The sequence below is a fragment of the Taudactylus pleione genome, unplaced genomic scaffold (genome assembly GCF_031769625.1).
Source record: "Taudactylus pleione unplaced genomic scaffold, aTauple2 ptg001720l, whole genome shotgun sequence".
Taxonomy (NCBI): Eukaryota; Metazoa; Chordata; class Amphibia; order Anura; family Myobatrachidae; genus Taudactylus; species Taudactylus pleione.
Window position 1 is genome coordinate 566,816 of NW_028286117.1, and position 72,089 is coordinate 638,904.

The following is a 72,089-nucleotide window of genomic DNA, read 5'->3' on the forward strand; positions in this document are numbered from 1 at the left end:
GGTGACAGCAGCGCTTCTGCTGGTTTGGGGAGAGAGGCTGCTGCAGCCCAGCGCACAGGGTGACAGCAACGTATCTGCTGTGCTGGTTTGGGGAGAGAGGCTGCTGCATCCCAGCGCACAGGGTGATAGCAGCATGTCTGCTGGTTTGGGGAGAGAGGCTGCTGCAGCCCAGCACACTGGGTGACAGCAGCGTGTCTGCTGGTTTGGGGAGAGAGGCTGCTGCAGCCCAGCGCACAGGGTGACAGCAGCGTATCTGCTGGTTTGGGGAGAGAGGCTGCTGCAGCCCAGTGCACAGGGTGACAGCAGCGTATCTGCTGGTTTGGGGAGAGAGGCTGCTGCACCCCAGCGCACAGGGTGACAGCAGCGCATCTGCTGGTTTGGGGAGAGAGGCTGCTGCAGCCCAGTGCACAGGGTGACAGCAGCGCGTCTGCTGGTTTGTGGAGAGAGGCTGCTGCAGCCCAGCGCACAGGGTGACAGCAGCTGGTTTGGGGAGAGAGGCTGCTGCAGCCCAGCGCACAGGGTGACAGCAGCGCGTCTGCTGGTTTGGGGAGAGAGGCTGCTGCAGCCCAGCGCACAGGGTGACAGCAGCGCGTCTGCTGGTTTGGGGAGAGAGGCTGCTGCAGCCCAGCACACAGGGTGACAGCAGCATGTCTGTTGGTTTGGGGAGAGAGGCTGCTGCAGCGCAGCACACAGGGTGACAGAAGCACTTCTGCTGGTTTGGGGAGAGAGGCTGCTGCAGCCCAGCGCACAGGGGGACAGCAGCGTATCTGCTGGTTTGGGGAGAGAGGCTGCTGCAGCTCAGCGCACTGGGTGATAGCAGCGCTTCTGCTGGTTTGGGGAGCGAGGCTGCTGCAGCCCAGCGCACAGGGTGACAGCAGCGTATCTGCTGGTTTGGAGAGAGAGGCTGCTGCAGCCCAGCGCACAGGGTGACAGCAGCGCTTCTGCTGGTTTGGGGAGAGAGGCTGCTGCAGCCCAGCGCACAGGGTGACAGCAGCGTATCTGCTGGTTTGGGGAGAGAGGCTGCTGCACCCCAGCGCACAGGGTGACAGCAGCGCATCTGCTGGTTTGGGGAGAGAGGCTGCTGCAGCCCAGTGCACAGGGTGACAGCAGCGCGTCTGCTGGTTTGTGGAGAGAGGCTGCTGCAGCCCAGCGCACAGGGTGACAGCAGCGCATCTGCTGGTTTGGGGAGAGAGGCTGCTGCAGCCCAGCGCACAGGGTGACAGCAGCGCGTCTGCTGGTTTGGGGAGAGAGGCTGCTGCAGCCCAGCACACAGGGTGACAGCAGCGCGTCTGCTGGTTTGGGGAGAGAGGCTGCTGCAGCCCAGCACACAGGGTGACAGCAGCATGTCTGTTGGTTTGGGGAGAGAGGCTGCTGCAGCGCAGCACACAGGGTGACAGAAGCACTTCTGCTGGTTTGGGGAGAGAGGCTGCTGCAGCCCAGCGCACAGGGGGACAGCAGCGTATCTGCTGGTTTGGGGAGAGAGGCTGCTGCAGCTCAGCGCACTGGGTGACAGCAGCGCTTCTGCTGGTTTGGGGAGCGAGGCTGCTGCAGCCCAGCGCACAGGGTGACAGCAGCGCTTCTGCTGGTTTGGGGAGAGAGGCTGCTGCAGCCCAGCGCACAGGGTGACAGCAACGTATCTGCTGGTTTGGGGAGAGAGGCTGCTGCATCCCAGCGCACAGGGTGATAGCAGCATGTCTGCTGGTTTGGGGAGAGAGGCTGCTGCAGCCCAGCACACTGGGTGACAGCAGCGTGTCTGCTGGTTTGGGGAGAGAGGCTGCTGCAGCCCAGCGCACAGGGTGACAGCAGCGTATCTGCTGGTTTGGGGAGAGAGGCTGCTGCAGCCCAGCGCACAGGGTGACAGCAGCGTATCTGCTGGTTTGGGGAGAGAGGCTGCTGCACCCCAGCGCACAGGGTGACAGCAGCGCATCTGCTGGTTTGGGGAGAGAGGCTGCTGCAGCCCAGTGCACAGGGTGACAGCAGCGCGTCTGCTGGTTTGTGGAGAGAGGCTGCTGCAGCCCAGCGCACAGGGTGACAGCAGCGCGTCTGCTGGTTTGGGGAGAGAGGCTGCTGCAGCCCAGCGCACAGGGTGACAGCAGTGCGTCTGCTGGTTTGGGGAGAGAGGCTGCTGCAGCCCAGCACACAGGGTGACAGCAGCGCGTCTGCTGGTTTGGGGAGAGAGGCTGCTGCAGCCCAGCACACAGGGTGACAGCAGCATGTCTGTTGGTTTGGGGAGAGAGGCTGCTGCAGCGCAGCACACAGGGTGACAGAAGCACTTCTGCTGGTTTGGGGAGAGAGGCTGCTGCAGCCCAGCGCACAGGGGGACAGCAGCGTATCTGCTGGTTTGGGGAGAGAGGCTGCTGCAGCTCAGCGCACTGGGTGACAGCAGCGCTTCTGCTGGTTTGGGGAGCGAGGCTGCTGCAGCCCAGCGCACAGGGTGACAGCAGCATATCTGCTGGTTTGGGGAGAGAGGCTGCTGCAGCCCAGCGCACAGTGTGACAGCAGCATGTCTGCTGGTTTGGGGAGAGAGGCTGCTGCAGCCCAGCGCACAGGATGACAGCAGCATGTCTGCTGGTTTGGGGAGAGAGGCTGCTGCAGCCCAGTGCACAGGGTGACAGCAGCGCTTCTGCTGGTTTGGGGAGAGAGGCTGCTGCAGCCCAGCGCACAGGGTGACAGCAGCGTATCTGCTGGTTTGGGGAGAGAGGCTGCTGCAGCCCAGCGCACAGGGTGACAGCAGCGTGTCTGCTGGTTTGGGGAGAGAGGCTGCTGCAGCCCAGCGCACAGGGTGACAGCAGCGCATCTGCTGGTTTGGGGAGAGAGGCTGCTGCAGCCCAGCGCACAGGGTGACAGCAGCACGTCTGCTGGTTTGTGGAGAGAGGCTGCTGCAGCCCAGCGCACAGGGTGACAGCAGCACGACTGCTGGTTTGTGGAGAGAGGCTGCTGCAGCCCAGCTCACAGGGTGACAGCAGCATGTCTGCTGGTTTGGAGAGAGAGAGGCTGCTGCAGCCCAGCGCACAGGGTGACAGCAGCGTGTCTGCTGGTTTGGGGAGAGAGGCTGCTGCAGCCCAGCGCACAGTGTGACAGTAGCGCGTCTGCTGGTTTGGGGAGAGGGGCTGCTGCAGCCCAGCGCACAGGGTGACAGCAGCGCATCTGCTGGTTTGGGGAGAGAGGCTGCTGCATCCCAGCGCACAGTGTGACAGCAGCGCATCAGCTGGTTTGGGGAGAGAGGCTGCTGCAGCCCAGCACACAGGGTGACAGCAGCGCGTCTGCAGGTTTGGGTAGAGTGGCTGCTGCAGCCAGCACACAGGGTGACAGCAGCGCGTCTGCTGGTTTGGGGAGAGAGGCTGCTGCAGCCCAGCGCACAGTGTGACAGCAGCGCGTCTGCTGGTTTGGGGAGAGAGGCTGCTGCAGCCCAGCGCACAGTGTGACAGCAGCGCGTCTGCTGGTTTGGGGAGAGAGGCTACTGCAGCCCAGCGCACAGGGTGACAGCAGCACGTCTGCTGGTTTGGGGAGAGAGGCTGCTGCAGCCCAGCGCACAGGGTGACAGCAGCGCGTCTGCTGGTTTGGGGAGAGAGGCTGCTGCAGCCCAGCGCACAGGGTGACAGCAGCTCGTCTGCTGGATTGGGGAGAGAGGTTGCTGCAGCCCAGCGCACAGGGTGACAGCAGCGCGTCTGCTGGTTTGGGGAGAGAGGCTGCTGCAGCCCAGCGCACAGGGTGACAGCAGCGCATCTGCTGGTTTGGGGAGAGAGGCTGCTGCAGCCCAGCACACAGGGTGACAGCAGCTCGTCTGCTGGTTTGGGGAGAGAGGCTACTGCAGCCCGGCGCACAGGGTGACAGCAGCGCATCTGCTGGTTTGGGGAGAGAGGCTGCTGGAGCCCAGCGCACAGGGTGACAGGAGCGCATCTGCTGGTTTGGGGAGAGAGACTGCTGCAGCCCAGCGCACAGGGTGACAGCAGCGCGTCTGCTGGTTTTGGGAGAGAGGCTGCTGCAGCCCAGCGCACAGGGTGACAGCAGCATGTCTGCTGGTTTGGGGAGAGAGGCTGCTGCAGCCCAGCACACAGGGTGACAGCAGCGCTTCTGCTGGTTTGGGGAGAGAGGCTGCTGCAGCCCAGCGCACACGGTGACAGCAGCGTATCTGCTGGTTTGGAGTGAGAGGCTGCTGCAGCCCAGCGCACAGGGTGACAGCAGCGCTTCTGCTGGTTTGGGGAGAGAGGCTGCTGCAGTCCAGCGCACAGGGTGACAGCAGCGCATCTGCTGGTTTGGGGAGAGAGGCTGCTGCAGCCCAGCGCACAGGGTGACAGCAGCGCGTCTGCTGGTTTGGGGAGAGAGGCTGCTGCAGCCCAGCGCACAGGGTGACAGCAGCGCATCTGCTGGTTTGGGGAGAGAGGCTGCTGCAGCCCAGCGCACAGGGTGACAGCAGCCAGTCTGCTTGTTTGGGGAGAGAGGCTACTGCAGTCCAGCGTACAGGGTGACAGCAGCGCATCTGCTGGTTTGGGGAGAGAGGCTGCTGCAGCCCAGCACACAGTGTGACAGCAGCGCATCTGCTGGTTTGGGGAGAGAGGCTGCTGCAGCCCAGCACACAGGGTGACAGCAGCTCGTCTGATGGTTTGGGGAGAGAGGCTACTGCAGCCCGGCGCACAGGGTGACAGCAGCGCATCTGCTGGTTTGGGGAGAGAGGCTGCTGGAGCCCAGCGCACAGGGTGACAGCAGCGCGTCTGCTGGTTTGTGGAGAGAGGCTGCTGCAGCCCAGCGCACAGGGTGACAGCAGCACGACTGCTGGTTTGGGGAGAGAGGCTGCTGCAGCCCAGCTCACAGGGTGACAGCAGCATGTCTGCTGGTTTGGGGAGAGAGGCTGCTGCAGCCCAGCGCACAGGGTGACAGCAGCGCGTCTGCTGGTTTGGGGAGAGAGGCTGCTGCAGCCCAGCGCACAGTGTGACAGCAGCGCGTCTGCTGGTTTGAGGAGAGAGGCTGCTGCAGCCCAGCGCACAGGGTGACAGCAGCACGTCTGCTGGTTTGGGGAGAGAGGCTGCTGCAGCCCAGCGCACAGGGTGACAGCAGCGAGTCTGCCGGTTTGGGGAGAGAGCCTGCTGCAGCCCAGCACACAGTGTGACAGTAGCGCGTCTGCTGGTTTGGGGAGAGAGGCTGCTGCATCCCAGCGCACAGTGTGACAGCAGCGCATCAGCTGGTTTGGGGAGAGAGGCTGCTGCAGCCCAGCACACAGGGTGACAGCAGCGCGTCTGCAGGTTTGGGGAGAGTGGCTGCTGCAGCCAGCACACAGGGTGACAGCAGCGCATCTGCTGGATTGGGGAGAGAGGCTGCTGCATCCCAGCGCACAGGGTGACAGTAGCGTGTCTGCTGGTTTGGGGAGAGAGGCTGCTGCAGCCCAGCCCACAGGGTGACAGCAGTGCATCTGCTGGTTTGGGGAGAGAGGCTGCTGCAGCCCAGCACACAGTGTGACAGCAGCGCGTCTGCTGGTTTGGGGAGAGAGGCTGCTGCATCCCAGCGCACAGAGTGACAGCAGCGCATCTGCTGGTTTGGGGAGAGAGGCTGCTGCAGCCCAGCCCACAGGGTGACAGCAGTGCGTCTGCTGGTTTGGGGAGAGAGGCTGCTGCAGCCCAGTGCACAGGGTGACAGCAGTGCATCTGCTGGTTTGGGGAGAGAGGCTGCTGCAGCCAAGCGCACAGGGTGACAGCAGCGCATCTGCTGGTTTGGGGAGATAGGCTGCTGCAGCCAGCGCACGGTGTGACAGCAGCGTGTCTGCTTGTTTGGGGAGAGAGGCTGCTGCAGCCCAGCGCACAGGGTGACAGCAGCGCATCTGCTGGTTTTGGGAAAGAGGCTTCTGCAGCCCAGCGCACAGGGTGACAGCAGCGAGTCTGCTGGTTTGGGGAGAGAGGCTGCTGCAGCCCAGCACACAGGGTGACAGCAGCGCGTCTGCTGGTTTGGGGAGAGAGGCTGCTGCAACCCTGCACACAGGGTGACAGCAGCGCGTCTGCTGGTTTGGGGAGAGAGGCTGCTGCAGCCCAGCGCACAGTGTGACAGCAGCGCATCTGCTGCTTTGGGGAGACAGGCTGCTGCAGCCCAGCACACAGGGTGACAGTAGCGCATCTGCTGATTTGGGGAGAGAGGCTGCTGCAGCCCAGCGCACAGTGTGACAGTAGCATGTCTGCTGGTTTGGGGAAAGAGGCTGCTGCAGCCCAGCGTACAGGGTGACAGCAGTGTGACTGCTGGTTTGGGGAGAGAGGCTGCTGCAGCCCAGCGCACAATGTGACAGCAGCGCATCTGCTGGTTTGGGGAGAGAGGCTGCTGCAGCCCAGCACACAGGGTGACAGCAGCACGTCTGCTGGTTTGGGGAGAGAGGCTGCTGCATCCCAGCGCACAGTGTGACAGCAGCGCGTCTGCTGGTTTGGGGAGAGAGGCTGCTGCAGCCCAGCACACAGGGTGACAGCAGCGCGTCTGCTGGTTTGGGGAGAGAGGCTGCTGCAGCCAGCACACAGGGTGACAGCAGCGCATCTGCTGGTTTGGGGAGAGAGGCTGCTGCATTCCAGCACACAGGGTGACAGTAGCGTGTCTGCTGGTTTGGGGAGAGAGGCTGCTGCAGCCCAGCGCACAGGGTGACAGCAGCGCGTCTTCTGGTTTGGGGAGAGAGGTTGCTGCAGCCCAGTGCACAGGGTGACAGCAGCGCGTCTGCTGGTTTGGGGAGAGAGGCTGCTGCAGCCCAGTGCACAGGGTGACAGCAGCGCGTCTGCTGGTTTGGGGAGAGAGGCTGCTGCAGCCCAGCGCACAGGGTGACAGCAGCGCGTCTGCTGGTTTGGGGAGAGAGGCTGCTGCAGCCCAGCACACAGGGTGACAGCAGCGCGTCTGCTGGTTGGGGAGAGAGGCTGCTGCAGCCCAGCACACAGGGTGACAGCAGCGCGTCTGCTGGTTTGGGGAGAGAGGCTGCTGCAGCCCAGTGCACAGGGTGACAGCAGCGCGTCTGCTGGTTTGGGGAGAGAGGCTGCTGCAGTCCAGCGCACAGGGTGACAGTAGCCCGTCTGCTGGTTTGCGGAGAGAGGCTGCTGCAGCCCAGCGCACAGGGTGACAGCAGCGCATCTGCTGGTTTGGGGAGAGAGGCTGCTGCAGCCCAGCGCACAGGGTGACAGCAGCTTGTCTGCTGGTTTGGGGAGAGAGGCTGCTGCAGCCCAGCGCAAAGGGTGACAGCAGCGTGTCTGCTGGTTTGGGGAGAGAGGCTGCTGCAGCCCAGCGCACAGGGTGACAGCAGCGTATCTGTTAGTTTGGGGAGAGAGGCTGCTGCACCCCAGCGCACAGGGTGACAGCAGCGCATCTGCTGGTTTGGGGAGAGAGGCTGCTGCAGCCCAGCGCACAGGGTGACAGCAGCACGTCTGCTGGTTTGTGGAGAGAGGCTGCTGCAGCCCAGCGCACAGGGTGACAGCAGCGCGTCTGCTGGTTTGGGGAGAGAGGCTGCTGCAGCCCAGCTCACAGGGTGACAGCAGCGCGTCTGCTGGTTTGGGGAGAGAGGCTGCTGCAGCCCAGCGCACAGGGTGACAGCAGCGTGTCTGCTGGTTTGGGGAGAGAGGCTGCTGCAGCCCAGGGCACAGGGTGACAGCAGCATGTCTGCTGGTTTGGGGAGAGAGGCTGCTGCAGACCAGCACACAGGGTGACAGCAGCGCTTCTGCTGGTTTGGGGAGAGAGGCTGCTGCAGCCCAGCGCACAGGGTGACAGCAGCGTATCTGCTGGTTTGGGGAGAGAGGCTGCTGCAGCCCAGCGCACAGGGTGACAGCAGCGCTTCTGCTGGTTTGGGGAGAGAGGCTGCTGCAGCCCAGCGCACAGGGTGACAGCAGCATGTCTGCTGGTTTGGGGAGAGAGGCTGCTGCAGCCCTGCACACAGGGTGACAGCAGCATGTCTGCTTGTTTGTGGAGAGAGGCTGCTGCAGCCCAGCGCACAGGGTGACAGCAGCGCTTCTGCTGGTTTGGAGTTAGAGGCTGCTGCAGCCCAGCGCACAGGGTGACAGCAGCACATCTGCTGGTTTGGTGAGAGAGGCTGCTGCAGCCCAGCACACAGGGTGACAGCAGCGCATCTGCTGGTTTGGGGAGAGAGGCTGCTGCAGCCCAGCGCACAGGGTGACAGCAGCGCGTCTGCTTGTTTGGGGAGAGAGGCTACTGCAGTCCAGCGCACAGGGTGACAGTAGTGCGTCTGCTGGTTTGGGGAGAGAGGCTGCTGCAGCCCAGCACACAGTGTGACAGCAGCGCGTCTGCTGGTTTGGGGAGAGAGGCTGCTGCAGCCCAGCACACAGGGTGACAGCAGCTCGTCTGCTGGTGTGGGGAGAGAGGCTACTGCAGCCCAGCGCACAGGGTGACAGCAGCGCATCTGCTGGTTTGGGGAGAGAGGCTGCTGCAGCCCACCGCACAGGGTGACAGCAGCGCATCTGCTGGTTTGTGGAGAGAGGCTGCTGCAGCCCAGCGCACAGGGTGACAGCAGCGCTTCTGCTGGTTTGGGGAGAGAGGCTGCTGCAGCCCAGCTCACAGGGTGACAGCAGCATGTCTGCTGGTTTGGGGAGAGAGGCTGCTGCAGCCCAGCGCACAGGGTGACAGCAGCGCGTCTGCTGGTTTGGGGAGAGAGGCTGCTGCAGCCCAGCGCACAGGGTGACAGCAGCATGTCTGCTGGTTTGGGGAGAGAGGCTGCTGCAGCCCAGCTCACAGGGTGACAGCAGCGTGTCTGCTGGATTGGGGAGAGAGGCTGCTGCAGCCCAGCGCACAGGGTGACAGCAGTGCGTCTGCTGGTTTGGGGAGAGAGGCTGCTGCAGCCCAGCGCACAGGGTGACAGCAGCGCGTCTGCTGGTTTGGGGAGAGAGGCTGCTGCAGCCCAGCGCACAGGGTGACAGCAGCGCATCTGCTGGTTTGGGGTGAGAGGCTGCTGCAGCCCAGCGCACAGGGTGATGGCAGCATGTCTGCTGGTTTGGGGAGAGAGGCTGCTGCAGCCCAGCGCACAGTGTGACAGCAGCGCTTCTGCTGGTTTGGGGAGAGAGGCTGCTGCAGCCCAGCGCACAGGGTGACAGCAGCGCGTCTGCTGGTTTGGGGAGAGATGCTTCTGCAGCCCAGCGCACAGGGTGACAGCAGCACGTCTGCTGGTTTGGGGAGAGAGGCTGCTGCAGCCTAGCGCACAGGGTGACAGCAGCGCGTCTGCTGGTTTGGGGAGAGAGGCTGCTGCAGCCCAGCGCACAGGGTGACAGCAGCGCATCTACTGGTTTGAGGAGAGAGGCTGCTGCAGCCCAGTGCACAGGGTGACAGCAGCAAATCTGCTGGTTTGGGGAAAGAGGCTGCTGCAGCCCAGCGCACAGGGTGACAGCAGCGCATCTGCTGGTTTGGGGAGAGAGGCTGCTGCAGCCCAGCACACAGGGTGACAGCAGCGCATCTGCTGGTTTGGGGAGAGAGGCTGCTGCAGCCCAGCGCACAGTGTGACAGCAGCACGTCTGCTGGTTTGGGGAGAGAGGCTGCTGCAGCCCAGCGCACAGGGTGACAGCAGCGCGTCTGCTGGTTTGGGGAGAGAGGCTGCTGCAGCCCAGCACACAGGGTGACAGCAGCACGTGTGCTGGTTTGGGGAGAGAGGCTGCTGCAGCCAGCACACAGGGTGACAGCAGCGCATCTGCTGGTTTGGGGAGAGAGGCTGCTGCATCCCAGCACACAGGGTGACAGCAGCGCGTCTGCTGGTTTGGGGAGAGAGGCTGCTGCATCCCAGCGCACAGGGTGACAGTAGCGTGTCTGCTGGTTTGGGGAGAGAGGCTGCTGCTGCCCAGCCCACAGGGTGACAGCAGCATGTCTGCTGGTTTGGGGAGAGAGGCTGCTGCAGCCCAGCACACAGGGTGACAGCAGCGCGTCGGCTGGTTTGGGGAGAGAGGCTGCTGCAGCCCAGCCCACAGGGTGACAGCAGTGTGTCTGCTGGTTTTGGGAGAGAGGCTGCTGCAGCCCAGCCCACAGGGTGACAGCAGTGCATCTGCTGGTTTGGGGAGAGAGGCTGCTGCAGCCCAGCACACAGGGTGACAGCAGCGCATCTGCTGGTTTGGGGAGAGAGGCTGCTGCAGCCCAGCGCACAGTGTGACAGAAGCAAGTCTGCTGGTTTGGGGAAAGAGGCTGCTGCAGCCCAGCGCACAGTGTGACAGCAGCGCGTCTGCTGGTTTGGGGAGAGAGGCTGCTGCAGCCCAGTGCACAGTGTGACAGCAGCGCGTCTGCTGGTTTGGGGAGAGAGGCTGCTGCAGCCCAGCGCACAGTGTGACGGCAGCGAGTCTGCTGGTTTGGGGAGAGAGGCTGCTGCAGCCCAGCGCACAGGGTGATAGCAGCGCGTCTGCTGGTTTGGGGAGAGAGGTTGCTGCAGCCCAGCGCACAGGGTGACAGCAGCGCGTCTGCTGGTTTGGGGAGAGAGGCTGCTGCAGCCCAGCGCACAGGGTGACAGCAGCTCGTCTGCTGGTTTGGGGAGAGAGGTTGCCGCAGCCCAGCGCACAGGGTGACAGCAGCGCGTCTGCTGGTTTGGGGAGAGAGGCTGCTGCAGCCCAGCGCACAGGGTGACAGCAGCGCATCTGCTGGTTTGGGGAGAGAGGCTGCTGCAGCCCAGCGCACAGGGTGACAGCAGCGCGTCTGCTGGTTTGGGGAGAGAGGCTGCTGCAGCCCAGCACACAGGGTGACAGCAGCATGTCTGCTGGTTTGGGGAGAGAGGCTGCTGCAGCCCAGCGCACAGGGTGACAGCAGCGTATCTGCTGGTTTGGGGAGAGAGGCTGCTGCAGCCCAGCGCACAGGGTGACAGCAGCGCATCTGCTGGTTTGGGGAGAGAGGCTGCTGCAGCCCAGCGCACAGGGTGACAGCAGCGCATCTGCTGGTTTGGGGAGAGAGGCTGCTGCAGCCCAGCGCACAGGGTGACAGCAGCGCATCTGCTGGTTTGGGGAGAGAGGCTGCTGCAGCCCAGCGCACAGGGTGACAGCAGCTTGTCTGCTGGTTTGGGGAGAGAGGCTGCTGCAACCCAGCGCACAGGGTGACAGCAGCGTGTCTGCTGGTTTGGGGAGAGAGGCTGCTGCAGCCCAGCGCACAGGGTGACAGCAGCGTATCTGCTGGTTTGGGGAGAGAGGCTGCTGCACCCCAGCGTACAGGGTGACAGCAGCGCATCTGCTGGTTTGGGGAGAGAGGCTGCTGCAGCCCAGCGCACAGGGTGACAGCAGCGCGTCTGCTGGTTTGTGGAGAGAGGCTGCTGCAGCCCAGCGCACAGGGTGACAGCAGCGCGTCTGCTGGTTTGGGGAGAGAGGCTGCTGCAGCCCAGCTCACAGGGTGACAGCAGCACGTCTGCTGGTTTGGGGAGAGAGGCTGCTGCAGCCCAGCGCACAGGGTGACAGCAGCGTATCTGCTGGTTTGGAGAGAGAGGCTGCTGCAGCCCAGCGCACAGGGTGACAGCAGCGCTTCTGCTGGTTTGGGGAGAGAGGCTGCTGCAGCCCAGCGCACAGGGTGACAGCAACGTATCTGCTGGTTTGGGGAGAGAGGCTGCTGCATCCCAGCGCACAGGGTGATAGCAGCATGTCTGCTGGTTTGGGGAGAGAGGCTGCTGCAGCCCAGCACACTGGGTGACAGCAGCGTGTCTGCTGGTTTGGGGAGAGAGGCTGCTGCAGCCCAGCGCACAGGGTGACAGCAGCGTATCTGCTGGTTTGGGGAGAGAGGCTGCTGCAGCCCAGTGCACAGGGTGACAGCAGCGTATCTGCTGGTTTGGGGAGAGAGGCTGCTGCACCCCAGCGCACAGGGTGACAGCAGCGCATCTGCTGGTTTGGGGAGAGAGGCTGCTGCAGCCCAGTGCACAGGGTGACAGCAGCGCGTCTGCTGGTTTGTGGAGAGAGGCTGCTGCAGCCCAGCGCACAGGGTGACAGCAGCTGGTTTGGGGAGAGAGGCTGCTGCAGCCCAGCGCACAGGGTGACAGCAGCGCGTCTGCTGGTTTGGGGAGAGAGGCTGCTGCAGCCCAGCGCACAGGGTGACAGCAGCGCGTCTGCTGGTTTGGGGAGAGAGGCTGCTGCAGCCCAGCACACAGGGTGACAGCAGCATGTCTGTTGGTTTGGGGAGAGAGGCTGCTGCAGCGCAGCACACAGGGTGACAGAAGCACTTCTGCTGGTTTGGGGAGAGAGGCTGCTGCAGCCCAGCGCACAGGGGGACAGCAGCGTATCTGCTGGTTTGGGGAGAGAGGCTGCTGCAGCTCAGCGCACTGGGTGACAGCAGCGCTTCTGCTGGTTTGGGGAGCGAGGCTGCTGCAGCCCAGCGCACAGGGTGACAGCAGCGTATCTGCTGGTTTGGAGAGAGAGGCTGCTGCAGCCCAGCGCACAGGGTGACAGCAGCGCTTCTGCTGGTTTGGGGAGAGAGGCTGCTGCAGCCCAGCACACAGGGTGACAGCAACGTATCTGCTGGTTTGGGGAGAGAGGCTGCTGCATCCCAGCGCACAGGGTGATAGCAGCATGTCTGCTGGTTTGGGGAGAGAGGCTGCTGCAGCCCAGCACACTGGGTGACAGCAGTGTGTCTGCTGGTTTGGGGAGAGAGGCTGCTGCAGCCCAGCGCACAGGGTGACAGCAGCATATCTGCTGGTTTGGGGAGAGAGGCTGCTGCAGCCCAGCGCACAGGGTGACAGCAGCGTATCTTCTGGTTTGGGGAGAGAGGCTGCTGCACCCCAGCGCACAGGGTGACAGCAGCGCATCTGCTGGTTTGGGGAGAGAGGCTGCTGCAGCCCAGTGCACAGGGTGACAGCAGCGCGTCTGCTGGTTTGTGGAGAGAGGCTGCTGCAGCCCAGCGCACAGGGTGACAGCAGCGCGTCTGCTGGTTTGGGGAGAGAGGCTGCTGCAGCCCAGCGCACAGGGTGACAGCAGCGCATCTGCTGGTTTGGGGAGAGAGGCTGCTGCAGCCCAGCGCACAGGGTGACAGCAGCGCATCTGCTGGTTTGGGGAGAGAGGCTGCTGCAGCCCAGCACACAGGGTGACAGCAGCATGTCTGTTGGTTTGGGGAGAGAGGCTGCTGCAGCGCAGCACACAGGGTAACAGAAGCACTTCTGCTGGTTTGGGGAGAGAGGCTGCTGCAGCCCAGCGCACAGGGGGACAGCAGCGTATCTGCTGGTTTGGGGAGAGAGGCTGCTGCAGCTCAGCGCACTGGGTGACAGCAGCGCTTCTGCTGGTTTGGGGAGCGAGGCTGCTGCAGCCCAGCACACAGGGTGACAGCAGCATGTCTGTTGGTTTGGGGAGAGAGGCTGCTGCAGCGCAGCACACAGGGTGACAGAAGCACTTCTGCTGGTTTGATGAGAGAGGCTGCTGCAGCCCAGCGCACAGGGGGACAGCAGCGTATCTGCTGGTTTGGGGAGAGAGGCTGCTGCAGCTCAGCGCACTGGGTGACAGCAGCGCTTCTGCTGGTTTGGGGAGAGAGGCTGCTGCAGCCCAGTGCACAGGGTGACAGCAGCGCTTCTGCTGGTTTGGGGAGAGAGGCTGCTGCAGCCCAGCGCACAGGGTGACAGCAGCGTATCTGCTGGTTTGGGGAGAGAGGCTGCTGCAGCCCAGCGCACAGGGTGACACCAGCGTGTCTGCTGGTTTGGGGAGAGAGGCTGCTGCAGCCCAGCGCACAGGGTGACAGCAGCGCATCTGCTGGTTTGGGGAGAGAGGCTGCTGCAGCCCAGCGCACAGGGTGACAGCAGCACGTCTGCTGGTTTGTGGAGAGAGGCTGCTGCAGCCCAGCGCACAGGGTGACAGCAGCACGACTGCTGCTTTGTGGAGAGAGGCTGCTGCAGCCCAGCTCACAGGGTGACAGCAGCATGTCTGCTGGTTTGGGGAGAGAGGCTGCTGCAGCCCAGCGCACAGGGTGACAGCAGCGTGTCTGCTGGTTTGGGGAGAGAGGCTGCTGCAGCCCAGCGCACAGTGTGACAGTAGCGCGTCTGCTGGTTTGGGGAGAGGGGCTGCTGCAGCCCAGCGCACAGGGTGACAGCAGCGCATCTGCTGGTTTGGGGAGAGAGGCTGCTGCATCCCAGCGCACAGTGTGACAGCAGCGCATCAGCTGGTTTGGGGAGAGAGGCTGCTGCAGCCCAGCACACAGGGTGACAGCAGCGCGTCTGCAGGTTTGGGGAGAGTGGCTGCTGCAGCCAGCACACAGGGTGACAGCAGCGCGTCTGCTGGTTTGGGGAGAGAGGCTGCTGCAGCCCAGCGCACAGTGTGACAGCAGCGCGTCTGCTGGTTTGGGGAGAGAGGCTGCTGCAGCCCAGCGCACAGTGTGACAGCAGCGCGTCTGCTGGTTTGGGGAGAGAGGCTACTGCAGCCCAGCGCACAGGGTGACAGCAGCGCGTCTGCTGGTTTGGGGAGAGAGGCTGCTGCAGCCCAGCGCACAGGGTGACAGCAGCGCGTCTGCTGGTTTGGGGAGAGAGTCTGCTGCAGCCCAGCGCACAGGGTGACAGCAGCTCGTCTGCTGGATTGGGGAGAGAGGTTGCTGCAGCCCAGCGCACAGGGTGACAGCAGCGCGTCTGCTGGTTTGGGGAGAGAGGCTGCTGCAGCCCAGCGCACAGGGTGACAGCAGCGCGTCTGCTGGTTTGGGGAGAGAGGCTGCTGCAGCCCAGCACACAGGGTGACAGCAGCTCGTCTGCTGGTTTGGGGAGAGGGGCTACTGCAGCCCGGTGCACAGGGTGACAGCAGCTCGTCTGCTGGTTTGGGGAGAGAGGCTGCTGGAGCCCAGCGCACAGGGTGACAGCAGCGCATCTGCTGGTTTGGGGAGAGAGACTGCTGCAGCCCAGCGCACAGGGTGACAGCAGCGCGTCTGCTGGTTTTGGGAGAGAGGCTGCTGCAGCCCAGCGCACAGGGTGACAGCAGCGCATCTGCTGGTTTGGGGAGAGAGGCTGCTGGAGCCCAGCGCACAGGGTGACAGCAGCGCATCTGCTGGTTTGGGGAGAGAGGCTGCTGCAGCCCAGCACACAGGGTGACAGCAGCGCTTCTGCTGGTTTGGGGAGAGAGGCTGCTGCAGCCCAGCGCACAGGGTGACAGCAGCATGTCTGCTGGTTTGGGGAGAGAGGCTGCTGCAGCCCAGCACACAGGGTGACAGCAGCGCGTCTGCTGGTTTGGGGAGAGAGGCTGCTGCAGCCCAGCGCACAGGGTGACAGCAGCATGTCTGCTGGTTTGGGGAGAGAGGCTGCTGCAGCCCAGCACACAGGGTGACACCAGCGCTTCTGCTGGTTTGGGGAGAGAGGCTGCTGCAGCCCAGCGCACAGGGTGACAGCAGCGTATCTGCTGGTTTGGAGAGAGAGGCTGCTGCAGCCCAGCGCACAGGGTGACAGCAGCGCTTCTGCTGGTTTGGGGAGAGAGGCTGCTGCAGCCCAGCGCACAGGGTGACAGCAACGTATCTGCTGGTTTGGGGAGAGAGGCTGCTGCATCCCAGCGCACAGGGTGATAGCAGCATGTCTGCTGGTTTGGGGAGAGAGGCTGCTGCAGCCCAGCACACTGGGTGACAGCAGCGTGTCTGCTGGTTTGGGGAGAGAGGCTGCTGCAGCCCAGCGCACAGGGTGACAGCAGCGTATCTGCTGGTTTGGGGAGAGAGGCTGCTGCAGCCCAGCGCACAGGGTGACAGCAGCGTATCTGCTGGTTTGGGGAGAGAGGCTGCTGCACCCCAGCGCACAGGGTGACAGCAGCGCATCTGCTGGTTTGGGGAGAGAGGCTGCTGCAGCCCAGTGCACAGGGTGACAGCAGCGCGTCTGCTGGTTTGTGGAGAGAGGCTGCTGCAGCCCAGCGCACAGGGTGACAGCAGCGCGTCTGCTGGTTTGGGTAGAGAGGCTGCTGCAGCCCAGCGCACAGGGTGACAGCAGCATGTCTGTTGGTTTGGGGAGAGAGGCTGCTGCAGCGCAGCACACAGGGTGACAGAAGCACTTCTGCTGGTTTGGGGAGAGAGGCTGCTGCAGCCCAGCGCACAGGGGGACAGCAGCGTATCTGCTGGTTTGGGGAGAGAGGCTGCTGCAGCTCAGCGCACTGGGTGACAGCAGCGCTTCTGCTGGTTTGGGGAGCGAGGCTGCTGCAGCCCAGCGCACAGTGTGACAGCAGCATGTCTGCTGGTTTGGGGAGAGAGGCTGCTGCAGCCCAGCGCACAGGATGACAGCAGCATGTCTGCTGGTTTGGGGAGAGAGGCTGCTGCAGCCCAGTGCACAGGGTGACAGCAGCGCTTCTGCTGGTTTGGGGAGAGAGGCTGCTGCAGCCCAGCGCACAGGATGACAGCAGCATGTCTGCTGGTTTGGGGAGAGAGGCTGCTGCAGCCCAGCGCACAGGGTGACAGCAGCACGACTGCTGGTTTGTGGAGAGAGGCTGCTGCAGCCCAGCTCACAGGGTGACAGCAGCATGTCTGCTGGTTTGGGGAGAGAGGCTGCTGCAGCCCAGCGCACAGGGTGACAGCAGCGTGTCTGCTGGTTTGGGGAGAGAGGCTGCTGCAGCCCAGCGCACAGTGTGACAGTAGCACGTCTGCTGGTTTGGGGAGAGAGGCTGCTGCATCCCAGCGCACAGTGTGACAGCAGCGCATCAGCTGGTTTGGGGAGAGAGGCTGCTGCAGCCCAGCACACAGGGTGACAGCAGCGCGTCTGCAGGTTTGGGGAGAGTGGCTGCTGCAGCCAGCACACAGGGTGACAGCAGCGCATCTGCTGGTTTGGGGAGAGAGGCTACTGCAGCCCAGCGCACAGGGTGACAGCAGCGCGTCTGCTGGTTTGGGGAGAGAGGCTGCTGCAGCCCAGCGCACAGGGTGACAGCAGCGCGTCTGCTGGTTTGGGGAGAGAGGCTGCTGCAGCCCAGCGCACAGGGTGACAGCAGCTCGTCTGCTGGATTGGGGAGAGAGGTTGCTGCAGCCCAGCGCACAGGGTGACAGCAGCGCGTCTGCTGGTTTGGGGAGAGAGGCTGCTGCAGCCCAGCGCACAGGGTGACAGCAGCGCATCTGCTGGTTTGGGGAGAGAGGCTGCTGCAGCCCAGCACACAGGGTGACAGCAGCTCGTCTGCTGGTTTGGGGAGAGAGGCTACTGCAGCCCGGCGCACAGGGTGACAGCAGCGCATCTGCTGGTTTGGGGAGAGAGGCTGCTGGAGCCCAGCGCACAGGGTGACAGCAGCGCATCTGCTGGTTTGGGGAGAGAGACTGCTGCAGCCCAGCGCACAGGGTGACAGCAGCGCGTCTGCTGGTTTTGGGAGAGGCTGCTGCAGCCCAGCGCACAGGGTGACAGCAGCATGTCTGCTGGTTTGGGGAGAGAGGCTGCTGCAGCCCAGCACACAGGGTGACAGCAGCGCTTCTGCTGGTTTGGGGAGAGAGGCTGCTGCAGCCCAGCGCACACGGTGACAGCAGCGTATCTGCTGGTTTGGAGTGAGAGGCTGCTGCAGCCCAGCGCACAGGGTGACAGCAGCGCTTCTGCTGGTTTGGGGAGAGAGGCTGCTGCAGCCCAGCGCACAGGGTGACAGCAGCGCTTCTGCTGGTTTGGGGAGAGAGGCTGCTGCAGTCCAGCGCACAGGGTGACTGCAGCGTATCTGCTGGTTTGGGGAGAGAGGCTGCTGCAGCCCAGCGCACAGGGTGACAGCAGCGCGTCTGCTGGTTTGGGGAGAGAGGCTGCTGCAGCCCAGCGCACAGGGTGACAGCAGCGCATCTGCTGGTTTGGGGAGAGAGGCTGCTGCAGCCCAGCGCACAGGGTGACAGCAGCCAGTCTGCTTGTTTGGGGAGAGAGGCTACTGCAGTCCAGCGTACAGGGTGACAGCAGCGCGTCTGCTGGTTTGGGGAGAGAGGCTGCTGCAGCCCAGCACACAGTGTGACAGCAGCGCATCTGCTGGTTTGGGGAGAGAGGCTGCTGCAGCCCAGCACACAGGGTGACAGCAGCTCGTCTGATGGTTTGGGGAGAGAGGCTACTGCAGCCCGGCGCACAGGGTGACAGCAGCGCATCTGCTGGTTTGGGGAGAGAGGGTGCTGGAGCCCAGCGCACAGGGTGACAGCAGCGCGTCTGCTGGTTTGTGGAGAGAGGCTGCTGCAGCCCAGCGCACAGGGTGACAGCAGCACGACTGCTGGTTTGGGGAGAGAGGCTGCTGCAGACCAGCTCACAGGGTGACAGCAGCATGTCTGCTGGTTTGGGGAGAGAGGCTGCTGCAGCCCAGCGCACAGGGTGACAGCAGCGCGTCTGCTGGTTTGGGGAGAGAGGCTGCTGCAGCCCAGCGCACAGTGTGACAGCAGCGCGTCTGCTGGTTTGAGGAGAGAGGCTGCTGCAGCCCAGCGCACAGTGTGACAGCAGCACGTCTGCTGGTTTGGGGAGAGAGGCTGCTGCAGCCCAGCGCACAGGGTGACAGCAGCACGTCTGCTGGTTTGGGGAGAGAGGCTGCTGCAGCCCAGCGCACAGGGTGACAGCAGCGAGTCTGCCGGTTTGGGGAGAGAGCCTGCTGCAGCCCAGCACACAGTGTGACAGTAGCGCGTCTGCTGGTTTGGGGAGAGAGGCTGCTGCATCCCAGCGCACAGTGTGACAGCAGCGCATCAGCTGGTTTGGGGAGAGAGGCTGCTGCAGCCCAGCCCACAGGGTGACAGCAGTGCATCTGCTGGTTTGGGGAGAGAGGCTGCTGCAGCCCAGCACACAGTGTGACAGCAGCGTGTCTGCTGGTTTGGGGAGAGAGGCTGCTGCATCCCAGCGCACAGAGTGACAGCAGCGCATCTGCTGGTTTGGGGAGAGAGGCTGCTGCAGCCCAGCCCACAGGGTGACAGCAGTGCGTCTGCTGGTTTGGGGAGAGAGGCTGCTGCAGCCCAGTGCACAGGGTGACAGCAGTGCGTCTGCTGGTTTGGGGAGAGAGGCTGCTGCAGCCAAGCGCACAGGGTGACAGCAGTGCATCTGCTGGTTTGGGGAGATAGGCTGCTGCAGCCAGCGCACGGTGTGACAGCAGCGCGTCTGCTTGTTTGGGGAGAGAGGCTGCTGCAGCCCAGCGCACAGGGTGACAGCAGCGCATCTGCTGGTTTTGGGAAAGAGGCTTCTGCAGCCCAGCGCACAGGGTGACAGCAGCGAGTCTGCTGGTTTGGGGAGAGAGGCTGCTGCAGCCCAGCACACAGGGTGACAGCAGCGCGTCTGCTGGTTTGGGGAGAGAGGCTGCTGCAACCCTGCACACAGGGTGACAGCAGCGCGTCTGCTGGTTTGGGGAGAGAGGCTGCTGCAGCCCAGCGCACAGTGTGACAGCAGCGCATCTGCTGCTTTGGGGAGAGAGGCTGCTGCAGCCCAGCGCACAGGGTGACAGTAGCGCATCTGCTGGTTTGGGGAGAGAGGCTGCTGCAGCCCAGCGCACAGTGTGACAGTAGCATGTCTGCTGGTTTGGGGAAAGAGGCTGCTGCAGCCCAGCGTACAGGGTGACAGCAGTGTGACTGCTGGTTTGGGGAGAGAGGCTGCTGCAGCCCAGCGCACAGTGTGACAGCAGCGCGTCTGCTGGTTTGGGGAGAGAGGCTGCTGCAGCCCAGCACACAGGGTGACAGCAGCACATCTGCTGGTTTGGGGAGAGAGGCTGCTGCATCCCAGCGCACAGTGTGACAGCAGCGCATCTGCTGGTTTGGGGAGAGAGGCTGCTGCAGCCCAGCACACAGGGTGACAGCAGCGCGTCTGCTGGTTTGGGGAGAGAGGCTGCTGCAGCCAGCACACAGGGTGACAGCAGCGCATCTGCTGGTTTGGGGAGAGAGGCTGCTGCATCCCAGCACACAGGGTGACAGTAGCGTGTCTGCTGGTTTGGGGAGAGAGGCTGCTGCAGCCCAGCGCACAGGGTGACAGCAGCGCGTCTGCTGGTTTGGGGAGAGAGGTTGCTGCAGCCCAGCGCACAGGGTGACAGCAGCGCGTCTGCTGGTTTGGGGAGAGAGGCTGCTGCAGCCCAGCGCACAGGGTGACAGCAGCGCGTCTGCTGGTTTGGGGAGAGAGGCTGCTGCAGCCCAGCGCACAGGGTGACAGCAGCGCGTCTGCTGGTTTGGGGAGAGAGGCTGCTGCAGCCCAGCACACAGGGTGACAGCAGCGCGCCTGCTGGTTGGGGAGAGAGGCTGCTGCAGCCCAGCACACAGGGTGACAGCAGCGCGTCTGCTGGTTTGGGGAGAGACGCTGCTGCAGCCCAGCGCACAGGGTGACAGCAGCGCGTCTGCTGGTTTGGGGAGAGAGGCTGCTGCAGCCCAGCGCACAGGGTGACAGTAGCCCGTCTGCTGGTTTGCGGAGAGAGGCTGCTGCAGCCCAGCGCACAGGGTGACAGCAGCGCGTCTGCTGGTTTGGGGAGAGAGGCTGCTGCAGCCCAGCGCACAGGGTGACAGCAGCTTGTCTGCTGTTTTGGGGAGAGAGGCTGCTGCAGCCCAGTGCACAGGGTGACAGCAGCGTGTCTGCTGGTTTGGGGAGAGAGGCTGCTGCAGCCCAGCGCACAGGGTGACAGCAGCGTATCTGTTGGTTTGGGGAGAGAGGCTGCTGCACCCCAGCGCACAGGGTGACAGCAGCGCATCTGCTGGTTTGGGGAGAGAGGCTGCTGCAGCCCAGCGCACAGGGTGACAGCAGCACGTCTGCTGGTTTGTGGAGAGAGGCTGCTGCAGCCCAGCGCACAGGGTGACAGCAGCGCGTCTGCTGGTTTGGGGAGAGAGGCTGCTGCAGCCCAGCTCACAGGGTGACAGCAGCGCGTCTGCTGGTTTGGGGAGAGAGGCTGCTGCAGCCCAGCGCACAGGGTGACAGCAGCGCGTCTGCTGGTTTGGGGAGAGAGGCTGCTGCAGCCCAGGGCACAGGGTGACAGCAGCATGTCTGCTGGTTTGGGGAGAGAGGCTGCTGCAGACCAGCACACAGGGTGACAGCAGCGCTTCTGCTGGTTTGGGGAGAGAGGCTGCTGCAGCCCAGCGCACAGGGTGACAGCAGCGTATCTGCTGGTTTGGGGAGAGAGGCTGCTGCAGCCCAGCGCACAGGGTGACAGCAGCGCTTCTGCTGGTTTGGGGAGAGAGGCTGCTGCAGCCCAGCGCACAGGGTGACAGCAGCGTATCTGCTGGTTTGGGGAGAGAGGCTGCTGCAGCCCAGCGCACAGGGTGACAGCAGCATGTCTGCTGGTTTGGGGAGAGAGGCTGCTGCAGCCCTGCACACAGGGTGACAGCAGCATGTCTGCTGGTTTGTGGAGAGAGGCTGCTGCAGCCCAGCGCACAGGGTGACAGCAGCGCTTCTGCTGGTTTGGGGAGAGAGGCTGCTGCAGCCCAGCGCACAGGGTGACAGCAGCACATCTGCTGGTTTGGTGAGAGAGGCTGCTGCAGCCCAGCACACAGGGTGACAACAGCGCATCTGCTGGTTTGGGGAGAGAGGCTGCTGCAGCCCAGCGCACAGGGTGACAGTAGCGCGTCTGCTGGTTTGGGGAGAGAGGCTGCTGCAGCCCAGCGCACAGGGTGACAGCAGCGCGTCTGCTTGTTTGGGGAGAGAGGCTACTGCAGTCCAGCGCACAGGGTGACAGTAGCGCGTCTGCTGGTTTGGGGAGAGAGGCTGCTGCAGCCCAGCACACAGTGTGACAGCAGCGCGTCTGCTGGTTTGGGGAGAGAGGCTGCTGCAGCCCAGCACACAGGGTGACAGCAGCTCGTCTGCTGGTGTGGGGAGAGAGGCTACTGCAGCCCAGCGCACAGGGTGACAGCAGCGCATCTGCTGGTTTGGGGAGAGAGGCTACTGCAGCCCACCGCACAGGGTGACAGCAGCGCATCTGCTGGTTTGTGGAGAGAGGCTGCTGCAGCCCAGCGCACAGGGTGACAGCAGCGCGTCTGCTGGTTTGGGGAGAGAGGCTGCTGCAGCCCAGCTCACAGGGTGACAGCAGCATGTCTGCTGGTTTGGGGAGAGAGGCTGCTGCAGCCCAGCGCACAGGGTGACAGCAGCGCGTCTGCTGGTTTGGGGAGAGAGGCTGCTGCAGCCCAGCGCACAGGGTGACAGCAGCATGTCTGCTGGTTTGGGGAGAGAGGCTGCTGCAGCCCAGCTCACAGGGTGACAGTAGCGTGTCTGCTGGATTGGGGAGAGAGGCTGCTGCAGCCCAGCGCACAGGGTGACAGCAGTGCGTCTGCTGGTTTGGGGAGAGAGGCTGCTGCAGCCCAGCGCACAGGGTGACAGCAGCGCGTCTGCTGGTTTGGGGAGAGAGGCTGCTGCAGCCCAGCGCACAGGGTGACAGCAGCGCATCTGCTGGTTTGGGGAGAGAGGCTGCTGCAGCCCAGCGCACAGGGTGACGGCAGCGTGTCTGCTGGTTTGGGGAGAGAGGCTGCTGCAGCCCAGCGCACAGGGTGACGGCAGCGTCATGCTCCCCCCCTTCCCTCTCTTTCGTTGCCCCCGGCTGGGTTTGCATTCTGGAAATTGGTAAATCTGACAGCATTGCATCCCCCACGGAAAATGGAGAGACAGCCGCAGGTATCAGAGATATCCCTACATAATACATCTGGGGGTTACTTAATATCTGTGGGTATCCCCTGGTGTTTCTGGGGAATAAAACACAAATATGAAATGATAAATGGGCTTCCTAGCCTCATCTGGCTGCCATACACTGGAGGGGATGCTGTCAGGAAGCCGACGGTCACAATGCCGGGTTAGATTTAGGCACTTGGGGGGAGGTTAGGGTTAGGCACCCCTAAAGGAGGGTTAGGGTAGGGAGTATGGTTAGCTATACTTACCGAAATGAACTAATCGTTGGCGGGATTAGAACCGCCCTGCGGCCAGCGGTATATCATACTGATTCCCACAGGAGAGGACGGAGACTGGGGACAGCAGCGAGAAGAGACCGGGAAACAGGGACAGGGAATGTGTAGGGTTAGGAGGCAATCCAGCCTGACAGACCCCACTACACACATATATTCACATAGGAGCATAAACATTGTTGCCAAAAAGCAACCAGTTACTATTACCTCTGGAAACAACTTATTGTATTTTTGCATTGTTATTATTGTTCCATTTTACCTCATACACGAAGCGCTAGCACAATGTTGCTAAACAGCAACTAGCAAATTAGCATTTAAAACACCTTTTTTTTTCTTTTTATTCTTTTATTTATCATTTATTTCATTGACTTTTAAGTTGTCTATGCCTGCCCTATTGTATTGCTACAATTACAGCAAAGTACCCGCATACCTGAGCACATTTTGCTGTTAGTAACCAAGAGCTAGCACGATGTTGCTAAAGTGACTTTCTACTTGGCTTTTAAAAAACACTACCCCCCCCTTTCCCCACAGACGTTGGAGTTTTCTATGCTCTCCCTATTGTATTGCTACAGTCTATAAATTACACACAAGGGGGAGAACTTACCGCTGCTTCCCGGCAGGTTGTAACTGAGTATTTTAAACGGCACCCGGAGCCGGTGGTAAGCTCGCCAGGCTTTACACTAACTGCAGGTGCCGTTTCAAGTATGTACCTGCAACCCGCCGGGAAGTAGTGTCTTACATAAGCCGCTGCTTTGTACATTCTCTCTTTAGACACTTATACTTTTGACCAGCTTGAAACCATTTACTTGAGCTGCTTTGTACAGCGCAGGTATAACATATGTATTTTATTTGCTTAGGAGGCCATGGTCAGACAGTGAACATACTCCTGCTTGGGGCTGGTGCAAGTTTAGATGGTGGGACCGATGGTGGCGTCTTAGGGCACACCAATCGGTTTTACAATGCACATGGACGGTAAAAGTGGGCAAGTCAGTCCTTGCACATTTGGCCGCACAGATGTACACAAGGGATGGAGTTTGTAGTAAAGTTACAAATGGACGACCGTCAATAGACGCTGCTACAGCTGTTTTTGTGTGCGACTCAGAATCAGGCCCCACATGTGCAAAGGGGTGGGGAGGCAGGGCGCATTATGCCCAGAATCAGGTCCTACATGTGCAAAGGGGTGGGGAGGCAGGGCGCATTATGCCCAGAATCAGGTCCTACATGTGCAAAGGGGTGGGGAGGCAGGGCGCATTATGCCCAGAATCAGGCCCCACATGTGCAAAGGGGTGGGGAGGCAGGGCGCATTATGCCCAGAATCAGGCCCCACATGTGCAAAGGGGTGGGGAGGCAGGGCGCATTATGCCCAGAATCAGGCCCCACATGCGCAAAGGGGTGAGGAGGCAGGGCGCATTATGCCCAGAATCAGGCCCCACATGTGCAAAGGGGTGGGGAGGCAGGGCGCATTATGCCCAGAATCAGGCCCCACATGTGCAAAGAGTGGGGAGGCAGGGCGCATTATGCCCAGAATCAGGTCCTACATGTGCAAAGGGGTGGGGAGGCAGGGCGCATTATGCCCAGAATCAGGCCCCACATGTGCAAAGGGGTGGGGAGGCAGGGCGCATTATGCCCAGAATCAGGCCCCACATGCGCAAAGGGGTGGGGAGGCAGGGTGCATTATGCCCAGAATCAGGCCCCACATGTGCAAAGGGGTGGGGAGGCAGGGCGCATTATGCCCAGAATCAGGCCCCACATGTGCAAAGAGGTGGGGAGGCAGGGCGCATTATGCCCAGAATCAGGCCCCACATGTGCAAAGAGGTGGGGAGGCAGGGCGCATTATGCCCAGAATCAGGCCCCACATGTGCAAAGGGGTGGGGAGGCAGGACGCATTATGCCCAGAATCAGGCCCCACATGTGCAAAGGGGTGGGGAGGCAGGGCGCATTATGCCCAGAATCAGGCCCCACATGTGCAAAGGGGTGGGGAGGCAGGGCGCATTATGCCCAGAATCAGGCCCCACATGCGCAAAGGGGTGGGGAGGCAGGGCGCATTATGCCCAGAATCAGGCCCCACATGCGCAAAGGGGTGGGGAGGCAGGGCGCATTATGCCCAGAATCAGGCCCCACATGCGCAAAGGGGTGGGGAGGCAGGGCGCATTATGCCCAGAATCAGGCCCCACATGCGCAACGGGGTGGGGAGGCAGGGCGCATTATGCCCAGAATCAGGCCCCACATGCGCAAAGGGGTGGGGAGGCAGGGCGCATTATGCCCAGAATCAGGCCCCACATGTGCAAAGGGGTGGGGAGGCAGGGCGCATTATGCCCAGAATCAGGCCCCACATGTGCAAAGGGGTGGGGAGGCAGGGCGCATTATGCCCAGAATCAGGCCCCACATGTGCAAAGGGGTGGGGAGGCAGGGCGCATTATGCCCAGAATCAGGCCCCACATGTGCAAAGGGGTGGGGAGGCAGGGCGCATTATGCCCAGAATCAGGCCCCACATGTGCAAAGAGGTGGGGAGGCAGGGCGCATTATGCCCAGAATCAGGCCCCACATGTGCAAAGAGGTGGGGAGGCAGGGCGCATTATGCCCAGAATCAGGCCCCACATGTGCAAAGGGGTGGGGAGGCAGGGCGCATTATGCCCAGAATCAGGCCCCACATGTGCAAAGAGGTGGGGAGGCAGGGCGCATTATGCCCAGAATCAGGCCCCACATGTGCAATGGGGTGGGGAGGCAGGGCGCATTATGCCCAGAATCAGGCCCCACATGTGCAATGGGGTGGGGAGGCAGGGCGCATTATGCCCAGAATCAGGCCCCACATGTGCAAAGGGGTGGGGAGGCAGGGCGCATTATGCCCTGCTGTGGCACTACATCCGAGTTGTGAAGCAGGCTCTAAGGCAGGGGTGGGGAACATTTTTTCTGCTGAGGGATATATACAACATTATTCGCAGGCTGGGTGCAGGCCACGCCCCCTCCATGTGACATCATACAGGGGTGGGGTCACAATTGGTCACCCTGAGGATACTCCGGGGACCTGTAAGGGCAGCGGTGTGACCGTCTGAGGCATCCTAAGGATGCTCCAGGCGGCTCTGCTGCATAGATTCTGGCTGCAGGGTGCTGTTCTAGGCACCCCAATAGCCAGATGAGGCTAGCAGAAAAAAGTTCCAAGGGCCAGCCCAAATGATTCCGGGGGCCTTATATGGCCCCTGGGCCTGAGGTTCCCCATCCCTGCTCTAAGGAATGCGTCCAACATAAAGGAGGACCGTGTGTGACAAGCACCTAGCATCAAAGCGTCATTGGAAACTTACAGGTAAGCAGCGAAGAACATGGAACATTATTGCAATCTAAGCAGTCCTACATACGTTTTGAATATCATAATATATGGACTGACCAGTTTACACACATTACTGCTCAGCTGCAGCATTGTGATGCCACATGAGGGCAGGTCTGCCAAAATACCTTGTTATTCCAATGACCGTAAAGTAGGGAAACTCATGTAATTGACATGATGCTGTGCCCTGGAGTCTTCAAACAGTTGTTATTTCTGTCTACCCTAAAGTCACTTTGTACTTACTGTAATTGACTTTATTTTAATGACATACATGATTAACAAACAAAACTGGACAACTGTGTGTACTGATTATTTGATCTTTGAACTATGGGGGTCATTCAACCCGCTCGCGAGCGGCAGTACGCTCGCAAGCGGGTCGATGTTCCCCACTGCGCACGACGGAGGGAGCTCCGTCGTGCGCATGCGCGAGACCCAGGGAGCGACGGGCTTTCCATCGCTCCGGGTCTCGCACCAAAGTGGGCGTGCTGTCGATGTTGATTGACAGCACGCCCCCTTTGGTGGGCGTGCCTGCCAGACGGAGGCGTTCCCATGGGAACGCCTACCGTCTCAAGCCAGCCCCACTGACATCACTAGTGATGTCAGTGGGAGTGATTTTGGCTCTGATAGAGCCAAAATCACTCCTGGGTTTGCGGCAGCAAGACCCTACCGCAGGGTCTCCGTCGCAAGCCCGATGGTCACGATGGTCAAGACCATCGCGACCATCATCATGGACGCTCGCTATAGCTGTGGGTGGTAACCCACAGCTATGCGAGCGTCCATGAGGACGCTCCAAAAAAAGGTAGGAGGGCCCTGATTCAGAGCGAGCGCTCTGGTGAGAGCGTTCAGCTCTGAATCAGACCCTATATCAGAAAAATGTTTTCTTTCCATTCTGACACAATTGTTATTTAAAGAGATCATTTCTGGGCTTGTTATTGTGTCTGGTTTTCCAAGAAAGAAAAAATGCAGATCACCAGCATTTTGCTTTTCAAAGATCAGCTGCCTTTAACCCATAAATTCTGTATATACTGCTCTGGGTTTAGTTCTGTATATACTGCTCTGGGTTTAGTTCTGTATATACTGCTCTGGGTTTAGTTCTGTATATACTGCTCTGGGTTTAGTTCTGTATATACTGCTCTGGGTTTAGTTCTGTATATACTGCTCTTGGTTTAATAAATACCCAAACAACTGGAACAAATGAATACTGGTTGCCCATCAGAATTATTTATTCTATGTAATATTGGGAGTACTTTTTGTGGGTTACTATTAGTGTTCTGTCCTCAAGGCACCCTAACAGTCCAGATTTTAAGGATATCCATGCTTGACCACAGGTGACTTAATTAGTACCTCAGTCAATTTGATTTAACAACCTGTGCTCGACCATGGATTTCTGTAAAACCTGCACTGTTGGGGAGCCTTGAGGACCACGTTTGGGAACCTCTGGTGTAAGACATTCTTTTTTTCTTTCATTACTGCCCCATATTTCTGCTCCCTTATGGCGACAAACTACTCGAGCAGCTTCTCTATGACTGTCCTGCCCATTGTATCTCTACTCACCCTCTTCTTGACCATCAATCAGGTTTCTGCCTTCTATACTCTGCTAAGACTTCACTTACAAAAATTGCTAATCATCTATGGCTAAGTCGAAAGGTCACATCTCTCTGCTTATACTACTTGACCTTTCTACCACCTTTGAAAAAATTGTCCACCCCCCTCTCACTGACATCCTCACTCCTTTGGCTTCTGCATTACTGTTTTCCGATGGTTCAACTCCTACTTTGCTGTGTCACTACCTCTGCATCATGTACCAATCATCTCTCTCTCTCACTCTCTCCCCCTCTCCTTCCCCCAGTGGCGTAACTAGGGCAGGGCGAGCGGGGTGCGTGCCCTGGGCGCCATGGGACGGCCCGCCCTAGTTAGCCACCAGTGTAGCGCCAACCGCAGTGAGTGCAGTCAGCGCTACACATTTACACAGGACCGGCGCTAGGCTTCCAGCGCCGGTCCTGTGCTGCACGCCTGAGCCCGTTCCCTCCCCCTGTGCGCTTGCCCAATAGCGCCAGGAGGCGGGCTCAGGCTGTGCATAACACACGCATCGCCGACAGCTCTGGCGGCGATCCGTGTGTTAAACAGCAGCCAATGAGAGTCAGATAGACTCTCATTGACTGCTGCAGCACCCACTGCAAGAGCCGGGCTTCCGTCTGGCTCCTGCAGTGGGTAATGGGACAGACGTCATGACATTATGTCTGTCCCATAATGCTGAGCACGCCAGCCTGGGAGGACTGGCGGGCGGCGGCGGGAGTGGATTCAGGTAAGTATATTTTTATATATATTTTTTTTTAAACCTGCCTGCACTACTGGGGGCACAATGGGGGAGGGGGGTGGCTACTAATGGGGGGATCTCTACTGGGGGGTGGGGGCACAACGGGGGAGGGGTGGCTACTACTGGGGGTGGGGGCACAACGGGGGAGGGGTGGCTACTACTGGGGGCACCATTATTGGGAGGACCTCTACTGGGGGGGGCTACTACTGGGGGCACTTAATCGGGAGGGGGAACCTCTACTGGGGACTACTACTTGGGGGGGAACTACCACTGGGGGCATTATAAAAGGGGCCTACTACTAGGGGCACTGCACTGGGGGGACCACTACTAGGGGCAGTAATAGGAAGGACCACTACAGGGGGCACTGGATAGGGGGGATCACTACTGGGGGCCTGCATAAGGGGGACCACTACTGGGGGCACTGCATGAGGGGGGACTACTGCTGGGGGCATTATAAAAGGGGCCTACTACTAGAGGCACTGCACTGGGGGGACCACTACTGGGGACAATAATAGGAAGGGCCACTACAGGGGGCACTGGATAGGGACGATCACTACTGGGTGCCTGCATAAGGGGGACCACTACTGGGAAAACTGCATGGGGGGGACTACTGCTGGGGACACTATATAAAGGGCACTGCATAGGGGGGGACTACTACTGGGGGCAATAATAGGAAGGGACACTACAGGGGGCACTGGATAGGGGGGATCACTACTGGGTGCCTGCATAAGGGGGACCACTACTAGGAAAACTGCATGGGGGGGACTACTGCTGGGGGCACTATATAAAGGGCACTGCATAAGGGGATACCGCTACTGGGCGCACTGCATTGTGGGGACTGTTACTGGGGGCACTTCATAAGGGGGAACACTACATGGGGCACTGCATTTGGGGGGCCACTACTGGGGGTACTGAGTAAGGGGAACTAATTGGGGGCTGTATAAGAGAGACCACTACTGGGGATACTGTATGAGGGGCACTACTATGGACCTGCATAAGAGGGACCACAACTGCATACTGCAGGGCCGCAACTAGGGGGGGCTGGAGGTGCACGTGCACCGGGTGAGCCGCTGTACCTGGTGCCAGTGACCTCCAGCCCGGCGCTGCAGAGAGGCTCCAAGCCGGACGTCCGCTGGTAATATCCAGCTTCCGGCTCTCCCCACGGGCACTATGGGGGAGACGTCATGACATCTCCCCCATAGTTCCAAGGAGCAGCCGGCGGACCGGACGCAACGCTGGATGCAGGAGCGGGGTTCAAGGTAAGTATTTTTTTTTTTTAATAAGCTGCACTACAGGGGCATTATTATGGGGGCAGGGGCATTACCACAGGGGCATTACTATGGGGGCATAGGCAATAAGGGGCATTACTAATGGGGCATGAGCACTACAGGGGCATTACTATTGGGGCATGGGCACTACAGGGGCATTACCACAGGGGCATTACTGTGGGGGCATGAGCACTACAGGGGCATTACTGTAAGGGCACTACAGGGATATTACTATGGGGGCATGGACAATACAGGGGCATTACTATGAGAGCATGGGCACTACAGGGGCATTACTATGAAAGCATGGGCACTACAGGGGCATTAATATGGGAGCATGGGCACTACAGGGGCATTACTGTATGGTGGGCACTACAGGGGCATTACTATGGGGGTATTAACATATGGGCATTACTATGGGGGCATTACAATATGGGCACTACTGCAGGGGGAATTACATGGGGGGCGCCAAATTACTGTCTTGCCCCTGGTGACAAAAATCCTAGTTTCGGCCCTGCATACTGGGGGTACTGTATAAGGGGTACTACTGGGGTTAAGGTGCATATGGATAGGAATGTTCAGCATGAAAATAAAGGGGTGTGTCATGTAGACACGCCCCATTTTTAAGTGACCACGCCCATTTTTTTTGCTGCGCGCGCACATCGGGGGGGGGGGCTCCCTTTTCAAATTTGCCCTGGGCTCCAAATACCCTAGTTACGCCACTGCCCTCCCCCCTCTATTCTTGGTCTTCTGATTTTCTCATTTTACAAGTCTTCTCCCAGTGAACTCATATGCTCCTTATCTCTATGCAGGCAAAAGTGAATATGCCTCTCCTCTACAACTCTCCCAGTGTATTCAAATGCTCCATCACCTTCTCCATCTAGATGTCCCAATGCTACCTGAAACTCAGCCTGTGCAAAACTGAGCTCATCATATTTTCCTCTCCTAGAGGTAAATTTACTAAGAATCGAGTCTGGGAAAGTTTGTTTTTTTTTAAACTCGATTAGCTTCGTCAGGAGGGATGGGAGGAGCTGTGCTGTGGACGTCAGGAGGGATGGGAGGAGCTGTGCTGTGGACGTCAGGAGGGATGGGAGGAGCTGTGCTGTGGACGTCAGGAGGCTTGGGAGGAGCTGTGCTGTGGACGTCAGGAGGGATGGGAGGAGCTGTGCTGTGGACGTCAGGAGGGATGGGAGGAGCTGTGCTGTGGATGTCAGGAGGGATGGGAGGAGCTGTGCTGTGGACATCAGGAGGGATGGGAGGAGCTGTGCTGTAGACGTCAGGAGGGATGGGAGGAGCTGTGCTGTGGAAGTCAGGAGGGATGGGAGGAGCTGTGCTGTGGACGTCAGGAGGGATGGGAGGAGCTGTGCTGTGGACGTCAGGAGGGATGGGAGGAGCTGTGCTGTGGACGTCAGGAGGGTTGGGAGGAGCTGTGCTGTGGACGTCAGGAGGGATGGGAGGAGCTGTGCTGTGGACGTCAGGAGGGATGGGAGGAGCTGTGCTGTGGACGTCAGGAGGGATGGGAGGAGCTGTGCTGTGGACGTCAGGAGGGATGGGAGGAGCTGTGCTGTGGAAGTCAGGAGGGATGGGAGGAGCTGTGCTGTGGACGTCAGGAGGGATGGGAGGAGCTGTGCTGTGGACGTCAGGAGGGTTGGGAGGAGCTGTGCTGTGGACGTCAGGAGGGATGGGAGGAGCTGTGCTGTGGACGTCAGGAGGGATGGGAGGAGCTGTGCTGTGGACGTCAGGAGGGATGGGAGGAGCTGTGCTGTGGACGTCAGGAGGGATGGGAGGAGCTGTGCTGTGGACGTCAGGAGGGATGGGAGGAGCTGTGCTGTGGACGTCAGGAGGGATGGGAGGAGCTGTGCTGTGGACGTCAGGAGGGTTGGGAGGAGCTGTGCTGTGGACGTCAGGAGGGATGGGAGGAGCTGTGCTGTGGACGTCAGGAGGGATGGGAGGAGCTGTGCTGTGGACGTCAGAGGGATGGGAGGAGCTGTGCTGTGGACGTCAGGAGGGATGGGAGGAGCTGTGCTGTGGACATCAGGAGGGATGGGAGGAGCTGTGCTGTGGACGTCAGGAGGGATGGGAGGAGCTGTGCTGTGGACGTCAGGAGGGATGGGAGGAGCTGTGCTGTGCCTGTGGACATTACTCAGGGGATTCCGCGCTGTGTGGAAGTTACAGGAGGCCGGTGGGCGTCGGGACTGGAGCTGCTGCTGCTCTATTAGGTCAGTCACTGTCTTTGCTTGCCAGGTGTACACACGCGGGTCAGTGGTGCAGCCCCATGACCTGCAATATGCTGCTCACCAGATCTGTCACCTGTTGGCCCCTAACTGCTCCCTATGTCCCGACTGCTCCATATGTACCTGACATACCTCTGACTGCTCCCTATGCCCCTGACATACCTCTGACTGCTCCCTATGTCCCTGACGTACCTCTGACTGCTCCCTATGTCCCTGACGTACCTCTGACTGCTCCCTATGCCCCTCACTGTTCCCTATGTCCCTGACTGCTCCTTATGTCCCTGACGTACCTCTGACTGCTCCCTATGCCCCTGACATACCTCTGACTGCTCCCTATGCCCCTGACGTACCTCTGACTGCTCCTTATGTCCCTGACGTACCTCTGACTGCTCCCTATGTCCCTGACTTACCTCTGACTGCTCCCTATTTCATTATTTCCCTGTCACCCTTTCTCTCCTGTCACCTTCTGCCTCTCCAACACATCACCCTCTGTTACTTCCTGTCACCTTCTCCATATCTCCCACTGCCTCTACCCATCACCCTTTTATATCACCCACTGCCTCTACCCATCACCCTTTTATATCACCCACTGCCTCTGCCCGTCACCGTTTTTCTGTCACCCACTGCCTCTGCCCGTCACCGTTTTTCTGTCACCCACTGCCTCTCTGTCTCCCACTATCTCTCCCCATCACCCTCTCCGTCACCTTCTCCCTGTCACCCACTGCTTCTCCCCATCACTTTCTTGTTAGCCTCTGCCTCTCCCTGACTCCTGTTCCTGTCAAACTCTACCTCTCCCCATCACCCTTTTCTGTCACCCTCTGCCTCTCTGCCCCCGACTGTCTATCCCTGTCACCTATCTCTCCCGTCACCCTCTCCCTGTCACCCACTGCCTCTCCCCATCACTCAATGCCTACCTCTGGTATCACCCAATGCCTCCCAGTCACCCTTTCCCAGGCATCACCCACTGCCTTTCCAACGAGGACGTGGCTCGTGGATACGGCATTCAATTTGAGGCCACAACTCTTGTTGCAAGGCCACACCCACTTTTACATGAACACAATTCCCCCTGCTCCTTCCCCTGTCATGGTGACCCCCCCTGTCATTGTGTTCTGGATCTGCCCCGGCCCACACCCCACAACACTGGTCACACGCAGCATATCATTAGTCACACTCCCGTGGCACTGGTCACGCCACCTGCATTAGCACACAGTAGGCCCTTCAGAAATATCAGCTCCAGGCCCATGAAGACCTTAATCTGGCACTGAGAGTGAGATATCTCCCCCGAGTAGCACATTTTGCAGGAGATTACTCACACGAGATTGCAGTGTCTTCTCTCTGCCTAACTCTCCCGGGGAAGCAGTCTGCACATATCAGTGAGATATGTGAAGGGTCTTGTTAAAACAATAAAACGACTTACCGGAACCAGGGCGGACATGTGTAAGTATAGGCTGTTGCATATACTTACACGTCGCGAAATGACAGATGACCGAAGTCAGCTGTAATTTCTCACGGGCAGCGAGCCAATCAGCGGCTGCTTTACATGTAGCAGCCACTCATTGGCTGGTTACACTTGGGTCCCAGCCAATGAGCAGCCGCTTTACATGTAAAGCGCCCGCTGATTGGCTTGCGGCCTGTGAGAAATTACAGCTGACTTCGGTCATCTGTCATTTCGCGACGTGTAAGTATATGCAACAGCACATACTTACACATGTCCGCCCTGGTTCAGGTAAGTCGTTTTATTGTTTTACGAAGACCGGCGCCAGGATCTAGGTGAGTATAGACTCTTTTTTTTCAGCCGGGGCGGCGTTGCAGATCAGCAAAAATCACTGAGAAAATGGCAGCACCCATTATCCCGGTGACTCGCGCATGCGCAGTACTGCTGTCCCTGGGAAAATGGTACGGGATCCATTTTCTTGGGGACCCATGCATGCCCTGTAGATTATGGCACTAAGCACTAAGCCAGAATCTACTGCACTGCAGAGCCGCCAGAGAGGGGTGGGTGCCCACGCTGAGTCAGAACACGGGCCCCCTCCTCTCTTAAAACGCCCCTGCCTGACATAATTTGTACCGCTGCGGGGGGTTTCTCAGGTTGGCGGCCGCCGGGTGGCTTGTCCTGCACTACATATCCAACCACTATTAACTTCTTACATGCATCGTAAATTGAATCATGCTGCAAACGCCACAGAAAATATAAAACAATGCAAAAACCAGGCTCTCTGGCTCCCTCCTGAGGAATCCACTTTACTTAGCAATGTTTATAATCCAAATGTTAGACCACATCCATCAATATAAGAAGTAGGGGTGTGCACCAGCCACTTTTCATGTTTTGTGTTTTGGTTTTGGATCTGGATCTTTCTTCGTGTTTTGGATCTGGATTGGTTTTGCCAAAACCACCCTTCCGTGTTTTGGGTTCTGGGTTTTGTGTTTTGGATCTGTATTTTTTTTTTAAAAAGCATAAAAACAGCTAAAATCACAGAATTTGTGGGTTTTTATGCTCCTATTCAATTATTAACCTCAATAACCTTCATTTCCACTCATTTCCAGTCTATTCTGAACACCTCACACCTCACAATATTGTTTTTATGGCCAAAAGGTTGCACCGAGGTAGCTGGATTACTATGCTAAGCGACACGAGTGGGCGGCACAAACACGTGGCCCATCTAGGAGTGACACTGCAGTGGCAGACAGGATGGCAGTTTGAAAAACTAGGCCCCAAACAGTACATAATGCAAAGAAAAAAAAGAGGTGCAAGATGGAATTGTCCTTTGGCCCTCGCACCCACCCTTATGTTGTATAAACAGGACATGCACACTTTAACAAACCAATCATTTCAGCGCCAGGGTCTGCCACATGACTGTGGCTGAAATGATTTGTTCGTTTGGGCCCCCACAAAACAAGCTGGCAATTAATGTGTCCCTGCACAAACTGGCTCTACGGAGGCAAGATGTCGTCCTCATCCTCCTCATCCACCGATTCCTTGGATAAAACAGGAAAAAGGGATTTAGGTGTCCCTGGACTGCTTAAGGTCTTAGCCAAAGTTTCTGAACTTGACAGGCAGGTGCCATATAAGGGAGGATGTTCCTAGGTGGTTAACGTCCCTACCCCTACTTATTTCACCTTTACATATCGTACATATGGCAAGACAGTTGTTGTCCGGATTTGGATAGAAATATTGCCAGACCAAAGAGGTGGAATGTTTGGTCTTCTGCCCAGGCATTACCATGATGGGCTTTTTCATCCCACGGACAACAACTGTCTCCCCCGGAGCCTGATTTAAACAAACCACATCACCATCAGAATCCTCCTCGCCAACTTCCTCCTCAGCGCCAGCTACACCAGTATGATCATCCTGTACTTCAACAGTGACATCTTCAATTTGCATATCAGCAAGTGGACTGTGGGTGCTCCTTTCAGCACTTGCAGGGGGCGTGCAAATGGTGGAAAGAGCCACCTCTTCCCATCCAGTGCTGGGAAGGTCAGGCATCGCAACCGCCACCACACTTGGACTCTCCTTGGGGATTTGTGATATCTTCTTAGAAAGCACAGTTCTTCGCTGTGCTTTTGCCAGCTTAAATCTTTTGATTTTTTTAGTGGGAGGAGGGCTTCCATCGTCATGTGAAGCTGAACCACTAGTCATGAACATAGGGAAAGACCTTAGCCGTTCCTTGCCACTCCGTGTCATAAATGGCATATTGGCAAGTTTACGTTTCTCTTCAGATGATTTCAATGTTTTTTTTAAGGTCATTTTCTTGAACTTTGTCATTTGGGATTGTATGTGCCCTCTACTATGACATTGGGCATCGGCCTTGGCAGACGACGTTGATGGCATGTTATCGTCTATGTCATGACTAGTGGCAGCAGCTTCAGCACTAGGAGGAAGTGGTTCTTGATCTTTCCCTATTTTATTTTTATCGGAGAAAGTTTGGTCCTCCATTTATGTTATATTGATATATACGTGCGGCTAAGGCGCACACAAACACAGAAAATAATTTTTTATTTTTGTTGGAGACTAGTGCACTTTGTGGGTTACACCACCCTTTAAGAAATGAGCCAGCCGGCCCTTTACTTATGGGACACAGGCGCACGCTTGGCGCTGCTCCTTTGTTGATGCACGTGCAGCCACAGTGCACACAATTCACAAACACAGAATTTTTTTTTTTACTTTGTTTGGAGTGCCCTTTGGGGGTTACAGCACCCTTTAGCGGTCAATCCAGCCGGCCCTTTATTTATGGGACACAGGAGCACGCATGGCACTACTTTGTTGATGCACGTGCGGCTACTGCGCACACAATTCACAAACACAGAAAATATTTTTTTATTTTGTTTGGAATGTACATTGGGGGTTACAGCACCCTTTAACGGTCAAGCCAGCCGGCCCTTTACTTATGACACAGGCGCACGCTTGGCACTACTTTGTTGATGCACGTGCGGCTACTGCGCACACAATTCACAAACACAGAAAATAATTTTTTTTTTGGTTTGGAGTGTACTTTGGGGGTTACAGCACCCTTTAACGGTCAAGCCAGCCGGCCCTTTACTTATGACACAGGCGCACGCTTGGCACTACTTTGTTGATGCACGTGCAGCTACTGCGCACACAATTCACAAACACAGAAAATATTTTTTATTTGATTTGGAGTGTACTTTGGGGGTTACAGCACCCTTTAACGGTCAAGCCAGCCGGCCCTTTACTTATGACACAGGCGCACGCTTGGCACTACTTTGTTGATGTACGTGCGGCTACTGCGCACACAATTCACAAACACAGAAAAAAAAATTTTATTTGGTTTGGAGTGTACTTTGGGGGTTACAGCACCCTTTAACGGTCAAGCCAGCCGGCCCTTTACTTATGACACAGGCGCATGCTTGGCACTACTTTGTTGATGCACGTGCGGCTACTGCGCACACAATTCACAAACACAGAAAAAATAATTTTTTTTTTAGCACTTGGGGGGAGCACCCCTGATGGACAGAGCGCCGCGGTAGCTGGATGACTATGCTAAGCGACACGAGTGGGCGGCACAAACACGTGACCCATCTAGGCGTGATACTGCAGTGGCAGACAGGATGGCAGTTTGAAAAACTAGGCCCCAAACAGTACATAATGCAAAGAAAAAAAAGAGGTGCAAGATGGAATTGTCCTTGGGCCCTCCCACCCACCCTTATGTTGTATAAACAGGACATGCACACTTTAACAAACCAATCATTTCAGTGCCAGGGTCTGCCACACAACTGTGGCTGAAATGATTTGTTCGTTTGGGCCCCCATAAAACAAGCTGGCAATTAATCTGTCCCTGCACAAACTGGCTCTATGGAGGCAAGATGTCGTCCTCATCCTCCTCATCCACCGATTCTTCACCCTCTTCCAGGGCCGGCTCCAGGGGTCGGAGCACCCTATGCCGACCCTCTCCAGTGCACCCTATCTTCGCGCGCGGATCGAAAATGGGGGCATGGCCTAATTACCATAGGCCATGCCCCCTATGTTACGTTATTAAGAGGCGTACCCACCTCCAAATAACTTCAGGCAGGGGGGAGCCTCACTAGCTGGGCTTCCCCAGCCCCTCTCCCATCACTGAATGGATGTCGTGTGCATGCGCGCAGCATCCATTCAGAGTCTCTGGGGTACGGCACTGCCACACAGCTGCAGCGGTGGGGGGTCCCCAACCTCCCAATTTGACCACCCGTGGGCCACTTCAGCTCACGGAGGAATAGTGGGACAGCGCTGTCCCACTGAATTCGGGATGTTGGGTAGGGTTGCGCCCTCTATGGGTGGCGCCTCTGTGTGACCACACAGGTCGAACACCCCTAGAGCCGGCCCTGCCCTCTTCAGTGTTGTGTACATCCTCATCCTCACAGAGTATCAATTCGTCCCCGCTGGAATCCACCACCACAGGTCCCTTTGTATGTTCTGGAGGCTGGTCTTCCCAGAAGAATTGATAATTAATTTTGATGAACCTCATCTTCTCCACATTTTGTGAAAGCATCCTCCTACGCCTTTCGCTGACAAGTTTCCCGGCTGCACTAAAAACTTTTGGAGTACACACTGGAGGGGGGGCAACTTAGGTAAAATAGAGCCAGTTTGTCCAGGGGCCTCCAAATTGCCTCTTTTTCCTGCCAGTACAGGTACGGACTGTCTGACATGCCTACTTGGATGCTGTCACCCATGTAATCCCCCACCGTTCTTTCAATGGTGTCAGCATCATATGCACTGACAGTAGACATGGCAGAAATTGTTGGCAAGTCCTTCAGTCCGGACCAGATGTCCAAACTTGGTCCTGCCTGCCCTGCACCACTGCCAGCGGGTTGCTTAGGATACCTAAGTTGTTTTCTGGCAGCCCCAGTTGCGGGAGAAAATGAAGAAGGAGCTGTTGCCATGTCATGTTCTGCTTCAGTTGACAGTGTTTTCACCAGCAGGTCTTTGCACCTCTGCAGGCTTGTGTCCACCGGAAAGAGAGACACCACGTAGGCTTTAGACCTAGGATCGAGCACGGTGGCCAAAATGTAGGGTCTGATTTCAACAGATTGACCACCCTCGAATTCTGGCAAAGTGAATGAAGGGCTTCCTCCACAAGTCCCACATACTGAGCGGAATCGCTCCGTCTTAGCTCCTCCTTCACTTTCTCCAGCTGCTTCTGCAAAAGCCTGATGAGGGGAATGACCTGACTCAAGCTGGCAGTGTCTGAACTGACTTCACATGTGGCAAGTTCGAAGGGCTGGAGAACCTTGCACAACATAGAAATCATGATCCACTGCACTAGAGTCAGGTGCATACCCCCTCCTTTGCCTATGTCATAGGTGGATGTTAAGGCTTGAATGGCCTTTTGCTGCTCCTCCATCCTCTGAAGCATATAGAGGGTTGAGTTTCACCGCGTCACAACCTCTTGCTCCAGGTGATGGCAGGACAGTTTCAAGAGTGTTTGCTGGCGCTCCAGTCTTCGGCACGCAGTTGCTGAATGGCGAAAGTGGTCAGAAGTTTTTTGGCCCACCCAAACCGTCTCCTGCCCCTGTTGTTTTTTTTTAAAAATTCTGGACCACCAAAGTTATTGTGTGAGCAACACATGGACGTGCAGCAGCCCCTTGACAGACAGGAGCACAGCACCCCTGCGCACCTATGCCGATGACAGGTGTGGCTAACATGCACACAGAAAAAAAAAATATATATTCTTTTTCACACTGGGGGTGGGTGAAGAGAGCACCCCTGAAGGACAGAGCACCCCCTGGACAACACAGCACTACAGCCAGCCCCTATGGACAGGACAACAGCCAGCCCCTATATGGACAACAGTAGCCAGCCAGCCCCTATGTATAAGGAAAACAGTAGCCAGCCTGCCCCTATGTACATGGAAAACAGTAGACAGCCAGCCTGCCCCTATGGTCAGCATCAGCAACAGCTCCCAGCTCCCTCCCTCTCCACAGTAGCCAGCCAGCCCAGTATGTAATGTATATAATATAAGTACTTTATTATAACACACAACAGTAGCCAACAGCTCCCAGCTCCTTCCCTCTGCACGCTCCACAGCTGGAATGAAAAATGGCGGCGATCACGGGACCTTTATAGATCCCAAAACACGTGAGAATCTGACAGCGGGGTGAATAACATTTTGCCTCGTTTCGGGAACCAAGTCTGGCGGGAAAACCCGAATCGGACTCTGTTCCCGGCTCGGATCGGGGGGGCTTGGGGGGGTTCGGATCCGAACCCGCTCATCCCTAATAAGAAATGATACCTAGTAAACATGGAGTTGCTCGCCCCTCTCCTTGCACTTGGAAGCAGCCTCTGCAAACTGACAGAGGAAACAGAAGAATGTTTCAGAGATAACACTGTAAGTGTCATGTTTAGTACCAGCCCTGTCATTTAAAGATTTCCATTTTTGTCCTAACATACTTTTTAGTTTAACTGAATTTATGGCTTGCATTCACCATCACTGATTCTGGGATGGGGATTTTTAGCAGAAGCCTTTTCCTTGCTCTGTGTAGCTGTAGTGAAATTCAAGACAATATTACAGTATATAAAATAAGTTTTTCAGAAAAAAAAACCTAAAGTGTTTTTGGTCTATGAAGAGACATCAGAACAATACTGAGGACCTTATTTAGCAATGAGTTTTATCATGCACAATGAGTGATAAAACGCACTGCGAATGATATATGGTGCTCCAGCCAATGAGCTCCACAACTCATTGTGAATGATAAATGGTACTCCAGCCAATCAGCTCCCCAACTCACTGTGAATGATAAATGGTGCTCCAGCCAATCAGCTCCCCAACTTATTGTGAATGATAAATGGTGCTCCAGCCAATCAGCTCCCCAACTCATTGTGAATGATAAATGGTGCTCCAGCCAATCAGCTCCCCAACTCATTGTGAATGATAAATGGTGCTCCAGCCAATCAGCTCCCCATCTCATTGTGAATGATAAATGGTGCTCCAGCCAATCAGCTCCCCAACTCATTACGAATGATTAATGGTGCTCCAGCCAATCAGCTCCCCAACTCATTGTGAATGATAAATGGTGCTCCAGCCAATCAGCTCCCCAACTCATTGTGAATGATATATGGTGCTCCAGCCAATGAGCTCCACAACTTATTGTGAATGATAAATGGTGCTCCAGCCAATCAGCTCCCCAACTCATTGCGAATGATAAATGGTGCTCCAGCCAATCAGCTCCCCAACTCATTGCGAATGATAAATGGTGCTCCAGCCAATCAGCTCCCCAACTCATTGCGAATGATAAATGGTGCTCCAGCCAATCAGCTCCCCAACTCATTGCGAATGATAAATGTTGCTCCAGCCAATCAGATCCCCAACTCATTGCGAATGATAAATGGTGCTCCAGCCAATCAGCTCCCCAACTCATTGTGAATGATAAATGGTGCTCCAGCCAATCAGCTCCCCAACTCATTGCGAATCATAAATAAATGGTGCTCCAGCCAATCAGCTCCCCAACTCATTGTGAATGATAAATGGTGCTCCAGCCAATCAGCTCCCCAACTCATTGTGAATGATAAATGGTGCTCCAGCCAATCAGCTCCCCAACTCATTGTGAATGATAAATGGTGCTCCAGCCAATCAGCTCCCCAACTCATTGTGAATGATATATGGTGCTCCAGCCAATGAACTCCACAACTCATTGTGAATGATAAATGGTGCTCCAGCCAATCAGCTCCCCAACTCATTGTGAATGATAAATGGTGCTCCAGCCAATCAGCTCCCCAACTCATTGTGAATGATAAATGGTGCTCCAGCCAATCAGCTCCCCAACTCATTGTGAATGATATATGGTGCTCCAGCCAAAGAGCTCCACAACTCATTGTGAATGATAAATGGTGCTCCAGCCAATCAGCTCCCCAACTCATTGTGAATGATAAATGGTGCTCCAGCCAATCAGCTCCCCAACTCATTGTGAATGATAAATGGTGCTCCAGCCAATCAGCTCCCCACTCATTGTGAATGATAAATGGTGCTCCAGCCAATCATCTCCCCATCTCATTGTGAATGATAAATGGTGCTCCAGCCAATCAGCTCCCCAACTCATTGTGAATGACATATGGTGCTCCAGCCAATCAGCTCCCCAACTCATTGTGAATGATAAATGGTACTTCAGCCAATCAGCTCCCCAACTCATTGTGAATGATAAATGGTGCTCCAGCCAATCAGCTCCACAACTCATTGTGAATGATAAATGGTGCTCCAGCCAATCAGCTCCCCAACTCATTGTGAATGATAAATGGTGCTCCAGCCAATCAGCTCCCCAACTCATTGTGAATGATAAATGGTGCTCCGGCCAATCAGCTCCCCAACTCATTGTGAATGATAAATGGTGCTCCGGCCAATCAGCTCCCCAACTCATTGTGAATGATAAATGGTGCTCCGGCCAATCAGCTCCCCATCTCATTGTGAATGATAAATGGTGCTCCGGCCTATCAGCTCCCCAACTCATTGTGAATGATAAATGGTGCTCCGGTCAATCAGCTCCCCAACTCATTGTGAATGATAAATGGTGCTCCAGCCAATCAGCTCCCCAACTCATTGTGAATGATAAATGGTGCTCCGGCCAATCAGCTCCCCATCTCATTGTGAATGATAAATGGTGCTCCGGCCTATCAGCTCCCCAACTCATTGTGAATGATAAATGGTGCTCCGGTCAATCAGCTCCCCATCTCATTGTGAATGATAAATGGTGCTCCGGCCTATCAGCTCCCCAACTCATTGTGAATGATAAATGGTGCTCCGGTCAATCAGCTCCCCAACTCATTGTGAATGATAAATGGTGCTCCAGCCAATCAGCTCCCCAACTCATTGTGAAATGTGAATGATAAATGGTGCTCCAGCCAATCAGCTCCCCAACTCATTGTGAATGATAAATGGTGCTCCAGCCAATCAGCACCCCATCTCATTGTGAATGATAAATGGTGCTCCAGCCAATCAGCTCCCCAACTCATTGTGAATGATAAATGGTGCTCCAGCCAATCAGCTCCCCAACTCATTGTGAATGATAAATGATGCTCCAGCCAATCAGCTCCCCATCTCATTGTGAATGATAAATGGTGCTGCAGCCAATCAGCTCCCCAACTCATTGTGAATGATAAATGGTGCTCCAGCCAATCAGCTCCCCATCTCATTGTGAATGATAAATGGTACTTCAGCCAATCAGCTCCCCAACTCATTGTGAATGATAAATGGTGCTCCAGCCAATCAGCTCCACAACTCATTGTGAATGATAAATGGTGCTCCAGCCAATCAGCTCCCCAACTCATTGTGAATGATAAATGGTGCTCCAGCCAATCAGCTCCCAACTCATTGTGAATGATAAATGGTGCTTCAGCCAATCAGCTCCCAACTCATTGTGAATGATAAATGGTGCTCCAGCCAATCAGCTCCCCATCTCATTGTGAATGATAAATGGTGCTCCAGCCAATCAGCTCCCCAACTCATTGTCAATGATAAATGGTGCTCCAGCCAATCAGCTCCCCATCTCATTGTGAATGATAAATGGTGCTCCAGCCAATCAGCTCCACAACTCATTGTGAATGATAAATGGTGCTCCAGCCAATCAGCTCCCCAACTCATTGTGAATGATAAATGGTGCGCCTGCCAATCAGCTCCTGCAAAATTTGTAAATAAACAATTTAATATATTCCTTCCTATAAACCTCTAAGATTCACCTGCCTAGAACCTCTACGACAAAACCCTGCCTAAAAACCTCTAAGACAACGCTAATTGCGTACGCAGTTTAACCGCAAATAAAGACAGGAGTGGAATCTGTGTTTCCAACGCACAAGTATTATTCAGGTAAAAGTACAGTTAGTTACACGCAATCTATACATACACAAGTTAGGTGTAAAAGGAAATAATACAGACCAGGTACGGTTATACATACGCTGCGCCTCTGGATCCAGAGATAGACTTCTCACTAGATATCCTCAGGTCACCCAAAATTCAGCATGAGCTACCAAACCAGTGTTTGGACACATGTATTTATTCCCCCCCAGACTGAAACAGGACAAAGGGGAAACTTCCTGCTGATCTCATTGGTTCCCAGAGGAGGAGCATATGTAACGACACATTTAACAGGTTGTTTCAAATAGACTTAACCTGCCTCTAACAGCCGGGGTCTTTCTGGTAACGCCTCCTGTAACATTCCATCAACTAAAACATTTTGTTGCTTATAAGTTCTGCGATCCATAACTTGAGTTTGCATGATGCGATCTCTCCACCAATAACACCGGGATTCTGTAAAAAGCGTAGGCATCAGAACGAGATCAAACATACCTTGCTTATCATATATAATACCTTAGATATCAAAAACCTCTATTTCTTAGCATTTAAACTAACTTAACCAACTTGAATCATACATTTTGATGCTTATGGAACCTTATGTGCGAATATGTAGTGTGTGGGTATTTGGGGTTTGATATAAGGACGCTAGTTATTAATGGGTGAGATTTAAGTGCATAATTTCTCATACACGAAGTGAACATCCAGCAGTGTGGATGGCTGAGGGTTGTAGTTCTACATGCCCTCTGTCAGCAGGCCCCCACCTGCTGTGTTCAAAGGAAAACAAAACCTCTTGTTCTCACAGACACTTGTGTGAAGTGCAAATGTATTATCACCTCAAACTATGGGATTAGGAAACATCTTGTCTAGTATTCAGGCAAATCCAATTGTGTAGATATTATATTACAATTGCCACAACTATACTTTATCTGCATCCCGGGATTCCCAATTTGTATGTAAAAATACCCATTGTCTCTCCTTATCTACTTAGGAAGCTGTTTTTTTCCATTGCCCTTGGTGTTAACAAAAACATTGCCATCTGTTCTTAGTTAATGGGTTATAACTTGAATTAATGCTGACCACACAAAATGGTGTCTTGTGATCTCATTTCCAAAATGGCGTCACTGTGATTAAATTTTAAACTGAACTTGTCTCACTCAATTATTCAGCTTTGACAGTCCCCAACTCATTGTGAATAATAAATGGTGCTCCAGCCAATCAGCTCCCCAACTCATTGTGAATGATAAATGGTGCTCCAGCCAATCAGCTCCCCAACTCATTGTGAATGATAAATGGTGCTCCAGCCAATCAGCTCCCCAACTCATTGTGAATGATAAATGGTGCTCCAGCCAATCAGCTCCCCAACTCATTGTGAATGATAAATGGTGCTCCAGCCAATCAGCTCCCCAACTCATTGCGAATGATTAATGGTGCTCCAGCCAATCAGCTCCCCATCTCCTTGTGAATGATAAATGGTGCTCCAGCCAATCAGCTCCCAACTCATTGTGAATGATAAATGGTGCTCCAGCCAATCAGCTCCCAACTCACTGTGAAAAACAAAAATTGTTGCTAAATGAGGCCCTGAGCATGTTCCAACAAGCATTGTGTAATATATGCTGTTGGGTTTTAACTCCTGTCCAAAAAAAAGTGTTCTTATAAAAAATATAATTGTACATATTTTCACCTTTAGTATTATGCGCTATGGTGACGCATATTTATCATGTTTATATAGATTTGTGAGATGAAAAGAAAACTATACATTAAAATAATGTGTTACTCACCAGTTTGGGGTTGAGGGGGTGCATGATCTGTGGCTCCACATGCATGTCAGGGACTATCTGCAGGTGTCCGCCCCTGTCCCTCTTGCTGCATTTATGTGCTCTGCGTATGCATCGCAGTGTCTGCGTTCGGGAAGCGATCGCAGCGAGCACGTATTCCCATCTCATAGTGATTGACATAAAGTGACTGTTTGGGGGTGGAGAGGGGGTGGTGGTCGGCGGAACACAGGCGGGCCTGTGCGTTTGAATGCCGTTACAGGGGTGTGCATAGATAAGCCCCTACAATGGCATACGCTGGCAGAGGTCTAGATGGCGACAGGCAGTTTAGCAGTGTGTGAGGTAGGGTCAGGTCAACCACAACTGTGCGAATGGTTCCGATGTTACTCGATGTTACCGATGATTTGGCTGACTTGCGGATGCATATCATGGGAAGTGGGCGGCTTTATACAGTGGTGGGCGTCTTGGTATAGTGCGGCGGTTGCCGTGCGATCGCATTCATTAGCATATTTTCACAGCGAGCGGGTGTGTGCGAATGCAGCTTTGCGATCCGTGCTGAATTAAGCCCAATCTGCCCAATTTTTGTTTTGCCTGGGGAACACACTCCGGCCTCTTCCTCTTCTTCCTCACCCTCTCCCCTTGGTCATATCCAAAACATTGTGGGCCCCACAGCAACATTTTGAAAGGTCCCCAACCCTAATGTTTCTAGCAGACATTTTTCTATGCAGCAGTTGTTCAATTTATACCCCATAGTAATGCACTAGTACATTTTATACCCCATAGTAATGCACTAGTACATTTTATACCCCATAGTAATGCACTAGTACAATTTATACCCCATAGTAATGCACTAGTACATTTTATACCCCATATTAATGCACTAGTACATTTTATACCCCATAGTAATGCACTAGTACAATTTATACCCCATAGTACTGCACTAGTACATTTTATACCCCATAGTAATGCACTATTACATTTTATACCCCATAGTAATGCACTAGTACAATTTATACCCCATAGTAATGCACTAGTACATTTTATACCCCATAGTAATGCACTAGTACATTTTATACCCCATAGTAATGCACTAGTACATTTTATACCCCATAGTAATGCACTAGTACAATTTATACCCCATAGTACTGCACTAGTACATTTTATACCCCATAGTAATGCACTAGTACATTTTATACCCCATAGTAATGCACTAGTACGTTTTATACCCCATAGTAATGCACTAGTACATTTTATACCCCATAGTAATGCACTAGTACATTTTATACCCCATAGTAATGCACTAGTACAATTTATACCCCATAGTACTGCACTAGTACATTTTATACCCCATAGTAATGCACTAGTACATTTTATACCCCATAGTACTGCACTAGAACATTTTATACCCCATAGTAATGCACTAGTACATTTTATACCCCATAGTAATGCACTAGTACATTTTATACCCCATAGTAATGCACTAGTACATTTTATACCCCATAGTAATGCACTAGTACATTTTATACCCCATAGTAATGCACTAGTACATTTTATACCCCATAGTACTGCACTAGTACATTTTATACCCCATAGTAATGCACTAGTACATTTTATACCCCATAGTACTGCACTAGTACATTTTATACCCCATAGTAATGCACTAGTACATTTTATACCCCATAGTACTGCACTAGTACATTTAATACCCCATAGTAATGCACTAGTACATTTTATACCCCATAGTAATGCACTAGTACATTTTATACCCCATAGTAATGCACTAGTACATTTTATACCCCATAGTAATGCACTAGTACATTTTATACCCCATAGTAATGCACTAGTACATTTTATACCCCATAGTAATGCACTAGTACATTTTATACCCCATAGTACTGCACTAGTACATTTTATACCCCATAGTAATGCACTAGTACATTTTATACCCCATAGTAATGCACTAGTACATTTTATACCCCATAGTAATGCACTAGTACAATTTATACCCCATAGTACTGCACTAGTACATTTTATACCCCATAGTAATGCACTAGTACATTTTATACCCCATAGTACTGCACTAGTACATTTTATACCCCATAGTAATGCACTAGTACATTTTATACCCCATAGTACTGCACTAGTACATTTTATACCCCATAGTAATGCACTAGTACATTTTATACCCCATAGTAATGCACTAGTACAATTTATACCCCATAGTACTGCACTAGTACATTTTATACCCCATAGTAATGCACTAGTACATTTTATACCCCATAGTACTGCACTAGTACATTTTATACCCCATAGTAATGCACTAGTACATTTTATACCCCATAGTAATGCTCTAGTACATTTTATACCCCATAGTAATGCACTAGTACATTTTATACCCCATAGTAATGCACTAGTACATTTTATACCCCATAGTAATGCACTAGTACATTTTATACCCCATAGTAATGCACTAGTACAATTTATACCCCACAGTACTGCACTAGTACATTTTATACCCTATAGTAATGCACTAGTACATTTTATACCCCACAGTAATGCACTAGTACATTTTATACCCCACAGTAATGCACTAGTACATTTTATATCCCATAGTGATGCACTAGTACAATTTATACCCCATAGTAATGCACTAGTACATTTTAAACCCCATAGTACTGCACTAGTACATTTTATACCCCATAGTAATGCACTAGTACAATTTATACCCCATAGTAATACACTAGTACAATTTATACCGCATAGTAATGCACTAGTACATTTTATACCCCATAGTAATGCACTAGTACAATTTATACCCCATAGTAATGCACTAGTACATTTTATACCCCATTGTAATGCACTAGTACAATTTATACCCCATAGTAATGCACTAGTACATTTTATACCCCATAGTAATGCACTAGTACATTTTATACCCCATAGTAATGCACTAGTACATTTTATACCCCATAGTAATGCACTAGTACAATTTATACCCCATAGTACTGCACTAGTACATTTTATACCCCATAGTAATGCACTAGTACATTTTATACCCCATAGTAATGCACTAGTACAATTTATACCCCATAGTACTGCACTAGTACATTTTATACCCCATAGAAATGCAATAGTACATTTTATACCCCATAGTACTGCACTAGTACATTTTATACCCCATAGTAATGCACTAGTACATTTTATACCCCATAGTAATGCACTAGTACAATTTATACCCCATAGTAATGCACTAGTACATTTTATACCCCATAGTAATGCACTAGTACAATTTATACCCCATAGTAATGCACTAGTACATTTTATACCCCATAGTAATGCACTAGTACATTTTATACCCCATAGTAATGCACTAGTACATTTTATACCCCATAGTAATGCACTAGTACAATTTATACCCCATAGTACTGCACTAGTACATTTTATACCCCATAGTAATGCACTAGTACATTTTATACCCCATAGTAATGCACTAGTACAATTTATACCCCATAGTACTGCACTAGTACATTTTATACCCCATAGAAATGCAATAGTACATTTTATACCCCATAGTACTGCACTAGTACATTTTATACCCCATAGTAATGCACTAGTACATTTTATACCCCAAAGTAATGCACTAGTACATTTTATACCCCAGAGTAATGCACTAGTACATTTTATACCCCATAGTAATGCACTAGTACATTTTATACCCCATAGTAATGCACTAGTACATTTTATACCCCATAGTACTGCACTAGTACATTTTATACCCCATAGTACTGCACTAGTACATTTTATACCCCATAGTAATGCACTAGTACATTTTATACCCCATAGTAATGCACTAGTACATTTTATACCCCATAGTAATGCACTAGTACATTTTATACCCCATAGTAATGCACTAGTACATTTTATACCCCATAGTAATGCACTAGTACATTTTATACCCCATAGTAATGCACTAGTACAATTTATACCCCATAGTACTGCACTAGTACATTTTATACCCCATAGTAATGCACTAGTACATTTTATACCCCATAGTAATGCACTAGTACATTTTATACCCCATAGTAATGCACTAGTACAATTTATACCCCATAGTAATGCACTAGTACATTTTATACCCCATAGTAATGCACTAGTACAATTTATACCCCATAGTAATGCACAAGTACAATTTATACCCCATAGTAATGCACTAGTACATTTTATACCCCATAGTAATGCACTAGTACATTTTATACCCCATAGTAATGCACTAGTACATTTTATACCCCATAGTAATGCACTAGTACAATTTATACCCCATAGTAATGCACTAGTACATTTTATACCCCATAGTAATGCACTAGTACATTTTTTACCCCATAGTAATGCACTAGTACATTTTATACCCCATAGTAATGCACTAGTACATTTTATACCCCATAGTAATGCACTAGTACATTTTATACCCCATAGTAATGCACTAGTACAATTTATACCCCATAGTAATGCACTAGTACATTTTATACCCCATAGTAATGCACTAGTACATTTTATACCCCATAGTAATGCACTAGTACAATTTATACCCCATAGTACTGCACTAGTACATTTTATACCCCATAGTAATGCACTAGTACAATTTATACCCCATAGTAATGCACTAGTACAATTTATACCCCATAGTAATGCACTAGTACATTTTATACCCCATAGTAATGCACTAGTACATTTTATACCCCATAGTAATGCACTAGTACAATTTATACCCCATAGTAATGCACTAGTACATTTTATACCCCATAGTAATGCACTAGTACATTTTATACCCCATAGTAATGCACTAGTACATTTTATACCCCATAGTAATGCACTAGTACATTTTATTCCCCATAGTAATGCACTAGTACAATTTATACCCCATAGTAATGCACTAGTACATTTTATACCCCATAGTAATGCACTAGTACATTTTATACCCCATAGTAATGCACTAGTACAATTTAGACCCCATAGTAATGCACTAGTACATTTTATACCCCATAGTAATGCACTAGTACAATTTATACCCCATAGTAATGCACTAGTACATTTTATACCCCATAGTAATGCACTAGTACATTTTATACCCCATAGTAATGCACTAGTACAATTTATACCCCATAGTAATGCACTAGTACATTTTATACCCCATAGTAATGCACTAGTACATTTTATACCCCATAGTAATGCACTAGTACATTTTATACCCCATAGTAATGCACTAGTACATTTTATACCCCATAGTAATGCACTAGTACATTTTATACCCCATAGTACTGCACTAGTACATTTTATACCCCATAGTAATGCACTAGTAAATTTTATACCCCATAGTAATGCACTAGTACATTTTATACCCCATAGTACTGCACTAGTACAATTTATACCCCATAGTACTGCACTAGTACATTTTATACCCCATAGTAATGCACTAGTACATTTTATACCCCATAGTACTGCACTAGTACATTTTATACCCCATAGTAATGCACTAGTACATTTTATACCCCATAGTAATGCACTAGTACATTTTATACCCCATAGTAATGCTCTAGTACATTTTATACCCCATAGTAATGCACTAGTACATTTTATACCCCATAGTAATGCACTAGTACATTTTATACCCCATAGTAATGCACTAGTACATTCTATACCCCATAGTAATGCACTAGTACAATTTATACCCCACAGTACTGCACTAGTACATTTTATACCCTATAGTAATGCACTAGTACATTTTATACCCCACAGTAATGCACTAGTACATTTTATACCCCATAGTAATGCACTAGTACATTTTATACCCCACAGTAATGCACTAGTACATTTTATATCCCATAGTGATGCACTAGTACAATTTATACCCCATAGTAATGCACTAGTATATTTTATACCCCATAGTACTGCACTAGAACATTTTATACCCCATAGTAATGCACTAGTACAATTTATACCCCATAGTAATGCACTAGTACATTTTATACCCCATAGAAATACACTAGTACAATTTATACCCCATAGTAATGCACTAGTACATTTTATACCCCATAGTAATGCACTAGTACAATTTATACCCCATAGTAATGCACTAGTACATTTTATACCCCATAGTAATGCACTAGTACATTTTATACCCCATAGTAATGCACTAGTACATTTTATACCCCATAGTAATGCACTAGTACATTTTATACCCCATAGTAATGCACTAGTACATTTTATACCCCACAGTAATGCACTAGTACAATTTATACCCCACAGTAATGCACTAGTACATTTTATACCCCACAGTAATGCACTAGTACATTTTATACCCCACAGTAATGCACTAGTACAATTTATACCCCACAGTAATGCACTAGTACATTTTATACCCCACAGTAATGCACTAGTACAATTTATACCCCACAGTAATGCACTAGTACAATTTATACCCCACAGTAATGCACTAGTACAATTTATACCCCATAGTAATGCACTAGTACATTTTATACCCCATAGTAATGCACTAGTACATTTTATACCCCATAGTAATGCACTAGTACATTTTATACCCCATAGTAATGCACTAGTACAATTTATACCCCATAGTACTGCACTAGTACATTTTATACCCCATAGTAATGCACTTTTACATTTTATACCCCATAGTAATGCATTAGTACAATTTATACCCCGTAGTAATGCACTAGTACATTTTATACCCCGTAGTAATGCACTAGTACATTTTATACCCCGTAGTAATGCACTAGTACATTTTATACCCCGTAGTAATGCACTAGTACATTTTATACCCCGTAGTAATGCACTAGTACATTTTATACCCCATAGTAATGCACTAGTACAATTTATACCCCATAGTACTGCACTAGTACATTTTATACCCCATAGTACTGCACTAGTACATTTTATACCCCATAGTAATGCACTAGTACATTTTATACCCCATAGTAATGCACTAGTACATTTTATACCCCATAGTAATGCACTAGTACATTTTATACCCCATAGTAATGCACTAGTACATTTTATACCCCATAGTACTGCACTAGTACATTTTATACCCGATAGTAATGCACTAGTACATTTTATACCCCATAATAATGCACTAGTACAATTTATACCCCATAGTACTGCACTAGTACATTTTATACCCCATAGTAATGCACTAGTACATTTTATACCCCATAGTACTGCACTAGTACATTTTATACCCCATAGTAATGCACTAGTACATTTTATACCCCATAGTAATGCACTAGTACAATTTATACCCCATAGTAATGCACTAGTACATTTTATACCCCATAGTAATGCACTAGTACATTTTATACCCCATAGTAATGCACTAGTACATTTTATACCCCATAGTAATGCACTAGTACATTTTATACCCCATAGTAATGCACTAGTACAATTTATACCCCATAGTACTGCACTAGTACATTTTATATCCCATAGTAATGCACTAGTACAATTTATACCCCATAGTAATGCACTAGTACAATTTATACCCCATAGTAATGCACTAGTACAATTTATACCCCATAGTAATGCACTAGTACATTTTATACCCCATAGTAATGCACTAGTACAATTTATACCCCATAGTAATGCACTAGTACATTTTATACCCCATAGTAATGCACTAGTACATTTTATACCCCATAGTAATGCACTAGTACATTTTATACCCCATAGTAATGCACTAGTACATTTTATTCCCCATAGTAATGCACTAGTACAATTTATACCCCATAGTAATGCACTAGTACATTTTATACCCCATAGTAATGCACTAGTACATTTTATACCCCATAGTAATGCACTAGTACAATTTATACCCCATAGTAATGCACTAGTACAATTTATACCCCATAGTAATGCACTAGTACAATTTATACCCCATAGTAATGCACTAGTACATTTTATACCCCATAGTAATGCACTAGTACATTTTATACCCCATAGTAATGCACTAGTACATTTTATACCCCATAGTAATGCACTAGTACATTTTATACCCATTAGTAATGCACTAGTACATTTTATACCTCATAGTAATGCACTAGTACATTTTATACCCCATAGTAATAACGAGTACATTTTATACCCCATAGTAATGCACTAGTACATTTTATACCCCATAGTAATGCACTAGTACATTTTATACCCCATAGTAATGCACTAGTACAATTTATACCCCATAGTACTGCACTAGTACATTTTATTCCCCATAGTAATGCACTAGTACATTTTATACCCCATAGTAATGCACTAGTACAATTTATACCCCGTAGTACTGCACTAGTACATTTTATACCCCATAGTAATGCACTTGTACATTTTATACCCCATAGTAATGTTCTAGTACATTTTATACCCCATAGTAATGCACTAGTACATTTTATACCCCATAGTACTGCACTAGTACATTTTATACCCCATAGTAATGCACTAGTATATTTTATACCCCATAGTAATGCACTAGTACATTTTATACCCCATAGTAATACAATAGTACATTTTATACTCCATAGTAATAACGAGTACATTTTATGCCCCATAGTAATGCACTAGTACAATTTATACCCCATAGTACTGCACTAGTACATTTTATACCCCATAGTAATGCACTAGTACAATTTATACCCCATAGTACTGCACTAGTACATTTTATACCCCACAGTAATGCAGTAGTAAATTTTATACCCCACAGTAATGCACTAGTACATTTTATACCCCATAGTACTGCACTAGTACATTTTATACCCCATAGTAATGCACTAGTACAATTTATACCCCATAGTAATGCACTAGTACATTTTATACTCCATAGTAATGCACTAGTACATTTTATACCCCATAGTAATGCACTAGTACATTTTATACTCCATAGTAATGCACTAGTACATTTTATACCCCATAGTAATGCACTAGTACATTTTATACTCCATAGTAATGCACTAGTACAATTTATACCCCATAGTACTGCACTAGTACAATTTATACCCCATAGTACTGCACTAGTACATTTTATACCCCATAGTAATGCACTAGTACATTTTATACCCCATAGTAATGCACTAGTACAATTTATACCCCATAGTAATGCACTAGTACATTTTATACCCCATAGTAATGCACTAGTACATTTTATACCCCATAGTAATGCACTAGTACATTTTATACCCCATAGTAATGCACTAGTACAATTTATACCCCATAGTAATGCACTAGTACATTTCATACCCCATAGTAATGCACTAGTACATTTTATACCCCATAGTAATGCACTAGTACAATTTATACCCCATAGTAATGCACTAGTACATATTATTCCCCATAGTAATGCACTAGTACATTTTATACCCCATAGTAATGCACTAGTACATTTTATACCCCATAGTAATGCACTAGTACATTTTATACCCCATAGTAATGCACTAGTACATTTTATTCCCCATAGTAATGCACTAGTACAATTTATACCCCATAGTAATGCATTAGTACATTTTATACCCCATAGTAATGCACTAGTACATTTTATACCCCATAGTAATGCACTAGTACAATTTAGACCCCATAGTAATGCACTAGTACATTTTATACCTCATAGTAATGCACTAGTACAATTTATACCCCATAGTAATGCACTAGTACATTTTATACCCCATAGTAATGCACTAGTACAATTTATACCCCATAGTAATGCACTAGTACATTTTATACCCCATAGTAATGCACTAGTACATTTTATACCCCATAGTAATGCACTAGTACATTTTATACCCCATAGTAATGCACTAGTACATTTTATACCCCATAGTAATGCACTAGTACATTTTATACCCCATAGTAATGCACTAGTACATTTTATACCCCATAGTAATGCACTAGTACATTTTATACCCCATAGTAATGCACTAGTACATTTTATACCCCATAGTAATGCTCTAGTACATTTTATACCCCATAGTAATGCACTAGTACATTTTGTACCCCATAGTAATGCACTAGTACATTTTATACCCCATAGTAATGCACTAGTACATTCTATACCCCATAGTAATGCACTAGTACAATTTATACCCCACAGTACTGCACTAGTACATTTTATACCCTATAGTAATGCACTAGTACATTTTATACCCCACAGTAATGCACTAGTACATTTTATACCCCATAGTAATGCACTAGTACATTTTATACCCCACAGTAATGCACTAGTACATTTTATATCCCATAGTGATGCACTAGTACAATTTATACCCCATAGTAATGCACTAGTACATTTTATGCCCCATAGTACTGCACTAGTACATTTTATACCCCATAGTAATGCACTAGTACAATTTATACCCCATAGTAATGCACTAGTACATTTTATACCCCATAGTAATACACTAGTACAATTTATACCCCATAGTAATGCACTAGTACATTTTATACCCCATAGTAATGCACTAGTACAATTTATACCCCATAGTAATGCACTAGTACATTTTATACCCCATAGTAATGCACTAGTACATTTTATACCCCATAGTAATGCACTAGTACATTTTATACCCCATAGTAATGCACTAGTACATTTTATACCCCATAGTAATGCACTAGTACAATTTATACCCCACAGTAATGCACTAGTACATTTTATACCCCACAGTAATGCACTAGTACATTTTATACCCCACAGTAATGCACTAGTACAATTTATACCCCACAGTAATGCACTAGTACATTTTATACCCCACAGTAATGCACTAGTACAATTTATACCCCACAGTAATGCACTAGTACAATTTATACCCCATAGTAATGCACTAGTACATTTTATACCCCATAGTAATGCACTAGTACATTTTATACCCCATAGTAATGCACTAGTACATTTTATACCCCATAGTAATGCACTAGTACAATTTATACCCCATAGTACTGCACTAGTACATTTTATACCCCATAGTAATGCACTAGTACATTTTATACCCCATAGTAATGCACTAGTACATTTTGTACCCCATAGTAATGCACTAGTACATTTTATACCCCATAGTAATGCACTAGTACATTTTATACCCCATAGTACTGCACTAGTACATTTTATACCCCATAGTAATGCACTAGTACATTTTATACCCCATAGTAATGCACTAGTACATTTTATACCCCATAGTACTGCACTAGTACAATTTATACCCCATAGTACTGCACTGTACATTTTATACCCCATAGTAATGCACTAGTACATTTTATACCCCATAGTACTGCACTAGTACATTTTATACCCCATAGTAATGCACTAGTACATTTTATACCCCATAGTAATGCACTAGTACATTTTATACCCCATAGTAATGCTCTAGTACATTTTATACCCCATAGTAATGCACTAGTACATTTTATACCCCATAGTAATGCACTAGTACATTTTATACCCCATAGTAATGCACTAGTACATTCTATACCCCATAGTAATGCACTAGTACAATTTATACCCCACAGTACTGCACTAGTACATTTTATACCCCACAGTAATGCACTAGTACATTTTATACCCCACAGTAATGCACTAGTACATTTTATACCCCACAGTAATGCACTAGTACATTTTATACCCCACAGTAATGCACTAGTACATTTTATATCCCATAGTGATGCACTAGTACAATTTATACCCCATAGTGATGCACTAGTACATTTTATGCCCCATAGTACTGCACTAGTACATTTTATACCCCATAGTAATGCACTAGTACAATTTATACCCCATAGTAATGCACTAGTACATTTTATACCCCATAGTAATGCACTAGTACAATTTATACCCCATAGTAATGCACTAGTACATTTTATACCCCATAGTAATGCACTAGTACAATTTATACCCCATAGTAATGCACTAGTACATTTTATACCCCATAGTAATGCACTAGTACATTTTATACCCCATAGTAATGCACTAGTACATTTTATACCCCATAGTAATGCACTAGTACATTTTATACCCCATAGTAATGCACTAGTACATTTTATACCCCACAGTAATGCACTAGTACAATTTATACCCCACAGTAATGCACTAGTACATTTTATACCCCACAGTAATGCACTAGTACATTTTATACCCCACAGTAATGCACTAGTACATTTTATACCCCACAGTAATGCACTAGTACAATTTATACCCCACAGTAATGCACTAGTACATTTTATACCCCACAGTAATGCACTAGTACATTTTATACCCCACAGTAATGCACTAGTACAATTTATACCCCACAGTAATGCACTAGTACAATTTATACCCCATAGTAATGCACTAGTACATTTTATACCCCATAGTAATGCACTAGTACATTTTATACCCCATAGTAATGCACTAGTACATTTTATACCCCATAGTAATGCACTAGTACAATTTATACCCCATAGTACTGCACTAGTACATTTTATACCCCATAGTAATGCACTTTTACATTTTATACCCCGTAGTAATGCACTAGTACAATTTATACCCCGTAGTAATGCACTAGTACATTTTATACCCCGTAGTAATGCACTAGTACATTTTATACCCCGTAGTAATGCACTAGTACATTTTATACCCCGTAGTAATGCACTAGTACATTTTATACCCCATAGTAATGCACTAGTACATTTTATACCCCATAGTAATGCACTAGTACAATTTATACCCCATAGTACTGCACTAGTACAATTTATACCCCATAGTACTGCACTAGTACATTTTATACCCCATAGTACTGCACTAGTACATTTTATACCCCATAGTAATGCACTAGTACATTTTATACCCCATAGTAATGCACTAGTACATTTTATACCCCATAGTAATGCACTAGTACATTTTATACCCCATAGTAATGCACTAGTACATTTTATACCCCATAGTACTGCACTAGTACATTTTATACCCCATAGTAATGCACTAGTACAATTTATACCCCATAGTACTGCACTAGTACATTTTATACCCCATAGTAATGCACTAGTACATTTTATACCCCATAGTACTGCACTAGTACATTTTATACCCCAGAGTAATGCACTAGTACATTTTATACCCCATAGTAATGCACTAGTACATTTTATACCCCATAGTAATGCACTAGTACATTTTATACCCCATAGTAATGCACTAGTACATTTTATACCCCATAGTAATGCACTAGTACATTTTATACCCCATAGTAATGCACTAGTACATTATATACCCCATAGTAATGCACTAGTACATTTTATACCCCATAGTACTGCACTAGTACATTTTATACCCCATAGTAATGCACTAGTACATTTTATACCCCATAGTAATGCACTAGTACATTTTATACCCCATAGTAATGCACTAGTACAATTTATACCCCATAGTACTGCACTAGTACATTTTATACCCCATAGTAATGCACTAGTACATTTTATAACCCATAGTACTGCACTAGTACATTTTATACCCCATAGTAATGCACTAGTACATTTTATACCCCATAGTAATGCATTAGTACATTTTATACCCCATAGTAAAGCACTAGTAAAATTTATACCCCATAGTACAGCACTAGTACATTTTATACCCCATAGTAATGCACTAGTACATTTTATACCCCATAGTAATGCACTAGTACATTTTATACCCCATAGTAATGCACTAGTACAATTTATACCCCATAGTAATGCACTAGTACATTTTATAACCCATAGTACTGCACTAGTACATTTTATACCCCATAGTAATGCACTAGTACAATTTATACCCCATAGTAATGCACAAGTACAATTTATACACCATAGTAATGCACTAGTACATTTTATACCCCATAGTAATGCACTAGTACAATTTATACCCCATAGTAATGCACTAGTACATTTTATACCCCATAGTAATGCACTAGTACAATTTATACCCCATAGTAATGCACTAGTACATTTTATACCCCATAGTAATGCACTAGTACATTTTATACCCCATAGTAATGCACTAGTACATTTTATACCCCATAGTAATGCACTAGTACATTTTATACCCCATAGTAATGCACTAGTACAATTTATACCCCATAGTACTGCACTAGTACAGTTTATACCCCATAGTAATGCACTAGTACAATTTATACCCCATAGTAATGCACTAGTACAATTTATACCCCATAGTAATGCACTAGTACATTTTATACCCCATAGTAATGCACTAGTACAATTTATACCCCATAGTAATGCACTAGTACATTTTATACCCCATAGTAATGCACTAGTACATTTTATACCCCATAGTAATGCACTAGTACATTTTATACCCCATAGTAATGCACTAGTACATTTTATTCCCCATAGTAATGCACTAGTACAATTTATACCCCATAGTAATGCACTAGTACATTTTATACCCCATAGTAATGCACTAGTACATTTTATACCCCATAGTAATGCACTAGTACAATTTATACCCCATAGTAATGCACTAGTACAATTTATACCCCATAGTAATGCACTAGTACATTTTATACCCCATAGTAATGCACTAGTACATTTTATACCCCATAGTAATGCACTAGTACATTTTATACCCATTAGTAATGCACTAGTACATTTTATACCCCATAGTAATGCACTAGTACAATTTATACCCCATAGTAATAACGAGTACATTTTATACCCCATAATAATGCACTAGTACATTTTATACCCCATAGTAATGCACTAGTACATTTTATACCCCATAGTAATGCACTAGTACAATTTATACCCCATAGTACTGCACTAGTACATTTTATTCCCCATAGTAATGCACTAGTACATTTTATACCCCATAGTAATGCACTAGTACAATTTATACCCCATAGTACTGCACTAGTACATTTTATACCCCATAGTACTGCACTAGTACATTTTATACCCCATAGTAATGCACTAGTATATTTTATACCCCATAGTAATGCACTAGTACATTTTATACCCCATAGTAATACAATAGTACATTTTATACTCCATAGTAATAACGAGTACATTTTATGCCCCATAGTAATGCACTAGTACAATTTATACCCCATAGTACTGCACTAGTACATTTTATACCCCATAGTAATGCACTAGTACAATTTATACCCCATAGTACTGCACTAGTACATTTTATACCCCATAGTAATGCAGTAGTACATTTTATACCACACAGTAATGCACTAGTACATTTTATACCCCATAGTACTGCACTAGTACATTTTATACCCCATAGTAATGCACTAGTACAATTTATACCCCAAAGTAATGCACTAGTACATTTTATACTCCATAGTAATGCACTAGTACATTTTATACCCCATAGTAATGCACTAGTACATTTTATACTCCATAGTAATGCACTAGTACATTTTATACCCCATAGTAATGCACTAGTACATTTTATACTCCATAGTAATGCACTAGTACAATTTATACCCCATAGTACTGCACTAGTACAATTTATACCCCATAGTACTGCACTAGTACATTTTATACCCCATAGTAATGCACTAGTACATTTTATACCCCATAGTAATGCACTAGTACAATTTATACCCCATAGTAATGCACTAGTACATTTTATACCCCATAGTAATGCACTAGTACATTTTATACCCCATAGTAATGCACTAGTACATTTTATACCCCATAGTAATGCACTAGTACAATTTATACCCCATAGTAATCCACTAGTACATTTTATACCCCATAGTAATGCACTAGTACATTTTATACCCCATAGTAATGCACTAGTACAATTTATACCCCATAGTAATGCACTAGTACATATTATTCCCCATAGTAATGCACTAGTACATTTTATACCCCATAGTAATGCACTAGTACAATTTATACCCCATAGTAATGCACTAGTACATTTTATACCCCATAGTAATGCACTAGTAAATTTTATACCCCATAGTAATGCACTAGTACAATTTATACCCCATAGTAATGCACTAGTACATTTTATACCCCATAGTAATGCACTAGTACATTTTATACCCCATAGTAATGCACTAGTACATTTTATACCCCATAGTAATGCACTAGTACAATTTATACCCCATAGTAATGCACTAGTACATTTTATACCTCATAGTAATGCACTAGTACAATTTATACCCCATAGTACTGCACTAGTACATTTTATACCCCACAGTAAAACAGTAGTACATTTTATACCCCACAGTAATGCATTAGTACATTTTAAACCCCATAGTAATGCACTAGTACATTTTATACCCCATAGTAATGCACTAGTACATTTTATAACCCATAGTAATGCACTAGTACATTTTATACTCCATAGTAATGCACTAGTACATTTTATACCCCATAGTAATGCACTAGTACATTTTATACCCCATAGTAATGCACTAGTACAATTTATACCCCATAGTACTGCACTAGTACATTTTATACCCCATAGTAATGCACTAGTACATTTTATACCCCATAGTAATGCACTAGTACATTTTATACCCCATAGTAATGCACTAGTACATTTTATACCCCATAGTAATGCACTAGTATATTTTGTACCCCATACTGTAGTAATGCACTAGTACATTTTATACCCCATAGTAATACACTAGTACATTTTATACCCCATAGTAATGCACTAGTATATTTTATACCCCATAGTAATGCACTAGTACATTTTATACCCCATAGTAATACACTAGTACATTTTATTCTCCATAGTAATGCATTAGTACATTTTATACTCCATAGTAATGCACTAGTACAATTTAAACCCCGTAGTAATGCACTAGTACATTTTATACCCCATAGTAATAACGAGTACATTTTATACCCCATAGTAATGCATTAGTACATTTTATACCCCATAGTAATGCACTAGTACATTTTATACCCCATACTGTAGTAATGCACTAGTACATTTTATACCCCATAGTAATGCACTAGTACATTTTATACCCCATACTGTAGTACTGCACTAGTACATTTTATACCCCATACTGTAGTACTGCACTTATACATTTTATACCCCATACTGTAGTACTGCACTAGTACATTTTATACCCCATAGTAATAACGAGTACATTTTATACCCCATAGTAATGCACTAGTACATTTTATACCCGATAGTAATGCACTAGTACATTTTATACCCCATAGTAATGCACTAGTACATTTTATACCCCATAGTAATACACTACTACATTTTATACCCCATACTGTAGTAATGCACTAGTGCATTTTATACCCCATACTGTAGTAATGCACTAGTACATTTTATACCCCATAGTAATAACGAGTACATTTTATACCCCATAGTAATGCACTAGTACATTTTATACCCCATACTGTAGTAATGCACTAGTGCATTTTATACCCCATACTGTAGTAATGCACTAGTACATTTTATACCCCTTACTGTAGTACTGCACTAGTACATTTTATACCCCATAGTAATGCACTAGTACATTTTATACCCCATAGTAATGCACTAGTACATTTTATACCCCATACTGTAGTAATGCTCTAGTGCATTTTATACCCCATACTGTAGTAATGCACTAGTACATTTTATACCCCATAGTAATAACGAGTACATTTTATACCCCATAGTAATGCACTAGTACATTTTATACCCCATACTGTAGTAATGCACTAGTGCATTTTATACCCGATACTGTAGTAATGCACTAGTACATTTTATACCCCAAAGTACTGCACTAGTACATTTTATACCCCAACGTACTGCACTACTACATTTTATACCCCATAGTAATGCACTAGTACATTTTATACCCCATAGTAATGCACTAGTACAATTTATACCCCATAGTAATGCACTAGTACATTTTATTCCCCATAGTAATGCACTAGTACAATTTATACCCCATAGTAATGCACTAGTACATTTTATACCCCATAGTAATGCACTAGTACAATTTATACCCCATAGTAATGCACTAGTACATTTTATACCCCATAGTAATGCACTAGTACATTTTATACCCCATAGTAATGCACTAGTACATTTTATACCCCATAGTAATGCACTAGTACAATTTATACCCCATAGTAATGCACTAGTACAATTTATACCCCATAGTACTGCACTAGTACATTTTATACCCCATAGTAATGCACTAGTACATTTTATACCCCATAGTAATGCACTAGTACATTTTATACCCCATAGTAATGCACTAGTACATTTTATACCCCATAGTACTGCACTAGTACATTTTATACCCCATAGTAATGCACTAGTACATTTTATACCCCATAGTAATGCACTAGTACATTTTATACCCCATAGTAATACAATAGTACATTTTATACTCCATAGTAATAACGAGTACATTTTATACCCCATAGTAATGCACTAGTACAATTTATACCCCATAGTACTGCACTAGTACATTTTATACCCCATAGTAATGCACTAGTACAATTTATACCCCATAGTACTGCACTAGTACATTTTATACCCCATAGTAATGCAGTAGTACATTTTATACCCCACAGTAATGCACTAGTACATTTTATACCCCATAGTAATGCACTAGTACATTTTATACTCCATAGTAATGCACTAGTACATTTTATACCCCATAGTAATGCACTAGTACATTTTATACTCCATAGTAATGCACTAGTACATTTTATACCCCATAGTAATGCACTACTACATTTTATACCCCATAGTAATGCACTAGTACAATTTATACCCCATAGTACTGCACTAGTACAATTTATACCCCATAGTACTGCACTAGTACATTTTATACCCCATAGTAATGCACTAGTACAATTTATACCCCATAGTAATGCACTAGTACATTTTATACCCCATAGTAATGCACTAGTACATTTTATACCCCATAGTAATGCACTAGTACATTTTATACCCCATAGTAATGCACTAGTACAATTTATACCCCATAGTAATGCACTAGTACATTTTATACCCCATAGTAATGCACTAGTACATTTTATACCCCATAGTAATGCACTAGTACAATTTATACCCCATAGTAATGCACCAGTACATTTTATACCCCATAGTAATGCACTAGTACATTTTATACCCCATAGTAATGCACTAGTACAATTTATACCCCATAGTAATGCACTAGTACATTTTAAACCCCATAGTAATGCACTAGTACATTTTATACCCCATAGTAATGCACTAGTACAATTTATACCCCATAGTAATGCACTAGTACATTTTATACCCCATAGTAATGCACTAGTACATTTTATACCCCATAGTAATGCACTAGTACAATTTATACCCCATAGTAATGCACTAGTACATTTTATACCTCATAGTAATGCACTAGTACAATTTATAACCCATAGTACTGCACTAGTACATTTTATACCCCACAGTAATGCAGTAGTACATTTTATACCCCACAGTAATGCACTAGTACATTTTATACCCCATAGTAATGCACTAGTACATTTTATACCCCATAGTAATGCACTAGTACATTTTATACCCCATAGTAATGCACTAGTACATTATATACCCCATAGTAATGCACTAGTACATTTTATACTCCATAGTAATGCACTAGTACATTTTATACCCCATAGTAATGCACTAGTACATTTTATACCCCATAGTAATGCACTAGTACAATTTATACCCCATAGTACTGCACTAGTACATTTTATACCCCATAGTAATGCACTAGTACATTTCATACCCCATAGTAATGTACTAGTACATTTTATACCCCATAGTAATGCACTAGTACAATTTATACCCCATAGTAATGCACTAGTACATTTTATACCCCATAGTAATACACTAGTACATTTTATACCCCATAGTAATGCACTAGTATATTTTATACCCCATACTGTAGTAATGCACAAGTACATTTTATACCCCATAGTAATACACTAGTACATTTTATACCCCATAGTAATACACTAGTACATTTTATACTCCATAGTAATACACTAGAACATTTTATACCCCATAGTAATGCAATAGTACATTTTATACCCCATAGTAATGCACTAGTATATTTTATACCCCATAGTAATGCACTAGTACATTTTATACCCCATAGTAATACACTAGTACATTTTATTCTCCATAGTAATGCACTAGTACATTTTATACTCCATAGTAATGCACTAGTACAATTTAAACCCCGTAGTAATGCACTAGTACATTTTATACCCCATAGTAATAACGAGTACATTTTATACCCCATACTGTAGTACTGCACTAGTACATTTTATACCCCATACTGTAGTACTGCACTTATACATTTTATACCCCATACTGTAGTACTGCACTAGTACATTTTATACCCCATAGTAATAACGAGTACATTTTATACCCCATAGTAATGCACTAGTACATTTTATACCCGATAGTAATGCACTAGTACATTTTATACCCCATAGTAATGCACTAGTACATTTTATACCCCATAGTAATACACTACTACATTTTATACCCCATACTGTAGTAATGCACTAGTGCATTTTATACCCCATACTGTAGTAATGCACTAGTACATTTTATACCCCATAGTAATAACGAGTACATTTTATACCCCATAGTAATGCACTAGTACATTTTATACCCCATACTGTAGTAATGCACTAGTGCATTTTATACCCCATACTGTAGTAATGCACTAGTACATTTTATACCCCATACTGTAGTACTGCACTAGTACATTTTGTACCCCATAGTAATGCACTAGTACATTTTATACCCCATAGTAATGCACTAGTACATTTTATACCCCATAGTAATGCACTAGTACATTTTATACCCCATACTGTAGTAATGCTCTAGTGCATTTTATACCCCATACTGTAGTAATGCACTAATACATTTTATACCCCATAGTAATAACGAGTACATTTTATACCCCATAGTAATGCACTAGTACATTTTATACCCCATACTGTAGTAATGCACTAGTGCATTTTATACCCGATACTGTAGTAATGCACTAGTACATTTTATACCCCAAAGTACTGCACTAGTACATTTTATACCCCAACGTACTGCACTACTACATTTTATACCCCATAGTAATGCACTAGTACAATTTATACCCCATAGTAATGCACTAGTACATTTTATACCCCATAGTAATGCACTAGTACATTTTATACCTCATAGTAATGCACTAGTACATTTTATACCCCATAGTAATGCACTAATACAATTTATACCCCATAGTAATGCACTAGTACATTTTATACCCCATAGTAATGCACTAGTACATTTTATACCCCATAGTAATGCACTAGTACATTTTATACCCCATAGTAATGCACTAGTACATTTTATACCCCATAGTACTGTACTAGTACATTTTATACCCCATAGTAATGCACTAATACATTTTATACCCCATAGTAATGCACTAGTACATTTTATACCCCATAGTAATGCACTAGTACAATTTATACCCCATAGTACTGCACTAGTACATTTTATACCCCATAGTAATGCACTAGTACATTTTATACCCCATAGTAATGCACTAGTACATTTTATACCCCATAGTAATGCACTAGTACATTTTTAACCCCATAGTACTGCACTAGTACATTTTATACCCCATAGTAATGCACTAGTACATTTTATACCCCATAGTAATAACGAGTACATTTTATATCCCATAGTAATGCACTAGTACATTTTATACTCCATAGTAATGCACTAGTACAATTTATACCCCATAGTACTGCACTAGTACATTTTATACCCCATAGTAATGCACTAGTACATTTTATACCCCATAGTAATGCACTAGTACATTTTATACCCCATAGTAATGCACTAGTACAAATTATACCCCATAGTACTGCACTAGTACATTTTATACCCCATAGTAATGCACTAGTACATTTTATACCCCATAGTAATGCACTAGTACATTTTATACCCCATAGTAATGCACTAGTACATTTTATACCCCATAGTAATGCACTTGTACATTTTATACCCCATAGTAATGCACTAGTACAATTTATACCCCATAGTACTGCACTAGTACATTTTATACTCCATAGTAATGCACTAGTACATTTTATACCCCATAGTAATGCACTAGTACATTTTATACCCCATAGTAATGCACTAGTACAATTTATACCCCATAGTACTGCACTAGTACATTTTATACCCCATAGTAATGCACTAGTACATTTTATACCCCATAGTAATGCACTAGTACATTTTATACCCCATAGTAATGCACTAGTACATTTTATACCCCATAGTAATAACGAGTACATTTTATATCCCATAGTAATGCACTAGTACATTTTATACCCCATAGTAATGCACTAGTACAATTTATACCCCATAGTACTGCACTAGTACATTTTATACCCCATAGTAATGCACTAGTACATTTTATACCCCATAGTAATGCACTAGTACATTTTATACCCCATAGTAATGCACTAGTACAAATTATACCCCATAGTACTGCACTAGTACATTTTATACCCCATAGTAATGCACTAGTACATTTTATACCCCATAGTAATGCACTAGTACATTTTATACCCCATAGTAATGCACTAGTACATTTTATACCCCATAGTAATGCACTTGTACATTTTATACCCCATAGTAATGCACTAGTACAATTTATACCCCATAGTACTGCACTAGTACATTTTATACTCCATAGTAATGCACTAGTACATTTTATACCCCATAGTAATGCACTAGTACATTTTATACCCCATAGTAATGCACTAGTACAATTTATACCCCATAGTACTGCACTAGTACATTTTATACCCCATAGTAATGCACTAGTACATTTTATACCCCATAGTAATGCACTAGTACATTTTATACCCCATAGTAATGCACTAGTACAATTTATACCCCATAGTAATGCACTAGTAAATTTTATACCCCATAGTAATGCACTAGTACATTTTATACCCCATAGTAATGCACTAGTACATTTTATACCCCATAGTAATGCACTAGTACAATTTATACCCCATAGTAATGCACTAGTACATTTTATACCCCATAGTAATGCACAAGTACATTTTATACCCCATAGAAATGCACTAGTACAATTTATACCCCATAGTAATGCACTAGTACATTTTATACCCCATAGTAATGCACTAGTACATTTTATACCCCATAGTAATGCACTAGTACATTTTATACCCCATAGTAATGCACTAGTACAATTTATACCCCATAGTACTGCACTAGTACATTTTATACCCCATAGCAATGCACTAGTACATTTTATACCCCATAGTAATGCACTAGTACATTTTATACCCCATCGTAATGCACTAGTACAAATTATATCCCATAGAACTGCACTAGTACATTTTATACCCCATAGTAATGCACTAGTACATTTTATACCCCATAGTAATGCACTAGTACATTTTATACCCCATAGTAATGCACTAGTACAATTTATACCCCATAGTACTGCACTAGTACATTTTATACCCCATAGTAATGCACTAGTACATTTTATACCCCATAGTAATGCACTAGTACATTTTATACCCCATAGTAATGCACTAGTACAATTTATACCCCATAGTAATGCACTAGTACATTTTATACCCCATAGTAATGCACTAGTACATTTTATACCCCATAGTAATGCACTAGTACATTTTATACCCCATAGTAATGCACTAGTACAATTTATACCCCATAGTAATGCACTAGTACATTTTATACCCCATAGTAATGCACTAGTACATTTTATACCCCATAGAAATGCACTAGAACAATTTATACCCCATAGTAATGCACTAGTACATTTTATACCCCATAGTAATGCACTAGTACATTTTATACCCCATAGTAATGCACTAGTACAATTTATACCCCATAGTACTGCACTAGTACATTTTATACCCCATAGTAATGCACTAGTACATTTTATACCCCATAGTACTGCACTAGTACATTTTATACCCCATAGTAATGCACTAGTACAATTTATTCCCCATAGTACTGCACTAGTACATTTTATACCCCATAGTAATGCACTAGTACATTTTATACCCCATAGTAATGCACAAGTACATTTTATACCCCATAGTACTGCACTAGTACATTTTATACCCCATAGTAATGCACTAGTACATTTTATAGTCCATAGTAATAACGAGTACATTTTATACCCCATAGTAATGCACTAGTACATTTTATACCCCATAGTAATGCACTAGTACATTTTATACCCTATAGTAATGCACTAGTACAATTTATACCCCATAGTACTGCACTAGTACATTTTATTCCCCATAGTAATGCACTAGTACATTTTATACCCCATAGTAATGCACTAGTACAATTTATAAACCATAGTACTGCACTAGTACATTTTATACCCCATAGTAATGCACTAGTACATTTTATACCCCATAGTAATGCACTAGTACATTTTATACCCCATATTAATGCACTGGTACATTTTATACCCCATAGTACTGCACTAGTACATTTTATACTCCATAGTAATGCACTAGTACATTTTATACCCCATAGTAATGCACTAGTACATTTTATACCCCATAGTAATACAATAGTACATTTTATACCCCATAGTAATGCACAAGTACATTTTATACCCCATAGTACTGCACTAGTACATTTTATACCCCATAGTAATGCACTAGTACATTTTATAGTCCATAGTAATAACGAGTACATTTTATACCCCATAGTAATGCACTAGTACATTTTATACCCCATAGTAATGCACTAGTACATTTTATACCCTATAGTAATGCACTAGTACAATTTATACCCCATAGTACTGCACTAGTACATTTTATTCCCCATAGTAATGCACTAGTACATTTTATACCCCATAGTAATGCACTAGTACATTTTATACCCCATAGTAATGCACTAGTACATTTTATACCCCATATTAATGCACTAGTACATTTTATACCCCATAGTACTGCACTAGTACATTTTATACCCCATAGTAATGCACTAGTACATTTTATACCCCATAGTAATGCACTAGTACATTTTATACCCCATAGTAATACAATAGTACATTTTATACTCCATAGTAATAACGAGTACATTTTATACCCCATAGTAATGCACTAGTACAATTTATACCCCATAGTACTGCACTAGTACATTTTATACCCCATAGTAATGCACTAGTACAATTTATACCCCATAGGACTGCACTAGTACATTTTATACCCCATAGTAATGCAGTAGTACATTTTATACCCCACAGTAATGCACTAGTACATTTTATACCCCATAGTAATGCACTAGTACATTTTATACTCCATAGTAATGCACTAGTACATTTTATACCCCATAGTAATGCACTAGTACATTTTATACTCCATAGTAATGCACTAGTACATTTTATACCCCATAGTAATGCACTAGTACATTTTATACTCCATAGTAATGCACTAGTACAATTTATACCCCATAGTACTGCACTAGTACAATTTATACCCCATAGTACTGCACTAGTACATTTTATACCCCATAGTAATGCACTAGTACATTTTATACCCCATAGTAATGCACTAGTACATTTTATACCCCATAGTAATGCACTAGTACATTTTATACCCCATAGTAATGCACTAGTACATTTTATACCCCATAGTAATGCACTAGTACATTTTATACCCCATAGTAATGCACTAGTACATTTTATACCCCATAGTAATGCACTAGTACATTTTATACCCCATAGTAATGCACTAGTACAATTTATACCCCATAGTAATGCACTAGTACATTTTATACCCCATAGTAATGCACTAGTACTTTTTATACCCCATAGTAATGCACTAGTACAATTTATACCCCATAGTAATGCACTAGTACATTTTATACCCCATAGTAATGCACTAGTTCATTTTATACCCCATAGTAATGCACTAGTACAATTTATACCCCATAGTAATGCACTAGTACAATTTATACCCCATAGTAATGCACTAGTACAATTTATACCCCATAGTAATGCACTAGTACAATTTATACCCCATAGTACTGCACTAGTACATTTTATACTCCATAGTAATGCACTAGTACATTTTATACCCCATAGTAATGCACTAGTACATTTTATACCCCATAGTAATGCACTAGTACATTTTATACCCCATAGTAATGCACTAGTACATTTTATACCCGATAGTAATGCACTAGTACAATTTATAACCCATAGTAATGCACTAGTACATTTTATACCCCATAGAAATGCACTAGTACATTTTATACCCCATAGTAAAGCACTAGTACAATTTATACCCCATAGTACTGCACTAGTACATTTTATACCCCATAGTAATGCACTAGTACATTTTATACCCCATAGTAATGCACTAGTACATTTTATACCCCATAGTAATGCACTAGTACATTTTATACCCCATAGTAATGCACTAGTACATTTTATACCCCATAGTAATGCACTAGTACATTTTATACCCCATAGTACTGCACTAGTACATTTTATACCCCATAGTACTGCACTAGTACATTTTATACCCCATAGTAATGCACTAGTACATTTTATACCCCATAGTAATACACTAGTACATTTTATACTCCATAGTAATAACGAGTACATTTTATACCCCTTAGTAATGCACTAGTACAATTTATACCCCATAGTACTGCACTAGTACATTTTATACCTCATAGTAATGCACTAGTACAATTTATACCCCATAGTAATGCACTAGTATATTTTATACCCCACAGTAATGCAGTAGTACATTTTATACCCCACAGTAATGCACTAGTACATTTTATACCCCATAGTAATGCACTAGTACATTTTATACCCCATAGTAATGCACTAGTACATTTTATACCCCATAGTAATGCACTAGTACATTTTATACCCCATAGTAATGCACTAGTACATTTTATACTCCATAGTAATGCACTAGTACATTTTATACCCCATAGTAATGCACTAGTACATTTTATACCCCATAGTAATGCACTAGTACAATTTATACCCCATAGTACTGCACTAGTACATTTTATACCCCATAGTAATGCACTAGTACATTTTATACCCCATAGTAATGCACTAGTACATTTTATACCCCATAGTAATGCACTAGTACATTTTATACCCCATAGTAATGCACTAGTATATTTTGTACCCCATACTGTAGTAAT